Here is a 72,089-nt window from a genome sequence, read left to right as displayed (position 1 = left end):
AGTGACCGGGACCGGAAACTCCATGAGGGCTGCCTCCCAGCCGGCGGGCCGGCTACGTAAGCCGGCAGGTTGACGTGGTCTCCTTGCTTGGCGACGTTCTTCACGTAGAAGTATGACTTCTGCCAGATCTTCACCGACTGGATCAGGGGGATGGGCGGGAACGGGTTGTTCGCGCCCGCCCTCCTCATGGCGATGAAGGCCCTGCAGGGGGCGGGCACGCCTGCGATGACGGTGCCGAGTTTGCTCTGGAAGAATTCCCCCCAGAGCTCTAGCGTGGGGAGCAGCCCCAAGAAACCTTCGCAGAGAGAGACGAAGGCCGACAGCAGCATCACTGCGTTGGGCGTGAGATGATGCGGCTGGAGATTGTAGAACTCGAGGAAGGAGCGCAGGAATCCGCTCGCTGGAAGGCCGAAGCCACGCAGGAAGTGCGAGCGGAAGACGACCCGCTCGCCCTCCTCCGGCGCCGGCGAGACCTCCGTCTTTGGCGCCAGGCGGACCCGCACGAGGTTGGCGTCGGGCAGGCGCCGAGTCTGGCGGACGAACTCAACATGGTCCTCATGGACGTTGGAGCCGTCTGTCGGTGTACTAGAGTAGGGGTACCCTAGTATCCCGAACTTGTGCACGGGTAGTCGCAGTGTCCCGCGGCAAGGCTTGCCGGGTGACCGCCAAGGTCCTCCGTGGTTCCTTTGGAGCCATTCAAGAACAAAGTATTCAAACCAAGGCATCTCAAGACCCCGGCAAGAGGAGCTTGCCGGGAAGGCCTACCAAGGCACTTCAAGGAACTTGCCGCGGCGCGCCACGCGTCCCGGCGAGGCCCGGTGAGCGACAAACTTCCGGATGCAACAAGACAATGACAGCGGCAAGGCGCTTGCCGCGGCAAGCCACCTCTCTGGGCCCGCGCTCCAGCACATCCACCAACGTGTCGCTCTGGGGCCCTTCCAGGCGTACGTGGCGGGAGGCTGTGCAGCCAGCGGCGCGCGGTGGCAAGCGGCGCTGACAAGTTGGCCATCGTGGCGAGCGGTGGCATCCCTGACGGTCCCTTTTGCACTGTTTAGGTGACACAGACGGGCATTTAATACCCTTGTCCCCTGCCGTCAGGGTTAGGTATGATACACTGTAGCAGGTAGCTGTACCTACCGCAGCACCTTTCCATTTTTACCCTTGTCTACGTTGCCACCTATCGGTGACCCCTTGAGCATGTAAAAGGAGGCCCATGCGCAACGTAGAGGGGAGGAGCTAGCTCAGAGAACACTCACGCTCGGTCTTGTTAGCTGCTGGTGTGTACTGTAGCACTCCGCGCTCCCGAGCAAGAACTCAATAGAAACCACAAAGCAGGAGTAGGGTTTTACGCATCCGTGCGGCCCGAACCTGGGTAAATCGCTCGCGTGCTTCGCCTCGATCCGCTCTTTGCACGATCTCCGCCCCCACCGAACCGAAAGGGACCCGGTCCGCCGGTCCCATAGGTGCCCGTGGATCAGTACCCCGGCATCTTTGGCGCGCCAGGTAGGGGGCGTCGAGGTTGTGTGAACCAGATCCGGCGTTCTCGCGAGCTAGATCTTCATCATCTTCATCGACATGCCGCCAAAGAAGAAGGTTTCGGAGGCGGCTGCTCCGTCCGCGCCGAACCCACCATCGCCGGAGCAAACGGCTGACGGGGCAGCCGCCGGCGGAAGAACGCGCGTCGACGAGGGAGCTCACGGTGCTGCCAGGTCCAAGGACAAGGCTGCGCTGCCCATCGGCGGCGTAGCCGGCTCCCGCAACGACCGGGCGCACTCCAAGACCTCGGCGTCCGTACATGCACCGCGCCCATCTCAGGAGGCGCGAGACCGGCAGCGTCATGGTACTCACGGTACCATGCGTTTGCTAGACCAAGATCGAGCTGGTGGATCTCGGAGCGCTCAGGACCACCATGCACGCCAACATGCTGGCGCGAGCGAGACACAGTCGCCTGGAAGGGATACTGCTCCTTCTAACGTGGTTAGAAGTCCGAGCATATCCCGCTCCTCGCACCGTTCGCCACCGCCACCCGCCACTGCAGCAGAAGCTTTGGCGCGAGCTCAACTGCTCCTAGATTACCCTCCAACGGCAGACAAGATCGATGACTGGAGGGCTGCCATTCAGAGTCTCATCGGCTTCGCCAACGGCGACACTCAACGGCAGCCGAGCATGTCGCAGCCGCAGCCAGTCAGCCAGGCACGAGCCGGTGGCGACAAGACCGGTGGGGGTGCAACCTCTGTGCACTCTCCGCCCCGAAGGCCAAGATCGCCGACTCGCCGGATTCACCTCGACAGCGACTCCACCGCGTCATCAGATCCGCGAGCTCGTCGCGATCAGCGCCAAGTTCTTCAAGAACGACGACAAGAGGACGCTCGTACTCGCATCGAGCGCCGAAGAGAAGCGCGGCGTCAATCAGACCAGCGCGCTGGGCCCTCTGTCGACATGCATGCGCCAGGGGAACCAGGCAACTTGCCGTACGCGGTAGGTTGCCCTGCGTTCACTCGTGAGCTGCGGCAAGTCCAGTGGCCCAGCACGAAGAATTTCAAACCAGATGTACCAGAGAAGTACGACGGCAAGACGCATCCGTCGGAGTTCCTCAGCATCTACACCATCACGGTGCAGGCTGCCGGGGGGCGGGACGACAAGATCCTTGCCAACTACTTCCCGCTGGTGCTCAAGCCCAACGTCAGGTCCTGGCTCATGCACTTGCCGGACAACTCCATATCCTCCTGGGCAGACCTATGCCATCAGTTTGTCAGCGCCTTTACAGGCGGCCACAAACCTCATGGCCAAGAGAGTGACCTTCATCTGCTCGCCCAGAAGGAAGGAGAGCCCCTGCGCAAGTACATTCAGAGGTTCAGCCGTGTACAGTACAACATCCCAGACGTCCACCCCGCCGCGGTCATCAGCGCGTTCCATCAGAACGTGCGTAACCGCAGGATGCGGGAGGAGATGGCGATGTGCAGGATCAGAGACGTCAGTGAGCTGTATGCCCTGGCTGATAAGTGTGCACGTGCTGAGGAAGGGAGGAAACTCCCCGGAGAGAAGACCGGAGCAGAAGGATCTGACAGCGAGGATGCCGCCCCGGCAAAGAGAAACCGGCGACGGAACAGGAAGAAGAAAGGCAAAGACGTGCTAGTTGTTGAGCAGTCCGGCAACGAAGGTGGCGCCAAGAAAGCCAAAGTTGGTAACTCCGGCAAGGAGATTGCTGCATGCGCCAACTGCCAGGCTGTGGCGGTCACCGACAAGCAGGACGGCACCGACAAGCAGTACTGCAAGATTCACCGCACCAAGGGCCATGACCTCTAGAGCTGCAAGAAAGTCGAGCAGCTTGTTCAGCAGCAAAAGGCTGAATACGAGCGACGCGACAAGGAGAGGGCCCAAGGAGGTGCTGGAGAATCCGGCAAGAAGCGCGCCGGCCGGGGAGGACGCCGCGGCAAGGCCAAGCAGCGGCAAGGAGATAGACCTCCCTGCGGCCGCGACAACGATGAAGACGACGACGACGAAGACATGGATGATGTCGAGACCAGTGAGCAGGAGTTCCAGAAAGCCACAGAGGTCTTGTGCGTTGACGGTGGTGCTTCTCTGCATACTTCGCACCGCCAGCTCAAGCAATGGGTGCGGGAAGTCAATGCAGTAGAACCACCCGTCGAATCACGCAAGCTTCTGAAATGGTCCAGCACGCCTATCATCTTTGATATTGAGGACCACCCTGATCGCACAACTGCGGTCGGGTGTTTGCCGATGTTGGTTTCACCAACTATCCGCAACCTCAAGGTCACCAAGATGTTAGTTGACGGCGGGGCCGGCTTGAACCTGGTCTCTTCCGCTGTACTCCAAAAACTCCAGATCCCTGACAGCAAGCTTGAAGAGACCGGCACATTCCAAGGAATCAATCCGGGAAGGAGCAAGCCGAAGGGGAAGGTCACGTTGCCAGTTACATTTGGCAGTGAGCTGAACTTCAGGACTGAGAGGGTCACTTTCGACGTTGCCGATATTCCATTACCTTACAATGGGATACTTGGCCGCCCAGCACTCGCCAAGTTCATGGCAGCCTCTCACTACGCATACAACATGCTGAAGATGCCAGGCCCGATGAGCGTCATCTCTGTCCCCGGTGACAAGAAGGATGCTCTTATCTGCGCCGACAAGATCTACCGGGAGACAGCAGCCGCAGCAGATCGCGAGTCACTTGCCGCTGAAGCTCCCGGGGGGAAGAAGACCAAGTCCGGCAAGAGTTCTGATGCCCACTCCGGCAAGCGCACCTCTTCGGAGTGCTGCGCTGCCGTCGAGGACGCACCATCGAGCTCCACCGGCAAGTGTAAGAAGACGATGGCAGCTCCGCCAGAGACGAAAAAGGTGTCCGCCAAGGAGGACGGCACTGGTGGTACCTTCACCATCAGTGCCACTCTCGACCCTAAATAGGAAAGCGCGCTCATTGCTTTCCTGCGGGCGAATGTCGACGTGTTTGCGTGGCAACCGTCTGACATCCCCGGTGTTCCCAGGAAAGTAATTGAGCACCACCTTGCCGTTTGTCCTCATGCGCGGCCCGCCAAGCAGAAGGTCAGGAAGCAAGCAGTGGAGCGCCAAGAATTCATCACAGAAGAGATCAAGAAGTTGGAAGCAGCAGGCCTTGTCAGAGGAGTGCGCCATCCTACGTGGTTGGCCAATCCTGTAGTCGTGCGCAAGGCAAACGGGAAATGGAGACTTTGTATCGATTTTACCGATGTTAACAAAGCTTGTCCCAAAGACCCATTTCCTTTGCCACGCATTGACTAGATTGTTGACTCCACAGCCGGATGTGATTTGCTTTCATTTCTTGACGCATACTCAGGATATCATCAGATCTTCATGGCAGAAGAGGATGAGGAGAAGACCGCATTTATTACTCCATGTGGCACGTACTATTTCATACGGATGCCTTTCGGATTAAAAAATGCTGGTTCAACATTTGCAAGAGTAGTCCATATCGCTCTTGAGCCACAAATACACAGAAATGTGGAAGCCTACATGGATGATATAGTGGTCAAGAGCAAGGATAAGGCAACTCTGATCCAAGATTTAGACGAGACCTTTGCAAATCTGCGCAAGATCAGCCTCAAGCTCAACCCAGAGAAGTGTGTGTTTGGAGTTCCTTCCGGCAAGCTTCTCGGGTTCTTCGTGTCTCAGCGGGGAATTCAAGCCAATCCCGACAAGATCAAGGCCATTGAGCAGATTGAAGCACCAAAGCGCGTCAAGGATGTACAAAGACTTGCCGGTTGCGTGGCTGCTCTCAGCAGGTTTATCTCTAGGTCTGCTGAGCGCGCCCTGCCATTTTTCAAATTATTGAAAAAGGCAGGTCCAATGAAATGGACTCCGGAAGCAGAGGCTGCGCTGCAAGACTTGAAGAGATACCTGTCCTCCCCTCCAATACTTGTCGCACCTAGGCCACAAGAGAAGTTGCTGCTGTATATAGCGGCAACCAATCAAGTGGTTAGTGCTGCGTTAGTAGCGGAGAGGGAGGCAGATGACGAGCCAGCAACCACGGCAAGCACATCCAGCGACAAGCAGGGGGCTTCCCCGACAAGCTCTGGTCCCGACAAGGATGGATCTGCGCAGATGCGCGAGGAAATACAGAAGAAGATGGTGCAGCGCCCAGTTTATTTTGTCAGTTCCCTTCTGCAGGGGGCTAGGTCAAGGTACTCTGGCGTGCAGAAGTTGCTTTTCGGCCTTCTCATGGCCTCGAGAAAGCTGCGCCATTACTTCCAAGCACATGAGATCACAGTTGTCACTCGCTTTCCGTTGAAGAGGATACTACAGAATCCAGAAGCGACAGGCAGGATTGTTGAGTGGGCACTGGAACTGTCAAGCTTTGGCCTCAAGTTTGAGAGTACTTCAACTATCCAAAGCAGAGCATTGGCAGAATTCATAGCAGAATGGACGCCAACACCAGATGAAGAAATTCCAGAAACGAGCATCCCCGTCGAAGAAACAGGCAAAGAGTGGCTGATGTACTTTGATGGTGCCTTTTCGCTGCAAGGCGCCGGCGCTGGTGTGCTGCTGGTCGCACCCACCGGAGAGCACCTCAAGTACGTAGTCCAGATGCACTTTCCCAAGGAGCAAGCAACAAACAATACTGCAGAGTATGAAGGCTTGCTTGCCGGTCTCAGGATCGCGGCAGACCTTGGGATCAAGAAGCTCATTGTCAGGGGTGACTCATAGCTTGTCGTCCGCCAAGTGAACAAGAACTATCAGAGTCCGTTGATGGAAGCTTACGTCGATGAAGTGAGAAAGCTAGAAGAGCACTTTGACGGCCTACAAATGGAGCATGTTCCAAGAGCTCAGAACGCCATTGCCGATGACCTGTCAAAGTGCGCCGCACTTAAATTACCTGTGGAACCAGGGATCTTTGTGCTCAAGCTGACTCAGCCGTCCGTAACGCCATCAAGTGGACAGAGCAAGAAGAGGAAGTTGATTTTTGGTGACTATTTGCCGGCAGAGCTTCCCGAAGCCGCCGCCAAGAAGGTCCCCAAGATCAACGCCAAGAGCGCTGAGGAACAGTCTGCTCCGGCAAGCCCTAGGGTTTGTTCCGTTGAAGCAGAAGCTCCCGACAAGTTTTGCTCCGGCAAGCTTGCCGGGGAACGTCAAGCTCCGGCAGACCCACAGGTTCTCGCCGTAGAAGTGGATGTTCCCGCAGCGGCAGATTTGCCTTTAGTCCTTGTTGTCGAGCCACAAGCTCCAGCATGGACGCAGTAGATTGTCCGTTTCCTTCAGACAGGAGAACTTCCCGAAGAGCAAGAAGAAGCGGAAAGAGTAGCCCGGCAGTCAAGTATGTACCAGTTTGTCGACAAGACACTGTATAGAAGAAGACTCAACGGTGTGAAATTGAAGTGTATTCACCGGGAAGATGGACAAAAGCTGTTGGCAGAGATACATGGAGGCATATGTGGCCACCACATTGGCGCAAGAGCACTTGTCGGCAAAGCATTCCGGCAAGGTTTCTTTTGGCCGACAGCCCTCCAGGATGCAACTGCACAAGTAACCAAGTGTGAAGCGTGCCAGTTCCATTCCAAGCAGATACACCAACCAGCTCAAGCTCTCCAGACGATCCCTTTATCCTGGCCATTTTTGGTCTGGGGGCTCGACATCCTCGGCCCCTTTCCCCGAACAGTCGGGGGCTTTGAGTACTTGTACGTTGCAATCGACAAGTTCACAAAGTGGCCGGAAGTGGAACCAGTGAGGAAGGTGACAGCACAGTCAGCAGTCAAGTTCTTCAGGTCGATTGTTTGCCGCTTCGGGATCCCTAACAGGATAATCACCGACAACGGTACACAATTCACGAGCCGCACCTTCATGCAGTACGTCCAAGATCTTGGCGCCAAGGTCTGCTTCGCTTCTGTTGCTCACCCGAGAAGCAATGGTCAAGCGGAGAGGGCAAATGCTGAAGTGCTGCGCGGGCTCAAGACCAGAACTTTCGACAGGCTGCACAAGTGCGGAAGAAACTAGATCGAGGAGCTGCCGGTGGTTCTTTGGTCGATCAGGACGACGCCAAATCGAGCCACTGGATAGACACCTTTCGCTCTAGTCTATGGAGCACAGGCAGTTATCCCCACGGAACTCGTATACGGGTCACCTCGAGTGCTCGCTTATGATGAGCTTGAGCAAGAGCAGCTGCGACAAGATGATGCGCTGCTCCTTGAGGAAGACCGTCTTCAGGCTGCTATGCGAGCTGCTCGCTACCAGCAAGCTTTGCGCCGCTACCATAGCCGCAAAGTTAACGCCAGAAGTCTCGAGGAAGGCGACCTTGTTCTTCGGCGTGTTCAGTCCGCCAAGAATTCCAACAAGTTGACACCGAAGTGGGAAGGCCCTTACCGGGTGAAACGAGTCACTAGGCCTGGCGCTGTCCGCCTTGAGACCGAAGATGGCATTCCGGTGAGCAACTCCTGGAACATTGAGCATCTTCGTAAGTTTTACCCGTAAGGCGCGGTTGCCGGAACCTGTTCCGGCAACCACCTTTTGTACAAGTCTTGCCGCTGTTGCATGTAATCCTCTGTACAAAGCCGGGCGCAGACCCCGTGCATAAGTAAAGCTCATGTGCTCCGCACATTTTGTTGATTTCATGCTTTCTATTTTCTGGCATATATGATCTGACACTTTGTGCAGCACCTACTCCACGGTAAGCAATAACGAGCCGTAAGGCTCCGTACCTTTATTTTCTCTTCTTTCTTTTTTCTCAAGGAAAGAAAGGTTCCCTCGCCCACAAGTTTGCCGGGGGGGAAAGAAGAAGATAATGGTATGGACCAGGCGTCGTCCAAGAAAGTTTTTGCCTTGCCGGGAAGCAAACAACAGAAAAGCTAAGTTGCCAAAGTTTGAGCAATCAGATTTTTTAAATTTTAAGTTATTTCCCTTGAACGATCGCACTTTGTATGGAAAACCTGTGCGCGGAGGAACCAACTCGTAGCTAGTTGTGCCCTTACTTTGTTTCGAGTCCGCTCAACAACTTAAGTGAGCTGCAACTAGTTGCGACAAGGTTTCTTGTCGGTAGCGGCACCGCCAGCAGGCTGCTGACGTCCCGCACTCAGCGCTCGCGACCCAGGTGCCTGCACCGACAAGTTCCCTAAAAGCGTAGGGAAAAAACATACAAAGGAAGGAATCAAGTAAAGGGAATAACATTGCAATCATTACCCAGAATAGCGTTATATTACAAAGATAGCTTGTCGCGGCTCTAATAGATTGTTTTCATAACATGGCAAACAGCGACAAGAGAGGAAGAAATGGGCGGCCTAATCTATGCGATCGCCTTCGATCCTCTTAATCCCGCTCACCTTGTCCATAATGGGTGCGACAAGGGCCTTGAGCGCCTCCAGATCAGCATCCGGCGGCAGGGTCCTGAGGACGTTGGTGAGGTTGAGGCCCGGATTGCGGAAGGCCACCTTCATCAATACTTTCTGGAGAGCTCCCGCGCAAATCTTGCGCGACTCGTTGGCCAGCTGCCTTGGGATCTTCTCCCGGAGCCGCTGAAGGGCCGTCGCCACGCCCTTGAAGAACAGGACGATCTTGGCGCTGGGTTGGAGGTTCTCGTCGGAGGGATACCCGAGATCCTCCATCCCCAGCTGCGCCAACTCCCTGTCGATGTCTGTGGCAGCATTCACAAGACTCTCCGTCCAATGCTCCACAGTCTCCCTGAAGGCGTTTTGGGTGGCGGCAACACTCTCTAGCAGCGCCTTGTCGGCCTTGATCTCCTCCTTCAAGGCCGCCTCCTGCTTCTTGGCGCTGTCCAGCGTCTTGATCAAAGCGGTCAACTTTAACTCAAGACCCGTGTTGGAGTCCTTGGCGGCGCTGAGCTCTTTGCCCTTCTCGGCAAGATCGGCTTCTAGCTGCGCCACCTTCGTCTCCAACTCCTTCTTGGCGGCCTCAGCGGCGGCGGCGGCATCCTCTGCTTGCTTGAGGGCTCCGCCGAGCTTTTCCTCGCGCACGGCGAGCTCCTTCTCGTGGGCGTCAAGATTGACCTTCCGCTGCGCTAGCTCGCCCTCCTCCGCGGATAGCTTCACAGCGGCAAGCCGCTGTTGCTCTTCGACTTCGGCCTTCTCGAGGAAGAAGACCTTCTGCGCTTCGGCAAGCTGCTCCCGCTCCTCCGCCAGGGACCGGAGGGCTTCCCGGTGGAAACCCCCGAGCTCTTCTGCGCGCTTCTCGATATCTGCTCCCGCCTTCGCGACAAGCGCCTCGCGGGATTCCAGCTTGGCTTGCCGCGCGCGGTAGAGCGACAACAGCTTCCGCAGCAGCCGCTCCTCTTCAGGCTCGTTGCTGCTGCTGCTCGGCGCGTCGACCAGCGTCAGTCCCGCGGAGGCAAGCACTTCCCCGTCGAAGATTTCTCCCTCGACCGGCGCCCTGGAGCTTGACGCCCAGGGGAGGTTGATGAAGACGCCTTCGTCGGCCTTCAAGTATACGCCTGGCTGGGGCTCTTCGGAGCCTGGCGTTGCGGCAGCGGCGGACGGGTCGGCGGTCGGTGTAGCGCCTGGCGCTCCTGCGGCCTTAGGGTCGTCAGTACGATCGCCAGACCCCTCGCCAGTTGCCGCGGTGGCAGCCTTGGTGGCCTCTGCGCCGACGGGATCGTCAGCACCGGCCGCTTCTTCGGCGGCAACCTCGGTCTCCATCTGCTCCGCAGCGGATGGGTCTGACGGCCGGAAAAGGGGGAAGAGTCAAGCAAAAATCCAACGAAAAGAAGATCAAGAGAAGAAGAACCCAAGGGAGGTTTTGAAGCAAAAGGGTTACCTGTACCGGGTTCTGCTGCCGTGGTCTCCGCCGTCGGGGGGCCGCTGGTGCTGTCCCTTGCCGGAGACTTCTCCCTTACCGGAAAGCCCTCCCTGTCGGAGAGTTTTCCCTTGTCGGGGGATTCTCCCTTGGCTCCTGGTGGGGCTGCTCTGCTCCTACACAAATCAGCAATCAAATGTCAGCAAAGACAGAGTATCCATGCGCACCTCACAAGCGGAGAGCAAATCATATACTTACGCTGGGGGCTGCTCTGGAGAAGGGTTGCCGGGTCCGGCAAGGTTGTCTCGGGCGCGCCCCCCGCCGTCGCGGTGGGTTCGTCCTCGATGACGATCACCGGGACCTTGGCCCTCTTTGCTGCTCTCTGGGCCAGAGTCCTAAAGAGGAACAAGTTCAGAGAAAAGCAAGTGAGAAACAAGACAAACAGCAAGGATTGAAGAAATGCAAGTACAGCAAGAGAAGCTTACTCTTCTTCTTCTTCCTCGTCGGAGCTGAACGCGGAGAAGTCAAAGTCCGGCGCGCACCCGGCGCGAGGAGGCGGAGGAGAAGCTTCCCTTGGCTGCTTGGCGGGAGCAGTGGCGGTGGTCTGAGACGACCCCAGTCCGGCTGCCGGCGCGGCGTGAACAGCGGTAGGAACTGAAGCGGTGGTCCGGCTAGACTCCGCTCCAGTTGCCGTCGCAGCATGAGGCGCTCCCGCGGCAACGGTGTTTGCCACGGTGGAGCGTGTCACGCGGCGTGGCGACTGTTGACCCGCTTGCCGCTCCGCCACGTCACCGGCCTTGCGGAGACGCCTTCTTGGTGGGGATGGAGGCTCTGCTTGCGGCGAGCTGCCCGAAGATGAGGAGGAAGAGGAGTTGATTTCCAACGAGCCGCTCGTGTCCTTGGCGGGCTCGCTCGGCTCGGCGTCACGCCCGGCAAGCTCCTTCTTGCCGGCAGGCTCCCCTCGCTCGGCACGGCTTGCCGCTTCTGCCGCATCTGCCTCCTCCACGGTGAATCCAAACTCGCCCGCAGCTGCGGCTGCCGCCGCCTCTTCCAGCCTAGTGGCGATGAGTGCCATCTCCACATCCGTGGTGTCGCGGGTGAGGCTGTCCTTCTCGTCGGAGCGGATCGGCACTTCCACCAAGTCATCGAAGAACTGCTGCACGACGTCGTCTGCAGGCTCCTACCAAGTTGGCACAATTCCATGCGAGTCGCACAGCGGCATCATTGCACGGATGCGGTCGAGCGCGGAATTGTTGCACAACGGAACGACGCCCCCCGGCAACCTGAACACTTCGGGATGTTGGGGGTCATACTTGAAGAGCTCCTGTAGCATCGCGTTGAGTTCCAGAACGGTGAAGTTGAAGTTGAGGCCCGGCCGCAGCCTCATGATATCTGCCGCATTCTTGAACTCCCAAGTGGGCCTCCCCCGTTCCTGCAGGGGGGCGATGCGGCGGCGAAGAAAGTCTGCGCCAACAGCGCCTACAGTAAGCCCGGCAAGCCTGAGGCGCAGGATCCGGGTGACAGCAATCTTCAGCCTGTCGTCTTCCGGGGCCACGTCACTCCAATCGCTGCCGCGTGCTACTGGGGTTTGGCGCCGGGTGGTGAATGGCTGCGGGTTCTCCTCGTCAATCCAGCACCAGTCTGCTCTCCACTCCTCCCACTTGCCGCGGAATTCTCCCTCCAAATACGTTTCCTTCTTGCCGGCCCTTGAGATCCAGGCGATTCCGCCGGATAGAGGCTCTCCTCTCTCTACTCGGGGTATGAAGAAGTGGCGAAAGAGGGCTACGTTGGGATGGACTCCGACAAAGTTTTCGCAGAGATGTGCGAAAACTGCCATGGTCAGAACGGCATTGGGGGTGAAGTCAAGGAGGTGGAATCCGTAGGTATTCATGATGTCGCGGAAGAATTCAGAGAAAGGCGGGCAGAGCCCGCAGTAGAAGAACAAAGCGAAGAAGGGGTATCCGTTTGGGGCCTTCTTCCAAGCGGCAGCGGGGAGTACCTTCGTGCGCGGATGCGCTCGTGTCTCCGTCGACCAGAAGAGGTAGTAGTTCTCCCTCAGCTCCTTCGCGGCAAGCTTGGGGGGGAAGACGGCCCGCTCCTTCCGCAGCGCCGCGAGCCGCTGCGCCTCGGTCGACTTCACGACCTTCCCCTTGTCGGTTTTCGGAGCCATGGCGGAAGTGGTGGGGGAGGTCGACGGCGTTGGTGCTGCTGGTCGCGATGGGGGGCGGAGCGCTGCTCTCTTTCGGCTTTGAGAAGATGGGGGAGCGGCGGAGATTTCTGAGATTGGAAGCAGCAACGGGCGAATGGGCGAACTGCCCCTGTTTCCCCTGCTTATAAAGAGGGAGGGGGCGGACGTTCCGCATTTCCGAATAAATTAACCACCCACGATCTCTCCCACGACGCCGCATTCAATGCGTGCCGTTCGGGGAGGGCGCGGTGGATACGGAGAGAGATACGGCGTAACCTAGGCCGCGCGTGCCCGTGCCCTGTTTTGGGCCTGGCCCAACAGCGCTCGGCACCGTGTATGGCCCAGGCCCGTGGGCTCCTGTCGGTGTACTAGAGTAGGGGTACCCTAGTATCCCGAACTTGTGCACGGGCAGTCGCAGCGTCCTGCGGCAAGGCTTGCCGGGTGACCGCCAAGGTCCTCTGTGGTTCCTTTGGAGCCATTCAAGAACAAAGTATCCAAACCAAGGCATCTCAAGACCCCGGCAAGAGGAGCTTGCCGGGAAGGCCTACCAAGGCACTTCAAGGAACTTGCCGCGGCGCGCCACGCGTCCCGGCGAGGCCCGGTGAGCGACAAACTTCCGGATGCGACAAGACAACGACAGCGGCAAGGCGCTTGCCGCGGCAAGCCACCTCTCTGGGCCCGCGCTCCAGCACATCCACCGACGTGTCACTTTGGGGCCCTTCCAGGCGTACGTGGCGGGAGGCTGTGCAGCCAGCGGCGCGCGGTGGCAAGCGGCGCTGACAAGTTGGCCATCGTGGCGAGCGATGGCGTCCCTGACGGTCCCTTTTGCACTGTTTAGGCGACACAGACGGGCATTTAATACCCTTGTCCCCTGCCATCAGGGTTAGGTATGATACACTGTAGCAGGTAGCTGTACCTACCGCAGCACCTTTCCATTTTTACCCTTGTCTACGTTGCCACCTGTCGGTGACCCCTTGAGCATATAAAAGGAGGCCCATGCGCAACGTAGAGGGGAGGAGCTAGCTCAGAGAACACTCACGCTCAGTCTTGTTAGCTGCTGGTGTGTACTGTAGCACTCCGCGCTCCCGAGCAAGAACTCAATACAAACCACAAAGTAGGAGTAGGATTTTACGCATCCGTGCGGCCCGAACCTGGGTAAATCGCTCGCGTGCTTCGCCTCGATCCGCTCTTTGCACGATCTCCGCCCCCGCCGAACCGAAAGGGACCCGGTCCGCCGGTCCCATAGGTGCCCGTGGATCAGTACCCCGGCACCGTCCCACGAGCTCGACAGCGCCATGGGAGCAAGACGATGTGGAGGCGCGGCGGCGCTGAGACGGGAGGCTGCGGCGGCAACGAAAGGAAGAGAGGAGGACGAGGGGGCAGAGCGAGAGAGAGCGTGCGAACCTCTGTCTCTCCCCCTCCTCCCCCTACTTATAGGCTCGCGTGGCGGAGCCGAGGAGGCGCAACGTGGGGAAGCGTGGGGATCGATCGTTCCCACTCCCCCACGTCCCGCGCTTATTGCGCCCTAATGGCGAAATAAAATCGCCACGAGAAGGCGAGCGGTCCACCTGGGCCGCAAAAGATCAGCGCTCGGGCCGAGGCCTAGGAGTGGCGGGCCGAGGCCTAGGAGTGGCGGGCCTGGGCCTGCGGCGGCGTCCCGTCGCGTGCGTGCGCTGGCAGGATCTCGCTGACGTGGCCGCAGGAGGGCCCGCGGTCAGCACGCGGGTCGACCCCTTTCCCGCCTGCAAGACGCGGGGCTCCCCGAAATCGGCGTACACCAGCGAAGTCGGCTCTTCAGGATAGGAAGCTGACCAAGCTTCTCGTCCCTTTGTCCGCCTCGAAGCTCGATCAGCTTCGGGGACTACTGTCGGAGTAAATATCCATGGGTAGCCTAGCCGGCTTCCCCTGGCCCTTCTGAAAAAATTACGAGCCCGTCCGGCCCTCAAGAATCCAAGACATGGGGCCACCTTCCCCTTGCTGGCTGTCACCCAGGCTGGCTTTCGGAAGGTGGCCCGACTTTAGCCCTCATGAAGAAAGCCATGGGAGGGCCGACTTCGAGAAGCCGGCCGCGAGAAGGCCGACTCCAAGAAGCCGGCTCCCATAAAGCGGCCGAGACCGTACCCTCAAAGTTTGCATCCACCTAGCGGCGATGTGACGGGGCGTGGCTACAGTGAAGCCTGCCTCCCCCGAATCCCGAAGCACGCCTGGCACAGTGCACCGTACGGAGTGGGCATGACCCGTCCGGCGCGGCACTGTTGCCATGCTGACCCTGGTGTCACCCACGACGGGCCGCCAGCGCGGCCCACGGATGGTGGGCCCCTTCGGGCAGAGAGACACCCGAAGGCGGCCACGCCTCCCCCCAGTCGGCCCAAGACAGAGCCGGCTCCCCGCAGCCGGCTTGCCGCCTCCCTAGAAGGAGACGCCCCATTAAGGAGACAAGACGCGATGAGGCTACAGCGATCGCCCGACGGGCGGCGGCACTGTAGCCGCGCCAACCACGACGAAGCCCACATCACCAAGATGAAGCCACAGTGATCAGCCGCCGACCAGGTCCTAGACAGTGGGGCCTGCCTGTCGACCAAGGGGGCAGCAGCCGGCGGGACCCACCAGTCGGCGGGCCCCAGCAGCCGGCGCAGAAGCCGGCGAGCGCAGTCACAGACGGCTGGGCCCCGCGCCCAGTCGGATTACCATTGTACCCCCGGGGGGTAGGCCTATATAAACCCCCCGGGGCACCCATGCAAAGGGTTCGACCCCCTGCTAGTCCTAGACACCACACAAGGAGAAGAAGCAGGCTAGCCGTGCCCTTCTTCCTCCTCCCACCGAACAGCTCAAGGAGCATTGTGTAGCTACTTGTCCACCTAGTGATCATGCGGAGACCCCGCAGAGCAGCAATAGGGGTGTTATCTCCACGGAGAGCCTCGAAGCTGGGTAAGATCCGCCGGCGTGCATGTCTTCGCCTTATCCCGTTTCCAGGCACCGGCGACGTCCTACTGGCTCCCATAATGATAAGCCATCCGTTGGCATATGTCGCACCTACCACCCGACAAGAGCCTATACCTAGCAGCTACTTCGGACTTGTTAAGCGGCTTGTAAGTGCATGTCCGCGGCTCAAAGCCGTGAAACGGTCGGTCTGTATTGAAGGTGCGCGTATGGCATTTGCCCGTGTCAAGACACATTGGGCAAAGCTGGATGCCAAGAAGCTGATGATCGAGGGGCCACCGGAGGGCAAGGAGCATCGTCGACCCAAGCTTTATTTTGATGGCGTCCTGGAGGGGTCCCGCCTTGTGGCGGAGCAATGTTCGAAGGATGTCATATTCCCATGAGAACATTTGTATTATCCTGTCATGTAATATGGAACAATGATGTTATGTATTATATTGCTTGCGATTTACATTTTTACCTCTTGTGCGGCCGTTTATAAAATCTGAGGGTTGACCGATCGTCGGCTTCTTCCCCCACGTAGATAGTACGGGGGTGTTCAGGATAAATCTAAACACTCTTTACTCCACATTCTGGTCCTTAAAGGAGGTGTTTAGCGCAACGAACAAGGCAATCAGACTATGCGGCCTTTACCGCCCTCACTTAGCCATAGGAGTTTGACAATTAAGAAAGTTGGCGAAGCCCCTGGTATTCGGACGGTCGAACTAGGGGCGTTGTACACGCCTAATCGGGGGAACCGATTCTTCGCAAGAAGCGGAAAAAATCTCTAACGATTTGGAACCTCTCGAACAGCTGACCAGCTCTCGCCGCATCATGACAGTCAGTTTTCGGCTTTCTCTACTGAGGTGCTCGTCCGGAAGAATCAGGACACAATCGCAGTAGTTCTCCCTTTACTACCCTAGCCGATATAGCGGAACGTAAGGTAGTAAGCACAGGAGCCGGGCAACCCAACTATTGACCAAAGACATGATTCGGAGCCGATGCATATAATTCTATAAGTTCAGGGTGCCGAACTATACTGGAAAAGTGTTCGGACTTTTATTGTCGTAATGCGGGGTGTAATGAAGCCCCTGGCGCAGTAATACGTACCGTGGTGTACGTGTGCAATAAGTAATATATACAAAGGTGAGGAAACAGGAAAATTAAGTAATAAGCTGACGCCACCATTGTGATGTAATTAGTACGTCGAGGCATACTTTGTGCAAGTAATGTGATAAGCAAGTAAAGCTATTTAACATGCCGCAACCAAGGCGAGCTGCGTGCGGGTATGTAAAACAAGTATGGCAATCGTTTAGTAGAGACCACCTGGGGATTCCCTTGTATGCCAGAGCTCCTTGCCTCCTTGGTGTGTTCTGCAAGTGGGTCGTCCGCATAGACCTCGAAAAGAGAAAAAATCTGTAATAAAAAGAAAGAGTAAAGGTGTGCGAATCCCAGGGTCGGTCCAGCCGCACTGTGGATTGTGAGCGAGTTATGCCTCCGTCAGTACCCATGGGGTTTTGAGTGCGTAGTTATGTACGTGCGGTACGGATGCCATTTCCTCATCGGGGCTGGGACGGAGGCCGGATTTACTAATTCAGCTCTTGATGAACTGAGCTGCCCTATTGCGGTGTAGTCCAGACCTTCTTAATGATGTCCAGGGGCTCGGCGGCCGGGTTATGGTGCCGCTTGAGAAGGCCGCTCTGTACTTCTGATGCTAGGGCTGCGGTATGCTCCTCCTCTGTATGGAGGGAACGTTCAGTGTTTCCATTTACTGTAATGACGCCGCGTGGACCGAGCATCTTGAGCTTGAGGTAAGCATAATGTGGCACCGTGTTGAATCTAGCAAACGCGGTTTGTCATAGCAGTGCATGGTAGCCGCTGCGGAAGGGGACGAAATCGAAGATTAGCTCTTCGCTTCAGAAGTTATCCGGGGAACCGAAGACCACCTCCAGCGTGATTGAGCCCGTCCAACGAGCCTCTATGCCTGGTATAACTCCTTTAAAGGTAGTTATCGTGGGCTTGATTCGTGAGGGATTAATGCCCATTTTGTGTACTGTATCCTGATAGAGCAGGTTGAGGCTACTACCACCGTCCATTAGGACTCGTGTCATGTGAAATCCGCCGATGATTGGGTCGAGTACCAGTGCGGCCGAACCGCCATGACGGATGCTAGTTGGATGATCACGACAATCAAAGGTGATCGGGAATGACGACCATGGGTTGAATTTTGGGGCGACTGGTTCTACCGCATAAACGTCCCTGAGTGCGCGCTTGCGCTCCCTTTTGGGGATGTGTGTAGCATATATCATGTTCACCGTTTTGACTTGAGGCGGGAATTTATTCTCCCCCCCCCAGTGTTCGGCTGCCGAGGCTCCTCGTCATCGTCCACGCTCTGCGATTCCACTTCCTTGTTTCCGCTATTTACCTTGCTGACTTGCTTAAAGACCCGGCAATCTCTGTTAGTATGGTTGGCCGGTTTGTCTGGGGTGCCGTGTATCTGGCATGGACGATCGAGTATGCGGTCCAAGCTGGATGGTCCTCCACTGTTCCTTTTATAAGGCTTCTTTCACTGGCCGGACTTGGAGCCACTGAATCCGGCGTGAACTGTAGTGTCATCGGTGTTATCGCCATTGCTTCGGCGTTTGTGTCTGTTGCGCCGGAGCTTGCACTACAAAAAAATACACTTCCGTGATGATACGTGTTTGTCACAGTAGGTCGCTTTTTTTGTCATGCATGTACATCGATGACAAATTTATGACAGAATCAAGATAGTCATACATGTGCTGTCGTAGAAGTGTTCCATGACATTACCAAAATTATCATCACGGAAGTGTCCACTTCCATGATGATAAATCGCGCGTCACAGAAGTGCTTTCGTCAAGGGTGACCGACACATGGCATCCACCGTAATGGAACGCCGTTAAACTATCGGGTTGGGTTTTGGATCCGATAACCCGTTAACAGCCCCGACCAATGGGGATTTTCCACGTGTAAAATCATCATTGGCTAGAGGAAACACGTGTCGGCTCATCGTCGGGACAGATGTCATCCACTCACTGGACAGAACGCCTATGATACGTCGACACGTGGCACGGCCCAACAAGTTTAAATGGGCCGGCCCAACTAGAGGCCCACAAGATTTTGCGGACCATAATGGGTCGGCCCAGCTAAAGGCCCATGAAATTTTGCGGACCATAATGGGCTGGCCTAGCTAAAGGCCCACAAGATTTTGCGGGCCATAATGGGCCGGCCCAGGTAAAGGCCCACAAGATTTTTTTTTGCCATAATGGGCCGGCCCAGGTAAAGGCCCACAAGATTCTTGCGGGTCATAATGGGCTGGCCCAGCTAAAGGCCCACGAGATTTCGCCGACATTAATGGGCCGGCCCAGCTATAGGCCCACAAGATTTTAAGGACCCTAGTAGGCCGGCCCATTAACTGGCTGCCATGTTTTGGGCCAAATGCCGGCCCATATTTGATCCGGTCCATTAATGGCCTTCCACGCTCCGGACCTAATAGTGGCCCATATGAGATTCGGCCCGTTAAAAGCCTACCACGTTCTGGGCCAAATTACGGCCCAGATCAGGTTCGGCCCTTTAAGAGGCTTTGGGCTCAATTATGACCCATATCAGATTCGGCCCGTCAACTGGACACTGTGCTTTTGGGCCCACTTGCTAAAGGCCCACTTAGTAATTCGGCCTGATATTAGTTTTGGCCTGTTAAGGGCCCGTTTAACATTTTGGCCCTATATTAATTTCGGCCTGTTAAAAGCCCGTCATATAGTTGGGCCTAACTACGGCCCGGTTTGCATCCAGCCTGCTCGCAGCCGATATCTGATTGGGCCAAACAAGGACCCAGACAATTTTGGCCTGTTAAAAGCCGGTGATTTGATTCGCACAATCATGGGTCGGGGTTCATTTCAGGCTGCTGCCGGCCCGTGAGCTGATCGGCATGTTTCAGGCCCAACCTACATCATGATTGCATGACGGCCTGATTATGTACCGTAATTTTACGGTTTGGCCGGTTTACTGCGAAGACAGGATATATATACAGTAAAATAACTGCAGCATCATGAATAAGAAAAAACCTATACTATACAATAAAGAAATTACGGCATATTACATCCACTGGGCATCAAAGTTCGCCACTATGATAATAAAGCACAAGCGAACAGCAGATTACATACACTGGGCATCAAAGATCGCCACCAGTGCAAATAAACACGCCGACAAAATAATATACAAAATCGACAGCACTTCAATAGAGTTCAAGAAAGGTTAGCCCTGCTGGGGAGCTGCAGCAGAAGCAGCTGAGCAAGATGATGAGACTGCGCTTGTTCAACACTTATATCTTCCTCACTCTGAAAGATAAACAAGCAGACAGATGACAGTTTTGCACATAAAAGTATCAGTGCTGACAATTCATCACATTTCTTACTGACGAATAAAGTGACACAGTTTAAATTTGCATTAACACAATATGGTATTGTTCAGGTCAAGACATGGCAGGAAATGACATTGTGAAGGAGTTGGCAGCTTCACGACACCACTGGATTACAGATCAGGAACTCATAAGTATCAATGGTTAGTGTGTTGTCAATTTATACCATTTCAGATTGGCAAATAAAGAGACGGTTTAAATAATAGTAGAATGATATGACATTTTTCATAGTTAAGACATTGCAGAATATGACATTGTGCTATAGTGGGTAGGTTCACCACACCACTGGATTACAGATGAAGAACAGAAGCATACATGCAGTGCAAAAGAAGATCACTTGCTCTGTATAGTTTAATTTACATGGTATGAAGAAGGAACTTGGTTGTACAACTGAAAACTTAAATTGAGAAAGGACGAACTTTTGTTTATGAACTACATATAATAAACTTTAAACAAGCAATTTGATGCAAACACCAAAAATAAACAGCTGTTGCAGTCATGCCTAACCAAATATATACAACAAAGTTTGAAGGCTTGAGATGGATAAACTTACATTATTCGTGAAGACAGGCTCTATAAAGGCCTTGTCCATGCTGATGGGGGGCAATTCAAGAAGTTTACCACAGAATCTTCTTCAAAAGCATTGCCTTTATTCTACATTTTGTTAAGAGTAAATATAGATGTGATAATATACGAAAAAATGAAGAATATTTAAGATAAGATGAAGAGTGATGCTACATAACCAAGTAGCTATAAATGTAAGTGTAGCGATACAGGCAAAAGGTACAGCCAAGAGCAATGCACAGCTAAACTTCTTCAATACCAACCTTATGGTAAGAGTAAATATAGATCTGATGTGTAGAAAATGGAGGGCAAAGAAAAATAAGCTGCAGAATGATGGTACATGAACAACTACCTGCCATTATAAGTACACTGATAAAGGACATCATGTACTTACAAGAACAATGCAAAGCTAAAAAACATTGGCATTGGATATATTCTACACTAATGTAACCATTCATACAGATCAGATAATTTGGAGCGAATAATTGATAAGCAAGCTATCATGCATACTACTGTCACATAATGAACCAGGTATGTATGCAAGTACAGTGATACAGGACAACAGGTACTAACAAGAGCAAAGCAGCGGGCAGCATATTTGAGATATCCTGTCGTTCTTGTCAAACCGGAATTCTTCTTTGAGCAGATTTCCTGCAAAAAAGATCCGTAAGGCACATGCGGAAAAGTAGAAGTTCAAATTTTCATGTGATTTCATAGGCAGTACCTCATCCTCGGAACGAGACCAGTGCATAACAAGGTTTTTCCATTCAATGTCTTCTAAATTTAGCACAGGAGACTTCACCAGAAATTCATTTATAGACTTGCCATCAAAGTGTGATTTCCTCAGGTAACACCGATACTGCTGCAATGCTTCCTTGAAAAGCACAAGCAAGCTTTGCTCGTCATGACTATCCAGATTGACCCTCGCCTAGTTACAACAATGTAATGTAAATCATTGATGTGTTCAATCAGCAGAAAACAGGAAAATAATAGCCATGAATAATAGCACTTACACGTAAGTTGGACAGGAAGATGTGAAAATGGTGTTTGTCTTCACAATAATCTTCCCATGATGGGAATATATGCACGTAGTCCCTAACAACATTGAAAGCATTGTCTTTTAAACTGGGAATAAATGGAATGGGATTCCAATCTGTAGGAATTGGCCGTCTCTGCAGTTGGGATAGGTCTTCGGCCGGTGGACTTGCTGTACATTTTGCTGGAGTGGGATTTTTCTGTGGTACAACTGGTGCTATGGAAAATTAAATCGGTATACCTTTTGCTAGAGTGTAGGTCCTGTGTGGTGGGGCTAGTGGTGTGGCCAGTGAAGTATGGGTATAGTCTGCTGGAGTCGGTCCTACGTTTTGTGTCACTGGTTGTACAACCAATATAAGTGGGGTGCTGTCTGATTTCTCCGGCACCACCACGTTTTTCAAGGACTTTGCCGGTGCTCCTTCAGGTTCGGCAATCACCCTCTTCCTTTTTGATGTCTGATGCACAAGAACAACATTTGAGTGGAAAAACACGGTATGATGACATATGGAATATGTATTGATAATGGATGGGCATGGCATCTCGACATATATGATGAGTAACTAAGCAGATGGCGGTGCAACAAAGTAGAAGAAATGCAAGACAACATATGCAAGATACCCGCAATCAATAAAACATTGCCAAATTAGAACAGGCACCTTGATGGGTGAACAGGACAGGCCATCTACCTTTGACTCCTCGAGGTTAGAATAGTCATTAGGATGATATTCTGAACAAGAATCAACAGGTGAGGAGCGTATGAGTTTCATTGCATCCAGAATGACACTCAATGCCTTGGTGCCAATTTTGTAAGTCATTGCAATGTTTAGCTTCAAGAGTGGACTGCTGCTAGTGCGACACAAAGCAGCTACACAGATCATAGTGTAGATATAACGGGAAAACCTTAAGCATCAGAGTAAAATCAGCAAAGTGGAACTTGCTGGAATATATGTGCTAGTATTGCCGGTACGGCTAGAAAGGCTTCGAATACCAGCTCTCTTCAAGTGAAGGTGCGGTACTGTTAATATCAATGTAACTCTCAAAGGCGACACATCTCCCCGCATTTCCTTGCTATTCTTATAGGATTCAAGTGGGCAGGCCACTACAAATCCTATTCCTATGTTTACAAGATCCTACGAATCAAAGAGGCTCAAAGTGTCCATCACAACCGACCGTATAGACCTCTACACTGCAAATGTCCCTGCTCATCTTCAGTACAAGGAACATACTGTACTACTATCATACTCCCTCCGTTCCAAAATATAAGTCTTGGTAGAGATTTCCACTATGGATCACATACAGATGTATCCAGGTACATTTTAGAGTGTAGATTCACTCATTTTTCTCCATATGTAGTCCATGGTGGAATCTATACAAAGACTTGTATTTAGGAACGGAGAGAGTACATAACATATTAAAGAAGAACGGAAGAGGAACATGGTAAAGAAGAGCAAGCAGATTTTGGATAATAAAATGTTGGTTGCGCAGTGCCCACACATGATGAACCAGAGCACATTAAGAATGCAACTCCTAGCTGTCTCTTGACCATTTCAGGCGGTTGGATGAAGATCCTACGTCTTCTAACCCTTCTTCTTCCTCGTCTCTGATTCTTCCCATACAGAACACCGCACGGGCCGCCGGCCGGACCACCGGCCCCCACCGCCTGTGTTCCTTCGCCACCCCCACCCCACCCGCGTCGAGTTTTCTTCGTTCAGCGAGGCCCCACAACCACCCGAGCCCCTTCGATCGCACCGGCGAACTCCGGCGAGCTCTAAAAAATCGACGGACCCAATTTTGAAATTTAGTCTACTGTGATTTAACTAGTGTGGAATATAAAAGGGGAAAACCATAAGCATTGCGAGTATGGTGTTGAGCGTGCCATGGCGGATCTGAAGGTGCAAACCAGACAAAGGCAACTTCGCAACCAAGACAAGAAATCAGAGTAAAGCAGTGGCGATCTATTTTCTTGCTGCGATAAATAAGTTGAGCAGATACGAAAGAGTACCGCCTCTGGTGCGGCGTCGTGTAGGCATATGCTGAGAATTTGACGGTGCTGCGGTAGCGATGGCTGTCGGTGATGTGGAAGCAGATCTAGGAGGGTAGACGGTGGCGGCAGGGCGCGGTGGACGAGACGGTCGTAGGAGCGGCGCCGGCAAGGTGGGCGACGGCGGGGATGAAGCGAGAGGACGGGATGCAAGGATCCCGGTCCGAAGCCGTGGATGAGAGAGGTCGACTCTTGTAATGGACGGCAGCGTCGGGGTATCAGCTCCGGCATGGTGGAGGAGGACGGCGGTGGATGGGGTGGCGTACGGCGGCGGGCGGAGGAGGGTGGGGTGGAGAAGGTGTTTTGGCGCCCACAGAGTACAAATGGGGAAAAGGGAGGTAGAGAGGAAGGGGGGAACCATGTATTCAGGGCGCGCTTGTCTCAAATGCGAGGAAATTTACAAACTTAGCCCCCATTTCAAATTTCTACTACATCACAGCAACACTAGTCGGTCAGGGATAGGACGGTAATCTCGCATACACCGAATATTTGTCGACAGAGTTTGTTTTTGGCGCCCACCGTGTATGAATATGAATCGGGGAGGGAGTCGATTTCGGCCGAGGACACACTGTGTTTTGGCGCCCACCGTGTATGAATCCGGGTGAGAGGCGGTTACGTCATGTTTGGGTGAAATTACAAACCTACCCCTATCAAAACCTATAGAAATCCAGCATATAGGCTTTGCGTGGCAGGGATAGGCAGCAGTGATTTCCATCTCGCAGATTTTGGTTCCGGACGGTTACTGCGACTTTCCCCGCTTCGTTCAATTTTTGCAGAGTGCACGTTTACCGTGCCAACTCAATTCGAATCCCGTTTGTATTCTATTTTTTTCGGGCGGGATCCATTTTCAATTGGAATTACAGTCTATATACATCATTTCTTATATATACTTTCAAAAGCACAACACCATTTATACATAAATATGGTTTACAAATGGCATGATCTCAGATTCATAAGGTTGTATCCATCAATTTGGATTTTCAAATATTTGAAACCACTTTATGTTGAAATCCAATGTATGCATTCCTCGCTAACTGTCTCCAATTAATGTGTGTTTCATGCGGGTTTTTTTTTACTTCTCAAACATGTATAATGTGTTTCACACACGCAACATATATTGTAATCCCGTTTAGACATTAATTGCATATAAACCATGCATTGTTTGTAATTGAAGAATCTATGGATCACCAATATTGATAAACTATATAACATTACACATGTGTCCAATTTCAAATGAATATGCATGTTTGATACACCAATTTGCGTTATGATATTATCGATGTCGTGATCTCCAGTTTAAATATTTGAATCCCCTTTAATCCAGATATTCGTCTCATATAGCTATCACTCATGCTTATATAGGACTATCTCTTTGGACCTATACGCGTTCATCGTCTCTCAGGTATCTCTCGTGCTACCTGTATGTCGACAATGATCATCGATATGTCGACAAGATGAGGCTCAAGGTGACACCTAGGGTCAAATCATCCATATATCGACAAGATGAGGCTCAAGGTAACCCCTAGGGTCAAATCGTCGATATATCGACAAGATGACGCTCAAGATAAACCCTAGGGTCAAATCATCGATATGTCAACAAGATGAGGCTCAAGGTGAACCCTAGGGTCAAATCATCGATATGTCGACAAGATGAGGATCAAGGTAAACCCTAGGGTCAAATCATCGATATGTCGACAAGATGAGGCTCAAGGTGAACCCTAGGGTCAAATCATCGATATGTCGACAAGATGAGGCTCAAGGTGAACCCTAGGGTCAAATCCATGAATCTAGATGACAGAATTTACTAACTTAGCACATGATAATCAAAGTGCACTCACATTCATAAAGGTTCATCAAGGTTGGATCCAACACCTGATCTCACAAAATACATAGACAAAGGTTCAAAAATAGATACTAAAGTACTTAATAGATGATTATCATCTAGATTACAACACTGCTGGATCCAACACCATAGATCACAAATTCATCACTGAAGTACTTGTGTCACAAGTTCATACTAAAGTACTGGATAGAAGATTATCATCTAGAAACTGATAGATGATTATCATACTAGAAGGCACCCTACTCATCTAAGATGGCCTTCACACCCTGAAGCTTAAACTTTATCTTTTCCTCAGACTTTTGAAGCTCAGAAATGTGATACTGCAGTTTAAGCCTCTCTTCTGTGAGCCTCTCCTTCTCCTTCAAATGATTGAACTTCAAGTTCCTAATCACATTGGCTTGAGCACATGTCAGGTTCTTCAGAGTTTCATAGTTTTGCAGCATCTTCTTCTTCTCCTCCTCTGTCTTTGACAGCTCTGCCTTCAAGTTCCCCACTACAGTCTCAAGCTCAACAATCTTCACATCAACATATTCCTTCTGCTCCTTCTGATTGTTTAACTCCACACCCCTCTGCTGCTGGGCATCCAAGAGAGAATTCACATCAGCATACAAACTGATATAGTTCTCCTGTAGTTTCTTCTTCTCCTCCTTTTTCTTTGACAACTCTGCCTTCAAGTAGCCAACTATAGTTTCAAGCTCAACAATCTTCACTTCAAGATATTGCTTCTGCTCCTTTTGATTGGTTAACTCCACACCCCTCTCCTGCTGGGCATTCAAAAGAGCATTCACATCAGCATACAAACTATCATAGTTCTCCTGTAGTTTCTTCTTCTCTTCTGTCAGGTTGTGAATTGCAAAGGAACTCTCTAGATTGTCATTGGTCCTAGCTGACTTAGTCTCCTCATACATATCCCATAGCTTGGCCAATGCCTTCTCCATTGAGTCTGGCCATTCAAAATCAATCCATTGAACTACTCCACAGTTTATGCCTTCCTGTATTATAAACAATAAAAGAATAAATAATTGTCTAAGACCATCAAACCAACAGGTTCATGTATCTAATATGTGCACTGTTAAACAGACAAATTAACAAGTCACTAAGCACTCACAGGTTCCTTACCATACAGTAGACAAATTAACAATGCCCACTGATAAACAAGTCATTAAGCACTGACCATAATAAACAATGACTACCATCCACTAATAAGAACACACTCCAACACAGTGGCTAAAGCAAATTAAACAAAGACAAAGCACTTAACCAAGCTTAACAACTTGATAAACAAAGGAGTAAGCACTGACCACAATAAACAATGTGTGGTCAGAACAAGCTAAAAAAATCCACTAATGACAAGGCATGTCATAACAGGCTAAACAAAGACCAAGCTAAAAAAATCTTAAGAGCTTGATAAACAAAGCATTAAGCAAACAGCTTCCTTTACACAGGATGTGAATCATACCTTCTTAGCACATCCAATAAACCTCCTGCCCGTGTGCATCCCTTCAAATGCTACAAAGCGTTCGGCCGGCTCACCGTGTTCACACAACACATTCACATCTGCGTCAGTACCATTGAAATTCGGATCGTGCATCGTAGCTAGAAGCTGCGGGAGCAAGCAAAGAGAAGGCTAGGTTCAGATCGAGCTCAGTGAAAAAATCCCCAATTCACTAACCCTAACCCTAGCTCTAGGTATCTAACCAACTGACCTTGATAATGCCATCGCAGGAGGAGGAGATGTTCAGGACTGAATCCTCACTGGTCTCGTCGCTCCACGACACCATGGCATCAGGGAGCAGCAGAACGACGGTCGGCGGTCTGGCGGCGCCGGGGAGGAAGAACAGAGTGAGGAGAGGGCGAGGCAGAGGTGAGAGTGTGAGGAGAGAGCTGGATCAAACCTGTTTTTACCCACACACCGGAGCAGTAGCGGCCGCCACGCCGTTAGACGGCGTGAGCTCGCGGCCATGACGCCACGTCCCCAAAATCGGGCCCCACCTGTCATAATAGTGCTTAAAATGCCCCAACAAAAGGTTTGGTGTTTTCTGCAAATGATTATGCACGAAATCAGTGTTTTCTGGCACAAAAACGTAGAAGAGTCTTTTTTGCAACCCTAGGCTTCAATGTGGTGATTTTTTGCAATTCACTCCCTTAAATTTGATTCGGTCTTACTACACAGCAGTGGTAATGCTCCCTGTTACCAACCGTATTCCAGCCATACTGTCCCCCGAGATCTGCAGACTGGAACTTATCTCGAATGGTAATTTATGTGATGCCACGTGCAATTCATACATCTGATAAAAAGAGAAAAAGAAAAAGAAGGTGTCAGCCGGTGAGCAACAAAACTAGGACAGCTGTTAAAAGATGGAAGTAGTTATAACTAGGCGTAGCACATACAGAAAAACTAGATAGGGCTAACCATATCAGATCCATCAAAAACAGAGAACTAACAACAAAACTAGGCTGCAGTTTGAGGGCTGAAAAGGAAAAAAAAGCGTAGTTGTGCTACTAAGGTAGCCTTTTCGGAATGAAAAGAACAAAGAAATGTAGTAAGAGAAAAATAATGTACTGAAGCAAGAAATATTGAAAAGAGTAATGAAGAAAAATAATGTACTGAAGCATGAACTAACATTTCTCTTTTTCTCTCAATCTGCTCTGAAACCTCGTTCAATAATCTACTGAAGAAAAAATACTAAAAAACAATCTTTTTCGCCTATCCACAAAAGCAGAGTAGATTCGTAAAGGACTGTCAAGAACAAAGCCATCAATCAATCAATAAAAACTGAAAAGTTGTACATAAATTTCAGGTGGTTAGTGACAGAGAAACATTTTGGGTTGATGGTTGACCTTAGCCTCACATTTTTAAAACGCACACGTACACGTCATGGTGATAAGCTCTTTCATTAGTGAGATGCTTACAGATTTGCCATCAGAATAGAGGGGTTTTGGTTTTTTTGGCTGCTATAGCCACTGAAAGTGACACCGCTTGAGCCCCGCCGGCAATAGGCAGTTCCTTCTTGGCTGCTACAGCCACTGGAACTCTGGAAGTGACATTGCTGTCGGCAGGCTTGTTGGCGCCCCCACGCAAAATATGATTTCACAGCATGTATCTGATCATGGTGCGATTCGACGCCACTGAAACCTCATTCAATCCATGGGTTCTGAATGATGAAGAAAATAAAATGAAGACTAAAAACTGAAATGATAAAGTGAATAATAGGCTGAAAACTGACTGAAAACACATAAACTGAATATAGACTGAAGAAATGGCAATGAATTAAAAGAACAATGAATTAAACAAAAGAAATCTAAAATAGAAAAAAAAAACCTGATATCTACGCTCTGTATCAAAAGTTTACTAACAATTCAACAGAAAGTTTATTGAATGTCAGCCGTTAAGTTGTCCCTTTTTGAATCATGCATGTTAGTTTGCAACGTCCATAAAATCCAGACAAGAACGCTCTGCGTCAAACGATTGCCAAGGAAAACATCTGAATGAAGAGATTACCGCTCAACTTCTACCCTCTCCCTTTCCTGTTGACAGGCTCACTGACGAGCATGCAGCATAGACTGCCAAAAAAGAAAAAGGAAAAATTGAGGGACTCAACATGGACTAATGAATAAAGAGTGATGACTGAGAGAGTTAGCTCATGTAAATTGCAGATAGAGCAATGAACATAAAAACTGAACACTAACAGAAATGGGTGACTGAATAAATAGAAATGAACAACTAGAGCCTAAGATACTATGGTCAGACAAAAAATGAAGGGAATAACTAAAATAGGCAGATACTGAAGACATAAATAAAAAGTTTGAGATCACAGTCCTCTTTGAAGGAAATAAGCTAGTGTTGCTGAACTCCTTGAGCAGTTGATATATGCACCAGACAGTGAGCCAGCCTGGTATTCATGCGCATCACTACACTAGTCTAACCCAATAGTCCACCCCTCACCCTCAGCTTGTTTATTTTGGCCGCACTAACAAAGATGTCCCCAACAATGCAGCAACTTCATTGTTCACGAGTTCACGAGGAGCCAAGATTCGTTCGGATTACAGGCTATACAATTAGGGACCAGCTTGTCGGCAACAGAATAATTGGTCATGAACTGATGCCCTTGGTTTTTCCGCCGTTTTGCTCAACTTGATTATGAAGCAGAAACCAAAAACCCTTATTTAAGCTGGAGGCACCCCATCGAACCTGAATTCTCAGTAAGCCCGTCACTCTCTAGTTTGAAGCTCCCAACTAAGCTTATCATTCCTGTTGATTTCATTTGACGCACTTTATCTGCGCTAACTTATGACTTTCATGTCAAGCAGACTCTGGTGTTGCCCGATTCTCATTCTTGCACAAGGTGTCAATACAGAAGCAGTTATTTGCTGACTCGCTGAAGTACGACATAACATCATCTCAAATGGTACACAAGGACGACACACCTGCTTTACCATGCTTTCCGGATGATATTCACCTACATGTACACACAAGTCGTATGCTTCGCCCAAAAAGTCGAAAGTAGTACCAACCGGCGTGATCAGTTTTCAGTTGGGTTCTCTCTGCAACACCTGACAGCCTTCTCGGTCATCTTTTACCAGGTTTTGTACTAGCGGCAAAATGTTACGAAATGAACGAACTGAATTATCTGAATCAAGAAAAGAAATGTGGAACCAGTAGTTTCTACTAGCTTCAGAGTTCAGACCATCTTTTACCAGGTGTACACTACAGACTGATAAATCCAGATGACAATGACACCTACTACTGTTCCCATTCAACACTTTTTACTTTTGTATTTACAGGACTACAACAGTTTCAGACAAGCCCCAGGCTAACAAAACCTATCATGATATCCCTTTTCCAAGCATGATCAGATTAGCACTCCACTAAAGTAAGACTCCAAATATCATGTTCATGTAGTAAGCACAATGGACACCAACATATGTGCATTGTGCAAAACAGATTAAAGACCACCAGTACATTTCGTGACAAAGAGATCTGTAGGAAGCAGATCAACAATCTAAATATCAGACTTTTCCAACATAAAAAATAACAAGACCAAATAATACAAGTCATGTACAAAACCTGAAAACAATACAGCTCACATGCAGAAACTAGATTAATTTAAAATTGTAGGAACCTGAATTTTGTTCACAGGCTAAACCAAACAGAAATCACAATTTTCTCAGGTAAGGTTTGAAAGAGATTAATCAACTGATTTGTATATTTAAGTTCCATAGTTTTAACTAGCTTTGAACACACACAAAAAGGTACTGGTGTCCAATTGCACCAAGTAGAGGTACCGAACTATCTGAATCAAGTTTGAGTGTAAAATGTTACTTATAAAATTTGTCCCCCAATAACCAACTAGTGTACACCAAAACCAAACAAAAAAGATCATGGTCAAGCAGCAAAGAGTATCTACACAAAAATTTGTACGAACCTGAATTTTCTTCACAGGTTTAATCAAACAAATATCACAATCTTCTATGTTAAGGTTGAAAAGAGATTAATCAACTAATTTATTTAGTTAAGTTGCATAATATTTGCTAGCTTTGAACACAAATTTTTTTTACTGAAGGCAACTGGCACCAAATAGAGGAACTAAATTATCTAAACCAAATAGGACAATAGTATGAAACTAACACTTCTCATATCAAGGTTGAGTGAAAAATGTTACTCCTTGTGAAATTTGTTCACCCAATAACCAACTGGTCCACACCAAAACCGAACCAAAAAGATGATGGCCATGCAGCAAATGATATAATCCTAATTTCTGGAGAACCACCAATAATCCAAGTAAGAATAATCAGGGACTAAATTGTACTCCCTCTGTAAACAATATAAGAGCATTTAGATCACTAATTTAGTATTCTAAACGCTCTTATATTAGTTTACAGAGGGAGTACTGTGCAAATGAATAAGATGAATCGAGAAGGAATTATATCATCCAAACAATCATGAAGTTCTAGGTTGATGAGTACTTCAACACCACATTCGAGAAGATCTGACCAAATGAAAATAACAGTTGACCGTAACGAATCAAATCAGCCGTGAACAGAAACCAAACCTCTCCAGCCTTTGATTCATCTCTGCAGAACTACTACCCTCCTGCTTCTACTGCAACTAAAGGAGAACATACACACATACCAAAAGCAAGATCAACTGCTACAATAAGAATCAATCAGGACACTGAATCCACCTCCTATTAAATGATGAATGATGGAACTCATGAACTCAAATAAGACCTTCCTCAAACCCCCTTCGACATGATCTCCACATACCAGATTCAGTCCTGCAACCAATGCATGGAGGCCAACACAAATGAATTGAACAAACCACCGAAAAGGCACTAACCTGACTCGGTTAAAGAGCAAAGGTTTGCCCATGAGACCAAACCTCCTAAATATATCGTGCAACCGACAGGCGCAGAAGACCAACACGGGGATCAAGGGTACATATAATGGACCGAACCTAGAGAGAGATATTGCAAACCAAACGATTTAAACAGATTCCAACTCACTACCAGAGTACCAGTGATGGTGCAGAAAACCGTCAGTGACCAAGTTAGGGTGCAGACTGTAGTCGGAAGTAAAGGGAGTTCGCACGGAAGTTTTACCCAGGTTCGGGGCCTCATGATCGAGGTAATACCCTACTCTTGCTTTGTTTTGGATTGATGTGGGAGGACCTCGTGCGAGGGGGTTACAAGTGGAGGATGATGAATGCTACCAAGGTCTGAGCAATGGAACAGATGCCTCGAACTACCCCTAGCCTCGCCTTATAAAGGGGATGAGAGCTAGGGTTGATAGGGATCCTAACTGACTTTACTGTAAGAGCTTCTTGGCTTGCACGCCAAGGATAAATTTTATCTCCAAGCCTAGACCCCTGGACCGATCGCTGGGTAAGGATACCGCTAGGCCTCTTGGGCCCTGAAGCCAGCCAAGTCTCGAGCTTCCCGGTGGACGAGCCACCCTCGGTATATTGTACCATCAGTAGTGGCCGAGCTTGTCTGGAGTTGTGGAGTCTTGCTGCCTTGAGAACGAAATCCAGGCAGGCTCTTTTTCAGTGATGGAGACAGTCTAGCTCTCGGTAGCCCGACCTCAAAATCTATGTACTTGGCTATCGCGCGCCCCCCAGCAACGCATCTTTGTGGCTTCGTAGCTCCTGATTTTGTGGTGCCGCGATCTAGCGGCTTTGCATCTTTCACCTTCATGGCTTCGCGGCCTGCGTCTTTGCAATGTTGCGGCTTCACGGCTGCATGGCCTCCGGTGTCGCATCTTCGCAGCTTCATGGCTGAACGGCCTCCGGTGGCAAGTCTTCTTCAAATCATTTCTTGCTAGCCATAGGAACCTAGGCGTCGCTGCCACTCGCCTTGTCACATCCCGTCATCACTGTCAAAAGATAGGGAGATGGCCAGTCGGTTTCGCTTTGACCGCTGCATCATGATGATAATGCCTGGATCTCCGCGCCCACATCCTGTGTAGTGGGAAACCGCGAAGGAAATGGGGCATATGTCGACCTACCGAAGCCGTTGCTTGGGTTTCCCGGTGGGATATAAAGAGGGGGAGAGACATTTCCCCACTTCCTCTGTTCCTCTCGCAGATCCCGCTACTGCTTCTCCCTCCCCTGTTGGAACCGCCATTGTCGCAAGCTCTTGCTCCTCGAGCCCTCCCTTTCTTTCCTTCTCCACCCAAGCGAGCCGCTGATGGTGCGAGGCAAGGGAGACCATGGTCGAGGTCATGGCCGGACCGTTCCCAAGGCCACCACCGCTGACGAGCGGAAGGACAACGCTTCCCCCAACGAGGAGGCAGGCGAGACCACAGGCAAGTGGTTCTCCACTATGTTGGTTCAAGATGACTTTCTGCTGCCTTGGGAGGTACTTCAATGGAGGACGGCAGGGGCCGTGGCCATCCTGCCACCAGCCGGCACAAGCGAGTGTTGCACCAGCAGTTCTTTTGTCGAGGTTTGCCTTTCCAGCTGGACAGCTTTGTGTGTGGGCTTTTGTTCTCCTACGGGTGTCAGTTGCATCATCTGACACCCAACGCCATTCTCCACATCGCCAACTACATCACCCATTGCGAATGCTTCCCTGGGACGAACCCGAACTTCGAGTTGTTTTGATACTACTTCCTGGTGAAGGTCCAGAAGAATGGCAATGATATCCGCGACCTTAGGTTTTGACCACTAGCAGTTAATTGAGAGTCAAGCATCATTTTGCAGGGGCAAACAACTAGCAAGCAGGAGCGTCGTGTACTTTGCCCCGGCTCACTGGCCGAGCTGGCTCCACCACTGCCTCCAGCTCCGGCTTGAATCGGACTACTTCAAGATTGCTTTGGCGAAGTCAGTCTGCAACTGGCATAAGGGTTGGTTCTATGCTTCGGGGCTCGCGGGGGATCTGCCGCCCTTCATCAATGAGCCACCCAAGCGTCCGAGAGATCTTGGAAGTCGATGAAGAAGACATCCAGCAACGCCCGGGGGCTGATCGACGCGGTGGAGAGCCTGATCGACCGCGGGCTGACCAGGGAGCAAGTCTTGAAGACGCGACTCGAGCGGCGAGTCTAGCCACTCGGGCTCACCCCATGTATCTTTACATGGGGCCTTAAGATCCGACTCGAGCAACGACATGAGAGCTCAGCAACGACGAGCTGCGAGCCCGCATCGACACCCTAAGAGATCTAGGGTCAAACAAAATTCCGCTCACTGTCGTAATGGAGCCTTTTAGCGTTGCCAGCCCTCAAGTGACGTAAGTGTTCTTGAGCCCGGGGCCATGTGGCCTTAAGATTCATAGTGGCTTTCCTTCTCTTCTTCGTCCTGCCTCGACTTGTTGATGTTTGCAGTAGTTCATGGCTTTCGTCGCCTTCCTATCCGTACCTCTGTTGCTCGAGCAAAAGCTCTGAGCCCAGCGATGGCAGCACTGCTCGAGCTGGAGCCAGTGAAGGTGAATGCGGCTCGCCGCGCTCCTCCTACAAAGGCGAAGACCGCCGCACCGCCTGAAGAGGAGGAAAATGACGATGGCAGCAACGAGGAGGAAGATGAATCTTTAGAAGGTGAAGAATATGATGATGCCCTTGAAGAACCTGATCTCTATGCATATCGGAGAGTACCCAACCCTACATATGCAAGGGATACATACAAGGTGAAAGCTGAGAACAAATTAAATAAAGATAGGTCATCCAAAATAGACAAATAAGTTGCTCCCGCCAAGCCATATTTAGAACCACCAATAATCCAAGTAAGAATCATATAAGGGACTAAATTATACTATGCAAACAAGAAGTAATCAAAAGGGGTTATAATCCAAATAATCAAACTACAGTACAACACCGAAACATCATCCAAGAAGATCTGACCAAATAAAAAAAACGTTGAACCATAATAAATCAAATTAGCCATTAGCAAAAACAAAACCACTCCAGCCATTGATTCATCTCTACGGAACTACTACCCTCCGTTTATGTGGCATCCAAAGAAAACATACATACATACATACCAAAACGAGATCATCGAAGTCTACCAACCCTATAATTCCAATTTTCAAAGAACACCAACAAATCCAAATCAGAATTCATGACAAAGTTAAACCCTGAAGAAAAGAAAAGAAATAGGATAACTATAATCCTAACTCATCATGAAGACACTCCCGTTAAGACGTACAATCCAAATTTCTAGGCAAAGGAGACAAATGCAAACCAGAATTGTTGAAAACATAGACGAAGAAGAAATTAAACAGGAGAGATCATACAAACAAAGATTAATAAACAGATAAGTTGCTAATGCATAGACATATGTGATAATCCAAGTTTCTAGAGAACCTCGAGTAATCCAAGTGAGAATCGTCAAGGAATAAAATTTGATAAAAAATCAAGAAGTAATCAAGAAGGGATTAACATCCAAACAATTAGGAGGTTCGAAGAGTGATCCAAACAACAGTTCAACTAAATAAGACGCATACAAGAAATCTTTTTGCAATTTTTGTGTTTTGCATCTTAAACACAAAGACAAAAAAATGACAAAAAGAAAACAAAGAAAAGCCAAATGGAACAACCAAAAGAGAACAAAAGAACAACGGAAGAGAAATATTTTTGGATTCTCAAAAACATAAAAGGAAAAAACTTAAAAAAACACAATAGAAATATTTTTTGGAATTTTGGTTTTTTCTCAAAGGCATACAAGAACGTAAAGCGAAGCAAAGATAAAATATTTACAAAGTTTCAACAAAGAGGCAATGAAATAAACTTCCAAAGAAAAAGCAAAACGAACGAGGAAATATTTTTGTTGTTTTCTCAAAGAACTTCAAAAGAACAAAAGGACAAAGAAATATTTTAGGGTTTGTTTTAAAAGCAAACAACAAACAAACAAATAAAAGAAAAAATAGGAAGAAAAATAATCAAAAAGAACACTTCAAACAATTGACACTCAAGAAGACGCAAACGAGAAATCTTTTGGAGTTTTTGGGTTTTGCAACTTAAAAACAGAGATGAAATAAACAACAAAAAGAAAACAGCAAAGAAAAGCCAAAAAGAAAAGCCAAAAAGAAAAACCAAAAGAAAACAAAAGAACACCAAAAGAGAAATAATTTTTGGAATTTTGGAGGCCAAAAGGAACTTAAGGAAACACAACAGAAATATTTTTCAAACTTTTGTTTTTCTCAAAGAAGGCAAACAACACCGTAAAGAGAAGCAAAGATAAAATATTTTCAAAGTTTCAACAAAGAGGCAATCAAATAACTTTCAAAGAAAAAGCAAAACGAACGAGAAAATATTTTTTTTCTCAAAGAACTTCAAAAGAACGAAAGGACAAAGAAATCTTTTGGGATTACTATTAGAAGCAAACAACAAACAAACAACCAAAAGAGAAATAGGAAGAAAAAACAAAAGAACACCTCAAATAGTTGACAATCAATAAGGGCAAAAGAGAAATGTTTTTGGAATTTTTGGGTTTTGCAACTTAAACACAAAGACAAAAGGAACGATGAAAAGAAAACAACAAAGAAAAGCCAAAATGAACAACCAAAAGAAAGCAAGGAAAACAAACAAACAACGAAAGAGAAATGTTTTTGGATTTTCGAAAAGATAAAAGGCAAAGAAGAACTTAAAGAAACACAACAAAAATATTTTTGGATTTTTTTCTCGAAGAAGGCAAACAAGAATGTGAAGACAAGCAAAGATAAAATATTTTCAAAGTTTCAACAAAGAGGCAATAAAATACACTTCCAAAGAAAAAGCAAAACGAACGAGGAAATATCTTTGTTGTTTTCTCAAAGAACATCAAAAGAACAAAAGCACAATGAAATCTTTTGGGGTTTCTAGAAAACAACAAAGAAACATACAACAGAAAAGATAGGAAGAAAAAAGAAGAACACTTTGAACACTCGAGACTCAATAAGATACAAACAAGAAATCTTTTTGGATTTTTTGGGTTTTACAACTTAAACACAAAGACGAAAGAAACAACAAAAAGAAACAGCGAGAAAAGCCAAAAAGAACAATCAAAAGCAAACGAAGGAAAATGAAAGAGAATTTTTTTTTTGATTTTTTGAAATATAAAAGGCAAAGAACTAAGAGAAACACCACTTACGTATTTTTGGAATTTTTGGTTTTCCCAAAGAAGGCAAACAATAATGCAAAGTGACAAGCAAAGATACAAGATTTCCAAAGTTTCAACAAAGAGGCAATCAGATAAACTTCCAAAGAAAAAGCAAAAAGAACGAAGAAATATTTGTTGTTTTCTCAAAGAACTTCAAATTAAAAAGGGAGAAAGAAATGTTTTGTGTTTTTTCTTCTAAAAGCAAACAAATAAACAAAAGAAATAATTAGAAGGAAAAGAACCATAAAGAACACAAAAGAAAGAGATTAAAAAACAAATGAAGCCAAACAAGAAGAACGAGAAATACATTTGGGTTTTCGATCTTTAACAAAACACCTACTTTCTACTTCTAGTTTCATTGCCCATTCTTTGTCAACCTCCAGTTGAGACCCTGACAACACCGAAGGTTAGGCGACTTTAGTATCTACTAGCGGCTTCTTTTGGTTCAACATTAACAGGTTTTGCTACTAACTAGATGACCCGGTTGCGCCAAAGGCGCAAGAAGCCATTTAGAAGTAATGTTAGTAGTGAATAAGTAAGAGACGTAAATGGAAAGATGATGCAATGTGGATTGTATTACATATAGTAGAATGGCTTAAACCGGTTAGCGCAAAAAGCTAATTAAAACCAAGAATTATGGTATCGATAACCATTTTATATGCACACAGATCATTTCATTATTGGCCAAAGAGAAAACAAATATGTTCATGCCATATTGTTCGAAGCCACTCTCAATAAAATAGCATCCAGTATAACATGAACCGTTTTGAATAATTTGGAATCATAGATATCTAAACAAGCATCATCCACCTTCAGGACCTGATGCATAAGAAATGGTCTCTCAGGAACCATATCCATTCAAGTAGGCTGTAAAGGGGAAGAAAGATAAAGATAAATGATTAACAATGTTGATAGCATGAAGCAAGACATGGAAACTGAAGCAAATGTGTCACATATTGCAGAAAAGTATTTCAACCATGAAGATGGGTACGAAAGCTAATATCACGCTTATTATTACACAGCTGATTAAGTATAAATAAGTTAAGATATTCATTGCTGTACAATATTAGCATGTAGGCCTAGGATATGGTTCCATTCTTAGTCCATCTGGAGCAGCCCATATAGTTATTATCTGTGGCATATCTTGGTTTTCAGACCATCTGCATATGCCCATATAGTTAAAAGGCCAAATGGCACAAAATACAAATTCAGATGAGGAGATATTAGCAAATAAATGCTTAGCATTACAGATAGTACATAACAATCAAATTTTTGCTACTGAAGTGCATGTCCTTTTCTCTGAAATTAACGGTCAGGTGGAACATATATATTCACCAAGTATATCCCCTCTTCTTAGACCAATACGACACAATGAGGTATCATCTGTTTCCTAATTAAACTGTAACCTGAAATCTGTGTGCATACGTGCATGGGCATATCCATTTATTCCTAATAGGAAAATATGCCAAAACATCGGTCACTTTCTCTTTTGAGCTGGAAAGACCGTTCACTTGGATGCATGCAGACACCTCTAATCTAAACAGAGGAACTGAACAATCAGTCACTATGATTTTATTAACTATATACATATACATTCCAGTCAAGCGTCTTTTTAGAAAGTGACATGCTTAGCTGTGATTTTCTTAAATATGCACCACCAAATATTGAAAGGTAGAATAATATCATCATCCTTTTAGTTCCCATCCATATGGAGGAGCATAAAGATAGCAAAAATGTTAGTACTCTATGCACACCTACTGTAACTCATCCTTTTAGGTGTTTAGTAGGACCTACTTCGTATGTGTCTCTCACTGTAGGTGGGCAATACATTCCCTTGACCAGGTTAGGAATGTCCAAAATATTGTTTCCAAAAATAAACATGAGTTACAGTTTAGTAGGACCGAGAAGGATTCAAGATTATAAAAGGAGCTGGGATACACATTCTTATTAAAGTTATTGGTTCAGATCTGTGTAGCTTTCAGGGGCCTACCAATCAATCCATATGTCCATCCCTACAATAGTTTCAGGAGGGTACCACTCAATCCATTTGAGCATCTCCTTTTTGCATTAATAGAAGATGAGCTAGCATGCCTGCAGATGGGCTGGTGACGGTGAGGTCGCCAGCAAGTAGACCTAGCTGCAGAGGACACCGTCTCCCCCATGCTGCTGGTGGGAAACCACCACGACACGAGCAATCTTGCCGGAGAGGCACCCTCAATCTCCGCTGATGGCTGCTTTCCCTGATAGCTGAGGGATCTGCCGGTGAGGTCCTGACAACTGTTCAAAAGGAGCAAAAAAGCAAGTGTTGATCTATTATTTCCCTCATAGAGCATTGTAAGCACGAGCGGATGTTCGCCAAGTGTGTGTTTTAAAATACACTGTAATTGCAAGCAAGTAACAGCGGTGATGTATACTTGTACATACTTCTTCTGTGATCTGAACAACAAAGCGAGCAACACCTCCTTAAAAAATCTCCACACCTCTTAAATCAGTAGGGGAAAAGGGTGTAAGCACCTAGGCGCTAGGGCAGAACAAAACGCATTGCTTAAGCCTGCGCTTAGGCAAGATATGCGCTAGTCAGTGGGAAAATACAAAGTTAACAATTAGAGGTTTTTCCCTGGTCCTAAATAAAAGGACTCGAAAGCCATGTAAATTGTGTAAAGCAGAGCAAAGAAGTAGAAAAGCAGAACATAACTTCAGAAGAAGAAACTGAAGTAATGGACTAAGGTATATGTTTTAACCAAACACTATCATACTTTGGAATATTGTTCCTTATTTCAAGTGTACAGAAGAACCAAGAGCAGCATGAATCACTTGCCCATAGCATAAAGTTTCTGCATCATAGCATCAAGAAGCTGTATCATAGCATCAAGAAGCACTTTCTGTTTAGTAAACTACAATTTGGAAGGTTAAGTTGCTGCATCATAGTATCAAGAAGCACTTTTTGTTGGGATCTTAACTTTGTCCATCACGACAGACTGATTACACAAGAAAGACACTGTAAGCAAGTGTTGGAAGCTTCATAGTGTATGATTTGAGACGTTTATCCATCTATTATTTTCCCGTGACAAAAAGAGTGTTGTTAAACAATGGTAATAGTAGAATTTTGGAAGTCTGGCAATTACAATACAGTAAATGCCTATCCTGAAGTTAAAACTAAATAAAACCAGGGTTTATAAGTGAATTTCACAGATAATTGTTCATGTTGCTTGAATCATAATTGAATCGATAATATGATTTTCCATGTCACATTATTATGCTAACTGGGATTGTAGTAGAAAAGGCAGGATAACAGTACTATACTCCACTCTTTTTCCTATTGGGAAGAACCACCTCTCCTATCCCATTCTCTGAATTTTCATATAGATAACCTTCAATTTTCTCTTTGTTCTTTCCATTTTATTTCAGTAGCTCCTTCAATTCATATGATTGGTTTTGTTTCATTGATGGACCCTAAGCGGTTAATGCATGAACTTGCTAAAATGTTCAGAATGACGCAGTTACTACATCTAATTCAATAGTAGTGCTTCTGCATTAACGTACGTACCTATGGTATGGATGACTGTTTACAAACCTGAGTCATAATCAACAGTGCCGTTAAACAATGGTGATAGTAACTTAATGTGCAGTTCACATGTACAAATTCGAACTCTTATGTTTTAGCTAGGATATGTGTGCTAGTTAGGAAATCTTAAAGGAGAGCTGGTAAATATCAAGAGGCATATGCATACAACCGTAGATGATAATTTTTCTGAGAATAACAGGGCTTTCAGGTTGTTGTAGTTGAACAGGATTCATGCATATACTATCTTGCAGGCAGCAAGAAAATAGGAGATCAGCATGTATTTCCATGCATCAACAGATTATTCACATGTCGATTAAGAAGCACACGCAACAAGGATCGATAGGTTGACTAAAGAAGATTAGTTCGCGAAAACATACTGTGTCGTCGCTCAAGGTTTACCTGAAGGTGAGTGAGGTGGCCTGATCTGGTGAGAATCCACAAGAGGAGCTGAAGTGCTGCCGTGATGCATAGATGGGAGAGAGCGGATCTTGCGGGCGAGGGAGCATATACCTGAGACAGAGCCAGATCGTCGAGTGTTTTCCTTTTCTGAAGATAAAAAAAACAACTGTAAGATTTTTTTTATGTAAACTTCCATGTGCCTTTGGAATAGTGAAGCAACACTACTGAACATAATAATCATGTTTCTCGGAAGATATTTTTAGGAAAGTAATAAAATTTACTCTTTTAACCAGTTTCTCACCTAGTGTAGAAGAGGCTGCGGATAGGAAGCAAAACCAAAATTAATGTCACTTTGATAGTTGTACCTCACATCCTGCATCACTATCAAGACCAACTATTAGATTTACCATAGACTGTCCACTAAGAGAGGCCAAATATGATCATGAATGAATGACAAAACTGTATCTACCCTCTATAAACATCAATCATCTTAAGAACCTTAACTTCATAGCATCCACACTGCCAGAGAACACAGAAATATATATGAACTGTAAAACATTCACACTACAACTAAAACCATGATAGGTTGAGCATATGGAGGCATCAAAAAAGGAAATAGGTTAGAACTCACCCGATCAGAGCCAACAGAACAATGAGAACATCCAGCTTACATGCAACACCATCGGTGGTAGAACTACTGCCGTCCCTAAACTGAAGAAAATATCAAAGAAATTAAACCATCATGTCCACAAGCAACGAGTGGATTTGTAGGAAAACCAACAATATGAAGATGTCCCTTGATATAGTAGTAATTAATAGGATATCGATATGAAGAAAACGATAATTAGATCATGCATTGATAATCCAACATAGATACGTACAAAAGAACAAGCAACCTTCGAAATATTTGGTCGAAAGTAATCCAGACATTAATTACTAATTATTACATGTAGGCCAACTGAAAAAACACAACCATCTACAAATAGAAAACATGGATTGGCATACAACAATCAGAAGCGAGCCTTGCTCATTCTCGCTTGATACAAAAACCCAGAAAACAAACTACAACAAACAACTGAAATCTAATACTCTACAGATGCTGGAATCATGGTTTTTACTACAAAAAAAATGAAGGCATTAACAAGCTAAGTATCTTGGTTTTAGCTACCAAACCAGAATGATTGCTACAGTACCTTTCAGTTCAGTAACACAGTTCGGCGAGGTTGCAAAGTGGTCTTTGTCGCCTCTGCTGCCATCGTTGTAGGAACCCAGACCCATCCAAACCCTAGATGACTGAAAAAATTAATTAGGAGGACATGAATTAGAGGGAGGAGCTCACACAAGGAATTGTAACACCTAAGTATTGCAGGCAGAGTTATAAGAGGGGTCATGAGTTGCTTTGGAAGCACGGGAATGGCTAAATAACCTGCAAAATCTGTAACAGACGCAAAACAATATAACTCTCAGAAGAAATTTTGCTCTTGTCCATGTGATAAATTTAAATGTAAAACATTTACAGTAAAGTCGACAGAAATGAGCAGGAATTTAAAATCTTTTATAAAAACTATACAGAACAAAGCAAATCCCCAGTTCAGTTCTACTCAAAGACAAAGATGATGATACAGATTCTAAGCTAGCTGGCACATCTACACAAAGAACCAACATGACAAATGCAAGTAAACCGGAGATAAATCTTCGGCTAAGATTGAAGAAAGAAAATATGATGAGCTCACCTTTGATCTGCATAGCACATCCAGGAATAACCAATTTCTTCCTTAATCGTGTGAGTGCCCAGGACAAAACAATCTTCTAGTTCATTGGTGAGCAACCCTTATGAAGCTCCTACAAAGAGAAAATTTAGAATTTTAACCCAGAGCACATAGTCACAGTGATTAAGCAAACTGGAACACTCTCAAATGCTTAGCAAGCTCTACTTCCAAGAACCATATACAAAATCAATGAATAGAAGGCTGAGTGAACTAAACAGACTTTGGTTAAAGCTGTCACACTACAATTAGAAAAGCATATCCATAGCAGGTGAACCTCAAAATTTATATACAGCCAAGCTGACCGCACAAACGCACCAGTTCATGGAATATGTACCAAGACCTAATCAAGCAAGCCAATAGGAAACCTAACCTTGTTGGTAAACAACACACACATCCAACAAAATCAACAAAGAACCTGCACATAGAAAGGAACATGGAAGAAAAAAATGTCTCAGCTCAGACACATTTTATCGAACAGGATTCAGGAGACGAGAAGAAAAGATCTTAGCTCCGAGTGCAAATAACCAACTGATGTGATCGCATACCCGAGCAGCAAGCCACCAATGAAACAAACAAGCCTGTAAATCCATCAGATTGCTGAAGAGGTAGGGCAGCAGGCAAGCTTCTGCTGTTGCTGGTTCCGACGACAAGCACAATGAGAGGCAACTTACCAAATACAATTAACAGCAGCAAAACCTGAAAAACCTGAAAAATAACATATGCTTGGATTAGGAAGGCACCATAGCTGCCAGTTGTTTGTACCAAGCATAATGAAACATCACCTTTCTAAAGTCAGGAAAAGGTAAACAAAAAATAGATTGGTAATGATATATATGTGTAGTACAGCACAGTATCAAGCAGCATAAAGTTACTGTCACAATTGCCATTCTTTCAGATATGATACTAACCTGGTAACTGAAAGCCAACCGCTGTCTAGTAATGCAGTTAAAAAGTAACTTGAGGATACTAACTCTAAAGTTCATTGCCTGGTTTTACCTATAATAAACCAACAATATAAACATGACTATCCAGAATAAATTTAGATATTCAGAAAATAAATGGAGCAAAAGAAAGTGACTAACCTGAACCCAATAGAACCATCGCAAGGCCTCCGGTTAGAGGAACGACCAGTCCAACACTTGCAGCTGTTAGGAATAAGCAACTTGTATTCCCATGAGGCCATAGGCCGATATATATATACATGTACAGGTGTGGAACATATGCAGGAAACCCCTTATACAACGGGATAAATACAAAGGGGTACATGACTTATATTATAACTCTAACACCCCCCCTCAAACTCATGGTGGATGAACAACACTGAGTTTGGAGAGATAAAAGCCATGTTGTGCTCTAGTCTGAGCCTTCGTCAGGAAATCCGCCAACTGTAACTCGGAAGGCACATACTGAAGAGCAATAACCTGATCCTGCACAGCAGCGCGCACATAGAACGCATCAACACCAATATGCTTGGTGAGCTCATGCTTCACAGGATCGCGTGCAATGCTGATAGCACCTGTACTGTCAGATAAAAGCAGAGTCGGTGTAGTGACAGAAACACCAAAATCCTGAAGTAACCACCGTAACCAAGTCACCTCTGCCGTCAAAAGAGCCATTGCTCGCAACTCAGCCTCGGCACTCGAACGGGAAACTGCAAGTTGTTTCTTCGTCTTCCAGGCAATGAGAGAACCACCAAGAAAAACACAGTAAGCAGAAAGTGAACGGCGATCGGAAGGATCACTAGCCCACGTAGCATCCGAATAGGCCTGGAGCTGTAAAGAACTGGAGCGAGGAAAGAATAGACGGTGAGAGATCGTGCCTCGAAGATATCGAAGAACACGAAGGAGATGACTATAGTGAACCGAGGTGGGGGCAGAGAAAGAATAGACGGTGAGAGATCGTGCCTCGAAGATATCGAAGAACACGAAGGAGATGACTATAGTGAACCGAGGTGGGGGCAGAGACAAACTGACTCAGAATATGAACCGGATAAGAGATGTCCGGACGAGTGACAGCTAGATAGACAAGACTGCCAACAAGATGACGATAACGCGTCGGATCAGGAAGAGGATCACCATCAGTAGCACGGAGGTGAACATTGAGCTCCATAGGAGTCTCAACAACGCGCTCGTCAGTAAGAGCAGCACGAGCAAGAAGATCCTGGATATACTTTTCCTGGGAGATAAAAAAGCCATCAGAGGTAGAAGAGACTTCAATCCCAAGAAAGTAGCGAAGAGGTCCAAGATCAGACATAAGAAACTGCTCACTAAGACGGGCCTTTACAAAGGCAATATACTCGGGGTCATCCCCCGTGATGATCATGTCATCAACATAAAGAAGAAGAAGAGTCCGTCCACGAGGAGAAAGGTGAATAAACAATGCTGGATCATGAGCACTGGCTAAAAAACCAGCAGCAGTGATCACAGAAGCAAAGCGCTCAAACCAGGCACGGGGGGCTTGCTTAAGGCCATAGAGAGAGCGACGAAGACGACATACCATGCCACCAGGAACAGAATACCCAGGTGGTGGCTGCATGTACACTTCCTCACGCAGCTCACCATTAAGAAAGGCATTCTTAACATCAAGCTGAGATATAGACCAGTGGCGTGCAGAGGCAACGGCAAGAAGTGTACGAACAGTGGTCATATGAGCCACAGGAGCAAAAGTCTCGTCATAATCACGACCATGCTCCTGCTGAAAACCACGAGCCACAAGACGAGCTTTGTGACGCTCAAGAGAACCATCGGAGCGAGTCTTAACCTTGTAGACCCACTTACAAGTGATCGGACGGACTCCGGGAGGAAGAGAAACAAGATCCCAGGTACCAGTGCGTTCAAGAGCAGCAATCTCCTCTGCCATCGCAAACTGCCATTCAGGATGAACAACAGCCTGTCGGTAAGAAGTCGGCTCAAGAACAGCAGCACCAGCGGTGGGAAATCCAAAGCGATCAATAGGCGGACGAGGACGAGAACGCAAGCCATAAGTAGGCTGAGAGGAAGATGACGACCCATCCACAGAGGCATCAACTGGTCGTGGACGACGAGTGTAATGCTGAGGAAAAGATGGAATAATAGAAGGAGGAATCGGCAAGGTAGAATCAAGGGGTGGGGACGAAGAAGTCACCGGAGATGAAGGTGTAGAATCCGGTGACAGGCTGGGAGAGGAGACTGGGGAGGAAGTCACCGGAGATGAAGGTGAAGAACCCGGTGACATGCGAGGCGAGGAGACCGGGGATGATGGTGGCTGCAAATCAACTAGATGTGGAGAAGGAGAGGAAGTGGAACGGAGAGGTACAGTCTCGGCGGGAGTGATAGGTGAGTCAGGAAAAGTGAGGAAAGAGATATCCTGCACTGAAAAAGTCAAGGAAGATGGGCGTGGGTAGAAGGGACGAGACTCTTCAAAAGTCACATCTCAAGAGATACGCATCCGACGACCAATAGGATCCCAACAACGATAGCCCTTATGCTCATCACTGTAGCCTAAGAAGACACACTCAACAGACTGAGCGGTCAGTTTGGTGCGTTCGCGAGGGGCAAGAAGAACATAGCAAACACAGCCAAACGAGCGAAGCATCGAATAATCGGGAGAACAATCAAAAAGTCGCTCGAAAGGAACACCACCCTGTAGAGCAGCGGAAGGCTGTATATTGATAAGATAGGTGGATGTGGAGACGGCCTCAGCCCAAAAATGAGGCAAGAGAGAGGCAGCAATCATCAATGCACGAGCCGTCTCAAGAAGATGTCGATGCTTTCGCTCAGCCACACCATTCTGAGCATGAGCACCAGGACAAGAGAATTGAGAGAGAGTCCCGTGCTCAGCAAGAACACCACGCAACATCTTAGAGATATACTCGCCAGCGGAGTCAGCACGAAAAACACGAATGGGTGAAGAGAACTGAGTATGAACCATGGCAGCAAAACGCTTATAAATAGACAACACCTCAGAACGAGAAGTCATGAAATAAAGCCATGTGTAACGAGAGAAATCATCTATGAAAATAATATAGTATTTATAACCACCTTTTGAAGCGAAAGGGGCCGGACCCCATACATCAGAATGGACTAAATCGAAAGGACGCTTAGACACTGACTCACTATGTGAATATGGTAACTGAATCTGCTTGCCAAGATGACAACCCTGACACTCTAAAGAGACATCTCCTGAGACAGACCCCAGAAGGCCTCGACGAACTAAAGAAGACAACCGAGAACCACACAGATGACCAAGTCGATGATGCCACTGCTGGAGGGAACCAGTGACGGAGGCGACAGAAGCGGAAGAACTGGCGATGGTGGTGGCAGCAGAAGGAACATGAAGCCAGTCCAACTCCCAAAGACCCTGAGAATCACAGCGGCGAGGGCCAGCCCCAACCAGAGTGTGCGTGTGACGGTCCTGGACAGAACAAGAGTCAACGTCAAGGATGACGCGACAACCAGAATCCGTAAGTTGACCAGCAGAAAACAAATTCATGGTAAGTCGAGGAACATGAGCAACATCAGGAACAGAATAAGGAGTAGTAAGATTGCCTCTACTAGCAACAGGAAGTGGAGTACCATCAGCAGTGAAGACATGAATAGGAGAATCCAGTGATCGAAGAGAGGACAAAGTGGAAGAATGAGAAGACATATGAAAAGAAGCTCCAGAGTCCAGAACCCAGGGGGATGTACCTGACTGTGTAGAGGGTGATTGCTCAGTGCAGGAAGCATCGATGACAGAACCGGCAGTACCCGTCGAGGAAGAACCTGAAGCCGCGAGCAGACGCTTAAGTCTCAGAATATCCTGCTCAGTCAAAGCAATGGCTGAAGCTGTCGAGGTAGATGACGAAGTCCCAGAAGATGATGATCGAGCCTTGCGCAGGTGTTTCTTCTTCGTGTAGCACTGAGACTCAAGATGACCATCATTGTTGCAATAGGCGCAATGTGGACGGGGGCGACCTGAGCCTCCAGAAGGAGTGGGCAAGAGCGGCGGAGCACTCGAGCGAGAAGGGGTCGGTGGAGCAAGTGGCGTAGGAGCACGAGTAGCAAGCACAGAGGGAACCTCCAGCAAACCAGCACCACGTAAGCGAGTCTCCTCAGCACGAATCTCAGAAAGCGCCTCCATGAGAGAAATACGGCCACGAGCAAACAACTGAGCACGCCGGGGCTCAAACTCCTTACGGAGCCGAGACAAGAACTCATAGACGCGATGAAACTCCAAATTGGCCTGGACAGCCTGGCAACAGGGGCAGGTACGACACCCAGCACTACGAAGAGAATCAAGCTGGCGCCAGATAGCAGAACTCTGTGCATAGAAGTCATCAACAGAAGAGTCACCCTGCTGAAGAGCATGCTCCTGACGGATCACAGAGAGGTATAAGGCATCACCAGAGGGCTGATAGCGCTCACGAAGACGGGTCCACATCTCAAAGACAGTAGAAAGACCCAGAAATTCAGAAGCAAACTGAGGCAGAACACTAGCAGTGAGAACAGCTGCAGCACGAGCATCATCATCAAGCCACTGGGTGTAAACAGACAGAGCACCATGATACGTCTGAAGAGCCTCCTCATAAGCCAAAACCCTCTCATCATAAGCACGATCAGCAGCCTCATCAGCAACCTTAGCCGCATCCTTGGCGGCCTGATTAGCATCCGTAGGAAGAACCGATGGAGTTGGCGGAGTAGGGGCCACCGGAGGAACTGGACATGGCGGACAGCAGACCTCGCCAGAAAGAACACCCCAAAGACGGATGCCACGCATGTGAATGCGCATGAAGCCAGTAAACTCGGTGTAGTTAGTACCATCAAAGATCACCGGACAGCGAGGAACAGCAACATAGCCCGATGCAGCAGACATTTTTTTCTTTCTTTTTTCTTTTTTTTCTTTTTTTCTTTTTTTTAGATCCGACGAGAGCGACCAGATCGGGAGCAGGCGCTGGCTGGGGACGGGAGCAGCGTCAAGCGGAAGATCGGGGCACTGGCTGAGGACGGGAGCCCTGCGAGCGGCCGGCTGGATGCGGGCGTTACGCACGTCCTTCCCAGGACAAGCAGCGATGTAGTGAGGCGGCTTGATCTCAGCGATGGTGCAACGGCTTGATCTCAGCGATGGGGGACGGACGGAGAAGTCCTGCGATCGCTCGGGCTCGATCTGTAGCCAGCACGAAGAAGTCCGCCGGCTTGATCTGAGGGCTCAAGGCAGGCGAAGCAAGATAGGAGGGAGAGAAACGCAGCGGCGACGGAAACAGCGACGCCGGCAAGAAGAACACAGCGGCGCGGGGAGAGGATCAAGCACGAGTTGCGCGTGCTAAAAAAAACCTAAGCTCTAATACCATGTTAGGAATAAGCAACTTGTATTCCCATGAGGCCATAGGCCGATATATATATACATGTACAGGTGTGGAACATATGCAGGAAACCCCTTATACAACGGGATAAATACAAAGGGGTACATGACTTACATTATAACTCTAACAGCAGCTACAACACTGTAATGGATCAAATCGAAGAGCAGCAAAGCGTAAATTGAAAAGGGAAAAAAGGAAAAGCATAAGGGATAGGCCAAACCACCCAGAATACTTCTCGACCTTCTCTGTTGTGGGGCGACGGCACCGTGGATGGCCTTCTCTGCAGCCAGCGCTCCCCGTATGTCGAGGACAATGGCGACAGCGCCGCGCTCCACATGCCCAGTCTAGAGGCGGAGGGAGAAGCGACAGGTGCAACAGTGGCGCGGGGTGGCCGAGCACGAAGAAGAAGGGGCACAGGGGTCACCGGCGGCGGCAGGGGCGGGGAGACGCGAAGAGGCTGCTGCGGCGTAGGGAGAGCACGGAGCGTCGACCCGCTGGTCCACGCAGCTCCACACGCGCGGCGAGCTCCTGCTACTTCCCGTTGCTCGCCGCCCTGCCACGCTGCCGCATCCTCGCCAGCCCCGCGCGCTCGCGGTCACCGCTGCCTGCTGTTGCCGCTGCCGCCCGCGCCCGCGCCGCCTCGCCAGCCCCGTGCGCTTGCTGCTCGCCCGCCCTTGGCCTCGCCTCCGGCTGCCGCTGTTCGCCTGCCACACCGGCCCCCGCTCGGCGCGCCCAGCCGCCCCGCGGTCAGACGCGCTCGGGCTTTGAGGGGAGAAGAGTAGGAGGCGGAGCCGCGCGACCGGCGGCGTGTGGGGCTAGGGTTTGGAGGGAGGAGAGAGCTGAGGTGGGAGGAGTGAGCCGAGGCGGCAGGAAGAGGAGAGCGGCGGCCAGGTCCTCTCCACAGGAGCGGTTGGCTTTTATACGCCCGGATGCGAAATGACAAAAATGCCCTCGGCGGGGCACGAAAATAACAGGCGGTGGCACGAGCGATTTGAAGGCGACGTGGCTGCCTTCATTGTGACTACCACTCTAGCAGGGTTTATATGTTCAATGTCTCCTTCTGTTGACAACGCACCTCCTCCAGCTCAACCTACTTATGGCTTCTACGCTCGCCTGCTTCCGCTTATTGATCGCTATGGGTATTCTAGCGTTGCTCTTCTCAATACGACTTACCGTGACGCCATGTTCATTCCGAACACCGACATGTGATGGCACAGGAGATTGCTGCTATTGAACGCACTGACACGTGTAGGATCTCATTTTCCTTCCTCCCATGCTCATCCCATCACTTGTATATTGTAAGTAGGTCTATAAGATTTAGACTCTAATGGTTCTCTTGCGTTAGAGAGCCCGTCTTGTGACCCGTGGCTTTCAACATGAAGATGGCTATGACTACGATGAGACATTTGCTCATATGGCTCACATGACCACTCTTCGCGCACTTCTCATGTGATATTTGTTCGCCACTAGTCTGTCTCTCAGCTTGATGTCAAGAATGTCTTTCTTAATGGTGAGTTGCATGAGAAGGCATACATTTAGCCACCACCTAGATATTTTTTCCTGATGGCACGATCTGCCTTTTTGTCGCTCTCTCTATGCCTTTAGCCTCTCGTGTCCGGTATGAGTGTTTGTCTCAGCGATGACTGCAACTAGTTTTTGCCAAATGCTTATGATCTGCACTTTATAGCATCTTTCAGCTCAGGGTCAACTCTGAGTGCATTGCCTTTTTTGAAGGTTCGTCTTAGTGAATAGTTTTTATGTCTAATATTGGTCCTCTTTGTTACTTCCTTGGAATTGAGGTTTATTCTACCTCTGATGGCTTCTTTATTTCCTAAGAGAATTCATTTAGTATCTTCTTGCTCGTGCTGCTCTTGATGAGCCTCGTCCTTTCTATCCAAGTCAGTTCTCTCTCTATGCCTTTAGCCCTCGTGCACGGTTTGAGGTTTTTTGTCTCAGCGATGACTGCAACTAGTTTTTGCCAAATGCTCATCATTTTGTACTTTATATCCATCTTTAAGCTCGTGGTCGAGCTTTGCTCCTATATGTCTTTAAGCTCGTGGTCGAGCTTCTGCTTTATATACATGATCATCACTACCAACAACTTTGAGTGCATTGCCTTTTTGAAGGCTCGTCTTAGTGAATAGATTTAATGTCTGATCTTGGTCCCTTTCACTACTTGGAACTGAGGTTTCTTCTACCTCTGATGGCTTCTTTATTTCCCAAGAGAAGTACATTTAGGATCTTGCTCATGCTGCTCATAGTGATAAGGTCACAACTGAATCTTGGTCCTCTTCGCTACTTCCTTGAGATTGCTAATGCTGCTCTTACTAATGAGCGCACTATTGAGACTAGAGCCAACGTCCACCTTTGTGCCCACCTTTGCTCCCTACCAGTCTGGATGGGCATTCTTTGCCTTGCTGCAGGCTGCTATGAGTACTGTCTCGATCCCACATCTCGTGTTCCCTTTATGTGCGACACCATAACCGCACGCTCGAGCACCACCAATGGTGAGCAAGAGCTCGGACAGTCGACGTGTACCTGGTTTATGCACGGGACGAGCCGAGGACAGGCGCTACCTAAAGTCAAGGCCAAGGGCGCAGTAGGAGAACATGGGGTGCTTAATCAAGTGCGTGACCCACAACCCGCAAACAGGAAAAGAACGCCAAGCCGGATCGGTGGGGTACGAAGAGTGCATAGGCACATGGGATGCTGGATCAAGTCCCTCTGCTGCCACCATCGCCAGTCTCTACCTCTGTTGCCTTGTCTACCAGTTATTTCCAGGATTGGCATCATCCCGTTGGATCACTTGTTATCTCTCATCCTTAGTTCGACTTGGTCTTCTTGGATCCGTCTCCGATGATGTCCCTAATCCACTGTCCAATTACTTTATACTCATAGCAAGACAGTGTCTCGTCGTCCTTTTGACCTTGTTCAATATGATCTCAGGGGTCCATCTGCCAGACAGTACAAATGCTACCAATATTGCGCACAACCATGAAAAGCATGAACTCACCAACCATAATGGTGTTGATGCGTCCTATCATTCACGTATTGCCCTCTTCCATTCCAATGTGTCTTCTTGTACTACTGTCGTAGACCCCACGTCATCATCACCTGCGGCTTCCCCACCTCATTCATTCCCTAAGACTTCCCCCATAATTCCACCCAATCCTCTTCTTTACCGCACTAGTCATCTGCATCTTGCGGATTCTTCTAATGAGCCATCTCCCTCGACTATTATATCTCCTTCTGTTGGCAATGCACCGCCTCTAGCTCAACCTACTTCTGGCTTCTGCGCTCGCCCGCTTCCGCATATAGATCACTATGGGTATTCTAGCGCTGCTCTTCTCAATACGACATACCGTGACGCCATGCTCATCCCAAACAGCGACATGCGAGGCAGAGGAGATTGCTGCTCTTGAACGCACCGACGCGTGGGATCTCATTTCCCCTTCTTCCCTATGCTCATCCCATCACTTGTATCTTGTAAGTGGGTCTACAAGATTTAGACTCTAATGGTTCTCTTGCGTAAGAAAGCTCATCTTGTGACCCGTGGCTTTCAACGGGATCATGGCTATGACTAAGATGAAACATTTTCTCATATGGCCCACATGACCACTCTTCTCACACTTCTCGCTGTGATATTTGTTCGCCACTGATATGTCTCTCAACTTGATGTCAAGAATGTCTTTCTTAATCGTGAGTTGCATGAGAGGGTCTACATGTAGCCAACACCTAGATATCTTTTTCCTGATGGCACGATCTGGCGTCTTCGTCGCTATCTCTATGCCTTTAGCCCATATCGTCCGATTTGAGTGTTCTGTTTCAGCAACGACTGCAACTACTTTTTGCCAAATGCTCATGCATGATCTACACTATATCCATCTTTCAGCTCAAGGTCGAACATTGCTTCTATATGTCGATGACATGACCATCACTGCCAACAACTCTAAGTGCATTTGCCTTTTTGAAGGCTCGTCTTAGTGAATAGTTTTTATGTTTGATATTGGTCCTCTTCCCTACTTCGTTGGAATTGAGGTTTCTTCTGCCTCTGATGGCTTCTTTATTTCCCAAAGATAAGTACATTCAGTATCTTCCTACTTGTGATGCTCTTAGTGATAAGGTCACTGTTAACACTCCCATGGAACTCAACGTCCACCTTTGTGCTTCCGACAATGAGCCTTTGTTGTATCTGACGCGCTGTCGTCATCTTGTCGGGAGTCTTGTCTATTTAGATGTCACTCGTCCAAACATTTCATATCACATTCTCATTCTAAGTCAGTTTGTCTCTGCTCCCACTTTCATCCACTTGAGTCACCTCCCCCCTGTTCTATGATATCTTCGTGGAACTACCTCTCCCCGTCTCTCTTAATCCTATGCTCAAGTTCACTCGTCCCTTTCTACTTACTGCGTTTTCTTGATGGTTTTCTCATTGCCCGGAAGACAAAGAAATAGACTACGTTTAGTATGTGCCTTTCGATTTACACTTGGTCCGTTTCTTCACAAAGACTCAGACAGAGCACAGCACACGGCTTCCCTCTCTCTCGTTTAGTATGTGCCTTTCGATTAACGACCTTGAGGATTTTGTTTTTTCTATCACTACATTACTCTTCTCTTGTCACACCATACAGTATATGTGCTATCAAGATTGCACCTCACCAGGCCGATGAAATGGTTGATTGGACCGACTAATCTGTTGTCAAGCTGATTAATCGTTGCTGGCCTGTTAACTTGTGGGCAAACAAAGCCTAATTATTTGGCCCATAAACCCTCTCGCTCCTAAATATCTAGGGCTTAGAACCCCTCCTGCTCCTCTCATCCCCTCCCGACCTAGATGACGACTGACTAGGTCCTCGTCGACGTACTGCCACTTCCTTCCTCCCCTGTGTGTCGCCGCTTCCTCTTCTCCCTCTACACGCTGCTACTTCCCCTCCTTCATGACCTACCACCTCCGGCAACCAACTCGTTCAGATGCCCAGCGTGCAGGCCGCCACCTTCCCTCTATCTGTTGTTATCGTGTGGCCACCATCTCTCAGAGTTGTGACGCAGGCAGAAATTAGCAAAAAATGTTGTTTTATACATGTTCGTAGATGACTTCTGATCCCCGCATGGATGATTGTTGCTTTATACATGTTTGTGATCTATTGAGAAAAGAAAATGGTGCCATTTGCCTCCTAGTTGCAATGTAAATTTTCCCTCCATACAAAATTTGCTTCTAGTGGTTGACCGATTAATCCAGTTAATAAACCGATTCAACGATTAATCACTAATCCCAAGCTGAGCGAGCAGTTACCAGTTAACGATTTCCTCAACATTAGTCTAACCCATAGGATGTGTGCACGACGCTACCTGCCACCAGGGCCAAGGGCCACCAAAGGGAACATGGGATGCAACATCAAGTCAGTGCCACAAAACCTGCAACCACGGGAAGGACGCCAAACCGGATCAAGGAGGAATAGAGATTACATGACTTCGACACCTACTTCTTTTAGTTTTTATTCATAGCCTTGTGCTTCTTCGTCAAGCTCTTCGGTTGAGCCCCTCACTACACTTGAGATTACACGACTTCAGTGTCTGCTAGCTGCTTCTTTTGGTTCTCCATCAATAGGTTTTGCAGGTTTTACTACTGGACAATTTGTACAAAAGAGTAGACTAGGGAAATATTTTTGGTCTTTTCATTAGTTCAACAATAAAGCACATAAGAGCCAATCAGAAGTACGTTCACTTCAACACTTAAGACGAGAAATCTTTTTGGAACTTTTAACTTTTGCAACTTAAATAAACGCAAAGACAAAAGAAACGACAAAAAGAAAACAACAGAAAAAGGCAAAAAAACAAAGAAAAATAAAAGAACAACAAAAGAGAAATATTTTTGGATTTTCTGAAACATAAAAGGCAAAGAACTTAGAGAAACACAATAGAAATAATTTTGGTATTTTTTTCTCAAATAAGGCAAACAAGAATGCAAAGCGAAGCGAAGATAAAAGATTTCCAAAGTTTCAACAAAGAGGAAATCAAATAAACATCCAAAGGAAAAGCAAAAGGAACAAAGAAATATATTATTATTTTCTCAAAGAACTTCAAAAGAACAAAAGTACAAAAGGACAAAGAAATCTTTTGGGGTTTCTTTTAAAAGCAAAGAACAAAAAACAAAAGAAACAATAGGAAGCAAAAAAACACTACAAACACTTAAGACTCAAACGAGATATCTTTGTGGAATTTTTGGGTTTTGCAACTTTTTTTAACGTCTCCAACTTAAACACAAAGACAAAAGAAACAGCAAAAAGAAAACACAAAAAAATGCCAAGAACAATCAAAAGAAAACAAAAAAACAAAAGATAAACGCAAGAGAAATATTTTTGGATTTTCTAAAAAATAAAAGGCAAAGAAGAACTAAGAGAAACACACAGAAATGATTTTGGATTTTTTTTTGGTTTTTCTCAAAGAAGGCAAAGAGAAACAAAGATAAAGGATTTTCAAAGTTTCAACAAAGAGGCAATCAAATAAACATCCAAAGAAAAAGCAAAAAGAACGAGAAAATATTTTGTGGTTTCCTCAATTAACATCAAAAGAATAATAAGATAAAGAAATCATTTTGGGTTTCTTTTGTAAGCAAACAAACAAAGGAAAAAGTAGGAAGCAAAAAAAAACATTTCAAACAACTAAGACTCAATACGAAGCAAACAAGAATCTTTCTAGAATGTTTGGGTTTTACAACATAAACACATAGACGAAAGAAATGAAAAAAAGAAAACAGTAAAGAAAAGCCAAAAAGAATAACCAAAGGAAAACAATTAAGACTCAATAAGACGCAAACGAGAAATCTTTTTGGAATGTTTGGGTTTTGCAACTTAAACACAAAGACCAAAGAAACGACAAAAATAAAATAGAATTGCAAAGCAAAGCCAAAAAGAACAACCAAAAGAAAAACAATGGCAAACAGAAAAACAACAAAAGAGAAGTATTTTTGGATTTTCTGAAACATAAAGAGCAAAAAAGAACTCAAAGAAACACTTCATAAATATTTTTGGATTTTTTTTCTTTTCTCAAAGAAGGCAAACAAGAACGCAAAAAGAAGCACATATGAAAGATTTCCGAAGTTTCAGCAAAGACGAAATCAAATAAACTTCCAAAGAAAAAGCAAAAAAGAATGAAGAAATATTTTTTTGGGTTTCTTTCAAAAGCAAACAACACACAAACAAAAGAAACAATAGGAAGTAAAAAGAATTACAAACACTTGGGACTCGATAAGATGCAAACGAAAAATCTTTTTGGAAATTTTGGGTTTTGCAGTTTAAAACACAAAGACGAAAGAAACAACAAAGAAAAGTCAAAAAGAACAACCAAAAGAAAAGAAAAGAACAACGAAAGAGAAATATTTTTCAATTTTCTGAAACATGAAATGCAAAGAACTCAGAGAAACACAACAGAAATAATTTAGAATATTTGGTTTTTCTCAAAGGTAAAAAAGATCATAAAGATAAAAGATTTCCAAAGTTTTAATGAAGAGGCAATCAAATAAACTTCCAAAGAAAAAGTAAAGAGAACAAAGAAATATTTCTGTTGTTTTCCGAAAGAACTTCAAAACACCAAAAGAACGAAAGGAGGGATTCTTTTAAAAGCAAACAACAAACAAACAAACAATAGGAAGAAAAAAAACCAAAGGAACACAAAAGAAAGCAATCAAAAACCAAATTAAACTAAACAAAGAAGAACGAGAAATACTTTTGGGTGTTTGAACTTTAACAGAACACCTACTTGCTACTTCTAGTTTCATCGCACAATACTTCTTCGGCAACCTCTTCGGTTGAGACAATGACTACACTGGAGATTAGGCGACTTCCAAGTCTACTAGCTAATTCTTTGAGTTCTCCATCAATAGGTTTTGCTACTGATTTTTCTAGTACCGAGTGACAACTTTTACACAACCAAGTACACCTCTATGAATCCTTGGTACTGGATGTATTTTCAAATAGTTTATGATTCTTCGAGTTTATCAGCTATTTGACCTTCAGATACTCATGTTCATGTTCTACTGATGATGAAACTTCCCTCCAAGTCGACAGTCGAGGCACTCTTACTACTTCGTCTTTTCATGTTATTCTTTTGCTCATATTCCTTGGCCCATGCAGCTCATTTTAGGTGGTCAGATTGTCGACTTTGGTTGTACAGTCATTCTTTAGTTTAACTCTTGTTCTTATTAGGATCCTCAGATGGATGCTTTACTTAGTGTTGGCCATCGTCGTTGTAACTCCCAAGTCCTCTAGAAGCTTGACTGGTTTAACCTTTCCTTTGCTGCCACCGTCGCCAGTCTCTCCGCCTCGGTTACTTCGTTTACTGCCTCTTTGTGGCATCATCATCTTTGTCACTTGTGTGGTTCTTGCTTCTCATCCTTAGTTCAAAGTGGTCTTCTTGGATCTGTCAGTGTCAGGTTGTCGGCTTGGCAAACAGGTTTAATTACTTTATCTTCATAGCGCGCCTCGGTTACTTCGTTTACTGCCTCTTTGTGGCATCATCGTCTTTGTCACTTGTGTGGTTCTTGCTTCTCATCCTTAGTTCAAAGTGGTCTTCTTGGATCTGTCAGTGTCAGGTTGTCGGCTTGGCAAACAGGTTTAATTACTTTATCTTCATAGCGAGACTGTGCCTCATCCTTTCTATCTTGTTCATTTTGATGTTTGTGGTCGAGCTCCCTTTGCCTCAAAAAGAGGCCACCGCCACTATATTATCTTTATAGATGTTTTCTCTCGACACACATGGATATATTGTATGCTTTTCTTGTAGTAAGGTCTTATCTATCAGTAAGAAGTTTGCCCCCATGCTTCATGCCGGGTTTCCCACTCCTAATTATGTCTTCCATGAAGATTTTGCTTGCGAGTTCATCTATCATGTGCAGAGTCTAATTGTGTCTTCCATGTGCGGATTCCTCGCTGAGCAGGGCACACTTTCTCAGTTCTCATGTCGTGGTCCAAATGCTCAGAATGGTTTGCTGATCGTAAGCATCGCCAACTTCTTGAGGCAGCTTGTGCATTGAAGATCAACACCTCTCTTTCACCTCACTTTTAGGTTGAGGTTGTTTCTACTTCCACCTACCTCATCAACAGTCAGCCTTCCTTGCTTTGCAAGGTGACATTCCTCTCGAGTGTCTGTTTGGTCGTTCTCATGGCTACTAAGCGCTTCGTGTGTTGGGATCCTATCGATCGGCAAATGTGCATTCCTCAGGTGTGACTTTTAACGAGTCTCGTCCTTTCTATCCACGTCCATCCTCTCCTTCGGCCTATCCCATTGAGGATATTTCTTTCCTAACGTTTTTTGATACACCTATCACTCATGTTTTGCCCTCCTACATCCATTCCAATGTGTCTTCACGTACTACTGCTGTAGACCCCACGTCATCATCACCTGCGGCTTCCCCACCTCATTCGTTCCCTAAGACTTCCCCAGTGATTCTCCCGCATACTCTTCTTTACTACACTAGTTGTCCGCATCTTGTGGATTCTTCTGATGCATCATCTTTCGATGAGCCACCTCCCTCCACTACTATGTCTCCTTCTGTTGGAAACGCACTACCTCCAGCTCAACCTAGCTTCTGCGCTTGCCCGCTTCCACCTATTGATCACTATGGGTGTTCTGGCGCTGCTCTTCGCAATACAACTTACTGTGATACCATGTTCACCCAAACGGCGACATGCGATGGCAGAGGAGATTGCTGCTCTTAAACGCACCGACACGTGGGATCTCATTTCCCTTCCTCCTCATGCTCAACCCATCGGTTGTATACTGTAAGTGGGTCTACAAGATTTAGACTCTGACGGTTCCCTTGCCTTGCAAAGCTCGTCTTGTGACTTGTGGCTTTCAATAGGAACATGGCTATGACTACGACAAGACATTTTCTCATATGGCCCACATGACCACTCTTCGCACACTTTTCGTTGTGATATTTGCTCGCCACTGGTCTGTCTCTTAGCTTGATGTCAAGAATGTCTTTCTTAATGGTGAGTTGCATGAGAAGGTCTACATGTAGCCACCACATAGATATTTTCCCCTGATGGCATGATCTGCCGTATTTGTCACTCTCCCTATGCCTTTAGCCCTCATGCACGGTTTGAGGTTTTTTGTCTCATTGATGACTGCAACTAGTTTTTGCCAAATGTTCACCATTCTGCACTTTATATCCATCTTTAAGCTCGTGGTCGAGCTTTGCTCCTATATGTCGATGACATGATCATCACTACCAACAACTTTGAGTGCATTGCCTTTTTGAAGGCCCGTCTTAGTGAATAGATTTAATGTGTGATCTTGGTCCCTTTCACTACTTCGAACTGAGGTTTCGTCCACCTCTGATGGCTTCTTTATTTCTCAAGAGAAGTACATTTAGGATCTTGCTTGTGCTGCTCTTAGTGATAAGGTCACTACTGAATCTTGGTCCTCTTCACTACTTCCTTAAGATTGTTGCTTATTTCCCAAGAGAAGTATATCCAAAATCTTCTTGCTCATGCTGCTCTTACTGATGAGCGCACTATTGAGACTAGAGCCAACGTCCACCTTTGTGCCCACCTTTGCTCCCTACCAGTCTGGATGGGCATTCTTTGCCTTGCTGCGGGCTGCTATGAGTACTGTCTCAATCCCACATCCCGTGTTCCCTTTATGTGCGACACCATAACCGCACGCTCGAGCACCACCAATGGTGAGCAGGAGCTCGGACAGTCGACGCGTACCTGGTTTATGCACGGGACGAGCCGAGGACAGGCGCTACCTAAAGTCGAGGCCAAGGGCGCAGTAGGAGAACCTGGGGTGCTTAATCAAGTGCGTGACCCACAACCCGCAAACAGGAAAAGAACGCCAAGCCGGATCGGTGGGGTACGAAGAGTGCATAGGCACGTGGGATGCTGGATCAAGTCCCTCTGCTGCCACCATCGCCAGTCTCTGCCTCTATTACCTTGTCTACCAGTTATTTTCATGATTGGCATCATCCCCTTGGATCACTTGTTATCTCTCATCCTTAGTTCGACTTGGTCTTCTTGGATCCGTCTCCGATGATGTCTCTAATCCACGGTCCAATTACCTTATACTCATAGCGAGAAAGTGTCTCGTCGTCCTTCTGACCTTGTTCAATATGATCTCATGGGTCCATCTCCCTTTGCCTCCGGTAGTAACTTCTCTCGACACACTTGTATATACTTTATTTCTTCTTGTAGTGAGGTCTTATAAGCCTTTTGCTGCCATGGTTCACACTCAGTTCTCTACACCTATTCGTGTGTTCTATGATGACTGGTGGAATCCTTTTTTAGCAGACTTTGGTTCTCTTATCCTGGTGCTCATGCTCAAAATGGCATGGTTGAGCTCAAGCATCCTCACCTTCTTGAGACGACTCGTCCGTTATGGTCACCGCATCCCTTCCGTCGCACTTTTGGGTCGAGTTTGTCTCCACTTCCATCTATCTCATCAACCTTTAGCAATCCACTGCTCTGCAGGGTGACACTCCTTTCGAGCATCTATTTGATCGTTTATTCAGCGTTTCAATTGTTTGGTTATGTTTGCTATGTCCTTCTTGCCCCTCGTGAACGCACCAAACTGACTTGTTAGTCTGTTGAGTGTGTCTTCTTAGGATACAACGATGAGCATAAGGGATATCGTTGTTGGGATCATGTTGGTCGTCGGATGACTATTTCTCGGGATATGATTTTTGTTGAGTCCTTCTTCTTCGGGCTTTTAAGTGGAGTATATCTATTTCCATAATTTCCCGGCACTCCTACCACTCCTATTGAGCCCTTATCCAGTTGTCGTACTGCTCCTGCTTCTCTGATTATTGTAGAACCAATGCCATCATCTCCTATAATTTCCTCACCTCACTTATCACATGATTCTACACCTTCATCACCAGTGGCTTCCTTGTCTACATCACCTGAGTTTATCCCGATGATTCCAACTCGTATTCTTCCATCTTTTCCTAATTTCTATACAGGACGTCTACGTGCTGTGGATGGCTTGCGTCCTCGTCCGCTTTGGCCTGTTGACCGCCTAGGTCTTCCAAGCGTTGGTGCTATTGTTCTTGAGCCAACTTCTTATTGTGATGTTCATACCAAATGGCACCTTGTGATGGCAGAGGAGACTGCTACTCTTGAGCGCATCGGCACGTGAGATACTGTATATGTTCCTCCTCGTGTTTGTCCCATCACTTGGTGGATCTACAAGGTTAGGACTCACTCTAATGGTTCTCTTGGGCGTTACAAAGCTCGTGTTGTGGGTAATGGCTTTCAGCAGGAGCATGGTCCTAATTACGGTGAGACTTTTGCTCACCACTATTCGCACACTTCTTATTGTGGCCTCGGTTTGCCACTGATCTGTGTCTAGGCTTGATATTAAGAATGCATTTCTTAATGGTGAGCTGCTCCTTACGACATGCTTTCTCGTCTTCATCGCTCTCACTATGGCTCTAAGCAAGCCCCTCACACCTGGTTTGAGCGTTTTGCCTCTATGGTGGCTACTGCTGGTTTTCATCAAGTGCTCATGATCCGACATTGTTTGTCCTCCTTTCTGTTCTTGGTAGGACTCTTCTTCTATATGTTGATGACATGGTCATCACTGACGCAGACCGTGAGTATATTGCCTTTGTTAAGGCATGTCTTAGTATGCAGTTTCTTATGTTTTATCTTGGCCCTCTCTGCTACTTTCTTGGGATTGAGGTCCCTTCATGCTAAAAAATAATAATTTAGGATCTTCTTACTCGCGCTGCTCTTACTAATGAGCGCATGTTGAGACTCCCATGGAGCTCAATGTTCACCCCCTGCTACTGATGTTGACCTACTGTCTAATCTAGCGCTTTATCGACATTTTGTTGTGAGCCTTGTCTATCTATCTGGCACTCGCCCGAAAGAAGAAACACCGTTCGAGTGCACCTCCTGCGGCGCCGTCGCTCCACTTTCCTACTCTACCCTCCACTATAAGCTCTGCGGCATTGTCGTCGTGGCTAGGATGGTGGCAAACTCGCTAGCACCGATGCCCCTCACACGATGTTGCTAGAGCCTTCATCCTCTCAAGTGCATGACACTCCCATGGAGCTCAACACTCACCTTTGTTTGATCTGACACGCTATCATCATCTTGTTGGGAGTCTTGTCTATTCAGATGTCACTCGTCCAGACATTTCATATCACGTTCTCATTCTAAGTCACTTTGTCTATACTCTCACTTTTATCCACTTGAGTCACCCCCATGTTCTACGATATCTTTGTGGAAATATCTCTTACCGTCTCACCTCTTCCTATGCTCAAGTTCGCACGTCCCTTTCTACTTACTGTGTTTTCTTGATGGTTTTCTCATTGCCTAGAAGACAAAGGACCCGATTGCGCTTTTCCTTTCTACTGGTGCAAAGGCTGAGTTGCAAACTATGGCTCTTTTGACAACAAAGGCATATGATGGTAGCTTAAGGATTTTTTTTGTTTCTATGACTACACCTACTCCTCTGTTGTAGAGTATAGGTGTTGTCACTCACCTACTCCTCTGTTGTAGGAGAGTACATGTGCTATCAGTATTGTGCACGACCCTGTGCAACATAGCTCACCAAGCATATTGGTGTCGATGCTTCCTTCGTATGCTCCAGTGTGCAGATCAAAAAATCCTCTATCTCTTCATACTCTTGTTGTTGATCCACCAATAGCTAGGGAAGGATTTTATTCTCTAGTACTCCCTCCATTAATGATTATAAGATGTTCTAACTTTTTTCTGAATCAGGTGTACATAGACACATTTTAGTGTGTTTTGTTCACTCATTTCTGCACATAGTTCATATTAAAATATCCAAAACATCTCATAATAGTGAACAAAGGGAGTATACTTTTATTCTTAAAAGAAGGAATTCTCCCTCGCCCTTTATGGTCATCCAGCCGGGCATAGCTCCCCCCTGTGGCCTCCGCCCCGAATATACCTCCCCCTAAACATGCTCGAGTGCACTCTTGCTCCTTTTCTAGACCATACACCATACTCTAGATTCTCTCGACCGAGATCCTTATTAAAACATTGCACATTATTTTTCCTTCCCTGGGTCAAATGAGTGGTCGGCACCTCCTTTCGCAATGCTGTTACCCACCACCCCGTTCTACCCTCCATTGTGGCATTGTCGTCGCAACAGGGATGGTGGCAACCTCGCTTGCGCCGATGTCTCTCGTGTGACGTCACCAGAGCCTTCATCCTCTCAAGTGGCATGAATGGCCGAAGGGGACACTGTCGCCATGGCTGCTGGCATTCCCTTCCTTGGATCGTGAAGTGATTGGGAGTGAGACTAAGGGAAATATGGGAAATGAGACTATTACTAGTGTATTAGGGGAATGAGGCCCAAACAAAACCGCTGAGATGAGTTAGTCCCACTACCAAAATGGTAGGTGTATTCTTCAACAAAGTGGGGACACACTTTTGATGGAAACAAGACCGGGTGGGATATAGTCGTACTCTATGAATCTGAAATAATAATCTGCTTTTTTCTTGGCAAACTTTAACCCCTACTTTCAAATAATAATTTGACCCAAACACTAAACTAGCGTTGACCATAAACTTTTATACATCACACCATATTTTTAGAATCTACTAAGGCGTATGAAAAAAAAAGGGATAAATCTACACACATAATTTACATGTAACCGTTATAATTATATTGTTTTAGAAATGCTATAGGTAGATTTGGCTAGATGTCTAGGCCCGTGTATACACTCTATAACATCGTATGTTTGTAAAAGAAACATTACAAAATATGCAAGTCTATAAAGCAGCTAGTCTCCTACAAAGAAACATGCTTTTCTCTTTTGAAATAAAAGACCATAACCCTTTTTTTTGCGGGGGAAATAACCGTAAACTTAACAGTCAACTGAACAGCAACACAACTAAGGAAATGAAAATATAATCACAATATACATAGAATAAGAATGTGTGAAATAGATAACCATGTCGTAAACATCAGTTGTGGACAAATTTAGGGTGGTTGATAAAACAGAATCATTACCTTTGAAGCAGAATTGAGATTTGGTCATTCCAGAGTTCCAATATTCTGTAGAATGAATCAAAACTGTCACATAACTGAGTGTAACTGGTTGGATGGTGAGCTGATCTAGAGGTGGGGTTGCGACTGCATCAGCTGGAGCCTCGGACTGTCGATTTGGACAAACCAATTTAAATGCAACAGTAACAGCACCCACAAGGCTAGAGAAATTTTCACAATCTGCAATATCATTAGAAGCATTAATGCTTAGGAATGAGAAGCAGGTTACACTGAACAAACCTAATCCAAATTTGTGTTTTGTACTGGAAGTAAGTTGTTGAGCTTACATAGTGCTTAAGTTTCACCTCCTAACATATGGCGATGGATTGTTCGCACCTTACTTTGCAACCAGCAATACAAGTGGAGCGACAACGTGCAAACTGATGCCGCAATGGTGCCGAAGGCCCAAGCCATCACTTTTATGTGCAAAATAAATCCTTCTGGAATATGCTAATGGAAAGAATAGCTCCATTTTGTTGCCTGCCACAATAGCAAGAAAATTTCTGTTGTCACTTTCCAACAGCGCTTGCCAATTAATTACATAAAGAAATACTCCCTCTGTTCACAAATATAAGATGTTTTCTATATTTCAATATGGACAACATACGGACTGAAATGAGTGAACAAACGCACTAAAATGCATCTATATGCATCTGAATCAGAGAAAAAGGTAGAACATCTTATATATGTGAACTGAGTGAGTAACATTCTACTAGCACATGCCAATTACATACAGAAATAACATTCACCAAATTCAACTAGTTGCAAGATCACAAAAGAGTGGATAGCAAGTTTATAAATCAAGTCATTCCGATTATTCAGAGCCAGTATTTTAGGTACTAATTAGCTAGCTGTGTTTTTTTTTTCTCCATGATAGAATACACTATCATTTTCCAATCAAGTCGAGGACCTATGGCGTAACAGAATAAACCTCCAAAGATTAGTCAGACCAAGAAGAGCTGATCAACTTCTCAGGAGGGCAACATTCATCATAAGTGCTGGAACAACTGATGTGTTTTCCCACTATCTTGCCACAAACCGTTCAGGAACAGATAGCTGGCAACCGTATGAGAACCTACTGATAACACATGTCACTGACTATAACCAGGGACACCGTATGAGAATCTACTTGAAAACCTAACAATTTACCTTCTTCTGACATCATCACCTAAATAAACGAATCAAGTGACATGGTGCAAGCTGAGCCTGTCCATAATGATCTTCAGCCATTCATTGAACTTCATATTCTACACATTGTTGTACTATTTCACAGCGTGCTAAGTTCATAATCTAAAGAAATAATCCATTTCTGGCATTCATCTAATGAGAAATAGAACTCTTGCTGATTTGCTTTTTCCATTGGCTAGCAACTATAGAAAATTTCTACCTCGACATTAGCAAATGCTTGATGGTGGTAATCTGTCATCATCATCTTTAAAATAGCACTACAGCAAATTAGCAGCAGCAGATTGTATCTTGAATCTCCTCAATGAACCCGCACCGAAAAATGTACTAGGAAACTTTCCATGATTTATGTAGATTGATAGTCCTTTCAAATCACAATTTCGTATATGTTTCCCTAAAGAAAAAGAGTGTGTGCTGTGTGAACTGAGTGCACATTATGATTCTTTGCCTGATGCTATAAAAAATCTATGTTTTGTAACAGGACAGCTGATCAAATATGCTTTAGTCACAAAATTTGTATCTTCCTTGTGAATTCCAGAGGGGCAAATTAGCAGCAGTAGCAAAGTAGTAGCAGCAGCAGAGCATCACGCGGCAAACAGTGGGAAGCAGGAGCATCACGCGGCAAACAGCTGGGAAGCAACAACATCACGCTGTAGGAGGGTATCTACCTTGTCCGTGGTGGTGGGCGAGGCGAGCGTTCCGCGGGAGTGAGAGAGCATCCTCCGCCGCGAGCACATGCTCTGTTCGTTTACCGAGTCGCGGCCGAAGGCGGCACGCCCACCGGCGTGAGGAGATGTGGGCGAAGACGCCCTCTGTAGCACGACGACGGGGAATTCGAGGAGGAGCATGACTGGATCCGCCGCCGCCCACCGCCTCGGGCTCGCCTCCTCGTGTATCGCCGTGGCCGTCGTCCAGGTACCTCAGGCTCTCAGCGTGCTCGCGGCGCAAAAGCCTCCATCGGCAGCTTGGACCTGAGGTCGGATGCCGAGACCCCAGGCGCCCGCCGCGCCGCCGCCTCCCCCTCATCCTCTCCAACTCCCGAACCCGACGATGCTCAGCCGCCGTCGAGCTCGTACTCCCGAGTCGCCGCCGCCTGACTTCTCTCTCGATCTACAGCCCCACGCCTTTAAAGCCGGCGGCGTGCTTGGATCTAAGCCGAACCCCTTTGCTGCTCCGAGCTGTAGACGAATCCCTTGCTCTGCTTCTGCTAGAGCGGCAAATAGGGTTTTCCTCCCTTGCTCTGTTCCGAGAGAGACGTGAGCGGCCCAAGGCCCATTGCATTGCAGCGAGCAAACCGCATATGGGCCAGCCCAAGTGGCTAGGAAACGTTTTTTTTTTCTTCACGGTTCTTTCTGGCTTTTTTCCTTTTTTTGTTAATCCTCCTTGACTGGTTTTCCTTTCCTTTTCCTTTTTGTTTTCTATTTCACTTTCATTTGTTTTACAAAATTCGAATTCTTTTCTCTATTTCTTCTTTTCATTTTTTGTTTCTATTTTCACAGTTTTAAAAAATGATCAGAATTTGGAAAACTATTTGCTATTCCAAAAAACTCATGTTTACAAATAATGTTCGAAAATTTGAAATTATGTTTGTGCTACTGCGGGATGGTGCTAACGCAACACATGTATCGGAGACCCTTCGACCAAACTGTGTGCGATGCATGAATCACAAATGGTATGATAATAAAACCGTCACCAATAAAAAACACTATGTGCGATGGCGGACACATCAAATACGATTAAGAAAAGGGTTGCGTGTGCAATACGTGGCCTACAGTTGATGCATACAAATTGTTTGCGATGACACAAAAATACACAAACCGTTACCCAAATCCAGATGTGTGCGATAGACGACATATAGTTCATTCGAATAAATTGTTTGCGACGATCCAGAAGAACAAAAACAATTCGGCGTGTAACAAGATGTGTGTGATATCCAGCAAACAAGTCAGTAATCAGAATTGTGTGTGATAACTATAGACATCGCATACGTTTTTTGTTGTGAATTGTGTGCTCGATATGGCCCAGACACCACTACGGAAAAACCTAGCAGTAGCGCGGGTCAAATGCCTAGTAGTAGCATAGTGGGAGGCACTACACTTAACTTGTAGCAGCGCTACTGCTATACCTACTTAGCAATAGCGTTGTCCAGAAACGCGCTACTCCTAATAAGTAGCTTAGCAGTAGTGTTTGTCTATGCAACGCTACTGATAAATAACTGTGGCGCTTCTGTGCAGCGCTACTGCTTCCTGCTAAAGAGCGCTACTGCTATATTTTCACATACATTTTTTCAGCTACGTACTTGCGGTGTTTTTGTATAAGTTTTATACACTATTCTAATCATATCATAAGCATGCAATATGCTCATCATATCATACACATGATAGTTTCATCATATCATCCAACACAAATCATGTCGTCTCATCATAATCACGATATAGCGATACAAGTTAAGTGACATGTAGTAGTTTTTGAGGCGTCGGTTCTGATCCCTCTCTCGCGCTAGCGCCAACCTCAAGTAACTATCTTCCGCTTCGGCTCTGCTATCGAACCCTCTGTGGCTGCCACTGCCGTGGGAACAAGTCTGACAGTAAGAATAGGGGGTATGTAGGAGGAGGCAAGGCCCTAGCTACGGTAAGGTTGTGCATGCAAGATTTACAAGTTCAGACCCTTCTCGGAGGAAGTAATAGCCCTACGTCTCGATGCCCGGAGGCTTGGTCGACTGGATTATGCGTGAGAGTTACAGGGGGTGTGAACCCTTGTACCCGAGGAGGGGGTGGCTTATATAGAGTGCGCCGGACCCTCCAGCCCTCAGTTACACAGGGTTCAATATACATTAAGACAGAGCGTTACTGGTAACGCTAGCTATAAAGAGCTATAAATGACCTTTAAGACTATGGAGTGAATGCCTGACTGTTGCCATCCTGAGTGGCTTTAGACCTTCCGTTCTCTGAGTGGTTCTTCGTGTGGTCGAGTGATTCCTTCTTGGTCGAATGGAATTGGGGTACCGACTGAGGTAGCCGGTCGAGTGGATTGCATTCCAAGGTGGTTTCAGTCGGTATATTATGTTGTAGTTTGAATGTCTATGACTCTAGGGCAGTGTCCTTGGGTAGCGCGTCTAGGTCAGGCCTATGACCCTACCCTAGGTACATGTCATCGTCATTAGCCCCCGAATGGATTGAGGACCGAGTGAAAAAAGAGTTGAAGTTGATCCTGACTCTATTCAATGCTTCGGAGGCATTTCACTAGAATCTGTGAATCATGCTGGGGCTTCAACCTCGTTTCAGTCGCCTTGATCAATTCAAAAGCCGTCGAGTGAGTTATGCTGATGATCTTCGAGTGTTGTTGTGGTGTGAAATCTTGGGCGCGGTTGGTTGCTCTACGGCTCCCGGATCTCACGGGATTTGAAAATTTGGAGAAGCGCGCAGGACGGAGCATGCCGTAGTTATCGGAGTGGATAGACAGGGGCTCCTCGATCCTTATGCCGTCGTTTTCTCCACGTATCAGGCGCGCGACTGTTGCGGGATTTGACAAGATTACTCAGGCCCACATGTCAGCCACTCGGAAGTGGCCTTATAAATAGCGTTTGGGTCGATGCGATGCACAGTGTGCCCCAATCGATTTCTTCCTCCTCTGCTCCTCCACCGCATTCTCCTCTGCCCTTGTCGCCCCGCTCGGCCCATGCGCGTCCCTCCGCCATGGGGAAGGACAATACGGCTCTAGAGCGCTCAAAGAAGGCGGCGGCGACAGCAAAGGGCAAGGTCGTCGTCGAGGTCCGGTTTGCCGCCTGGTTGGATCCAGGGGGACTGGATTCGATCTATGATCTAGAAAAAAGACTTGGAGGACCTGGCCAGCGTAGGCTTGATTGGCCACGAATCTTGGAGGTTGTCGGGGAATGAGTCCGAGCCTCAACCGCAAGAGGGTGAGCGCATCCTCATTGCAACCCATGTCGATCGCGGTTTCACTCTGCCTCCGCATCCTTTTTTCTGGGGTTTCTTGAACTTTTTCAGTGCACAGATTCATCACTTTTCTCCCAATACCATCACATATCTTGCTGCATGCGTCTCTTTGTGTGAAAACTTTCTGGGCTGCCCCCCGCACTGGGGTTTATTCAAACACATCTTTACCTGTCGATCCCAAACTATGAAGAAGGCAAATCCGACTGACGCAAATACGCACGTGATCCAAATGTGCGGGGGTTTAGGGATTCAGATGAGGGGTAGAAGCACTTTTCCTCCTATGACCCTTCCTGAGTCGGTTAGGGGGTGGCAGCAGACCTGGTTCTACTGTCGTGATGTTCCGACTCCTGGTCAGTCGGCCGGTCTTCCCCCTTTCACCATGGAGCGAGTCCGCCAACCTACTTCATTGATTGTGACCCCAGAAGAGAAAGGTGAGGTGTCTGTATTAGTCGATCGAGTCGTTCAATTAGTTCGTGAGGGTGTGACCGGCATGGATTTGTTGGAAGTGTTCCTTAGTCGACGCATCCAGCCTCTTCAATCCCGCGATCATACAATGTGGATGTACTCGGGCACTGATGACACCACTCGGGTTCACACGGAGGAGATCGTCGAGGAGACGGTGGCATAATGGCTGCGGAGTATTACCGGGAACAAATATAACCCCACAGGGTCCCGGAGGCTTTTGCCATTCGGCACCGACAATGAGCCGTACAAGGTCTGGGCTTCGTTACCGAGTGTCTTTTTATTCTGATTTGCAATTGTCTTTGAATCTGATTGATGCTTGTTTAACTTCTATCTTGCAGATTTATACTGAGATGTACTCGATGCCAAACGGGAAGCAAGTCTAGGAAGGAATGGAGAGTGGAGGCGAGAGTGGCGACTGGAAATCTGACGATGAAAGTGACGAAGATAGTGAGGACTCAAGCAGCAGCGAGGAGGTCGACTCGCGGCATTACAAACAGACGCACGATCCAGCGGGCGGGCGCGGTAAGGCGGCCCCACCAAGCACGCAGGCTCCGAAGCGCACTCGGACGTCTACTCCTGAGCCATCAGAGAAGGCGGTGAAGTAGCCCAAGGTTGAGCCACTGAATCCCTGGAAGGCCCTGCCCAAGATCAAGGTGGATGTCCCTGTTGCTTCTGCGTAAGTGTTTATCCTCTCTGTTTTGCTTTGCTCAGGAACTTCTATGTTATTGTCGACTCATTCTCTTGCTTGATCGAGTGTGTTTTGGAACTTTCAGTGCCGCCACCTCTGGGACGTCCATGGATATTGACAAAAGGCAAGATGAAGAGGAAATTGCAGATGCGGCCACTTCTCGTGCAGGTTCAACTCCACAGACATGTTCTTACTTTGTCGATTGTTTTGGCGGTCGATTGAACATCTCACGGTCGAGTGTTTTGCAGCGCCGCCGAATGTCATTGAGCTTACAGACGACGATGAAGAGGTGCCACAAAAGGACATGGGGAGAAGGGGTAGGACTTCGTGCAATAAGGTGCCCACTGAGGGAGTCCTGGACTAAGGGGTCCTCGGGCGTCCGGCCTGTTAGCCATGGGCCGGACTGATGGGCTGTGAAGCTACGAAGACCGAAGACTGCACTCGTGTCCGGATGGGACTCTCCTTGGCGTGGAAGGCAAGCTTGGCGACTAAATATGTAGATTCCTTTCTTTGTAACCGACCTTGTGTAATCCTAGATCCTCCCGGTGTCTATATAAACCGGAGGACTTAGTCCGGAGGGGATACTCATTATCATAGCCATACAAGCTAGACCTCTAGGATTTAGCCATTACGATCTCATGGTAGATCAACTCTTGTAATACTCATGTTCATCAAGATCAATCAAGCAGGACGTATGGTATTACCTCCATAGAGAGGGCCCGAACCTGGGTAAAACATTGTGTCCCTTGTCCCCTGTTACCATTGACCTTGGACGCACAGTTCAGGACCCCCTACCCGAGATCCACCGGTTTTGACACCGACATTGGTGCTTTCATTGGGAGTTCCACTGTGCCATCATCAAGAGGTTCGATGGCTCCTTCAACCATCTACAACGATGCTACCCAATGGGGAGCCTTCCTCCCTGGACAGATCTTCGTGTTCGGCGGTTTCGCTTTGCGGGCCAACTCGCTTGGCCATCTGGAGCAGATCGAAAGCTACGCCCCTGGCCATCAGGTCAGATTTGGGAGCTTGAACTACGTTGCGGACATCCGTGGAGATTTGATCTTCACCGGATTCGAGACCACGGCTACCACTCCTGGTCACCCCGAGGGACATGACCTAAATCTGTCATCGGACCGCATCCAGGAGACATCTCCCATAACCGTTCTGACCTTAGATTCAGAGCAGACCGCGCCATCCAAGGACGGGAGGATCGACCCCACCACGGAGGCCACAGATTCCACGGCGTTGGAGCCGCACATAGACTCGATCTCACACAACACCTGTACCACCGAAACTCCAGACTCGTCTCCGGTCGTAAGTTCCGAATTATCGATCTTCAAATTCAGCGCCGCAGACATCTTCTAGCACTCGCCTTTGGGCGACATGCTAAACTCATTGAAAAACCTGTCCTTGGCGGGGGACTCACAGCCGAACTATGTTCGGTTGGAACTAGGGGCTGATGATGGAGAATCTTGCTTCCCACCCGCCACCCACTCCATAGCCACTATCGAGGACTCAACCGACATGCTCTATTATGGCTCCGAAGACTTTGACAGTATAGACGACGATGCCGAAGAAGAGTAGGGCCGAAACCCGCCACTCACCGGATGCGGGACGGTCACTTCTTCGTATGACGTATACATGGTGGATACACCTAAAGAAACTAACGACGACGACGACAGAGAAGATCCAGTTGAGGATAAACCTCCTGAGACACAGCCCAGACGCCGGCGTTAGCGGTGCCGCTCTAAGTCACGTTGTGCAAAAGACAGTAATACCGGCACCGGAGAAAACAATACCCCGGACGATGCCGAAGACAATGAAGCCCCTGTTGGGGCAACATCCGAACAGAATGAACTTGAGGACGGGCACGATAGCCCGCATGAACA

At 47.2% G+C, this 72,089-nt stretch overlaps 1 protein-coding gene, 1 long non-coding RNA gene and 1 pseudogene across 9 annotated transcripts; all 3 read right to left on the bottom strand.

Annotated features, from left to right (window-relative positions):
• Positions 1–25,311: 25,311 nt before the first annotated feature.
• Positions 25,312–33,404, bottom strand: LOC147966176 (uncharacterized). Of its 2 annotated transcripts, XM_087528713.1 has the most exons (5): positions 28,758–33,404; positions 27,151–28,410; positions 26,962–27,070; positions 26,715–26,858; positions 25,312–26,247 (listed from the first exon to the last, which is right to left on the bottom strand). In XM_087528713.1, exons 2-5 carry the CDS (start codon positions 27,252–27,254, stop codon positions 25,495–25,497), a joined length of 1,110 nt encoding a protein of 369 aa, XP_087384839.1. In that variant the 5' UTR covers positions 27,255–28,410; positions 28,758–33,404; the 3' UTR covers positions 25,312–25,494. The 2 variants fall into 2 exon arrangements, with proteins under 2 accessions (XP_087384839.1, XP_087384840.1); XM_087528714.1 differs by having other exon boundaries at positions 27,151–33,404.
• A 4,113-nt stretch (positions 33,405–37,517) lies between these two features.
• LOC147966174 (uncharacterized) lies at positions 37,518–66,319 on the bottom strand. Of its 7 annotated transcripts, none has more exons than XR_015608790.1 (14): positions 65,757–66,319; positions 64,191–64,383; positions 63,868–64,083; positions 43,640–43,984; positions 43,466–43,553; positions 43,103–43,262; positions 42,928–42,972; positions 42,522–42,630; positions 41,982–42,081; positions 41,420–41,499; positions 41,090–41,161; positions 40,789–40,935; positions 39,249–39,397; positions 38,751–39,101 (listed from the first exon to the last, which is right to left on the bottom strand). It is a non-coding gene; the product is annotated as an uncharacterized LOC147966174 (long non-coding RNA). The 7 variants fall into 7 exon arrangements; XR_015608789.1 differs by having other exon boundaries at positions 39,249–39,306; XR_015608791.1 differs by lacking the exons at positions 38,751–39,101; positions 39,249–39,397 and adding an exon at positions 37,518–37,691 and having other exon boundaries at positions 65,757–66,318.
• Positions 46,820–49,029, bottom strand: LOC147966175 (uncharacterized; annotated as a pseudogene).
• Positions 66,320–72,089: the final 5,770 nt, after the last annotated feature.

This window comes from Triticum urartu, chromosome 6A (assembly GCF_056163025.1).
Source record: "Triticum urartu cultivar PI428250 chromosome 6A, HENAU_Tu73, whole genome shotgun sequence".
In the NCBI taxonomy this organism is placed as follows: Eukaryota; Viridiplantae; Streptophyta; class Magnoliopsida; order Poales; family Poaceae; genus Triticum; species Triticum urartu.
The sequence above is the reverse complement of the archived record's forward strand: the minus strand, read 5'-3'. Positions and strand labels throughout refer to the sequence as shown.

Bases quoted from the DNA above. Each gene is read 5' to 3' on its own strand.
- LOC147966176 (XM_087528714.1), bottom strand. From the start codon at position 27,254: ATGACAGGTGGGGCCCGATTTTGGGGACGTGGCGTCATGGCCGCGAGC. The intron at 27,071-27,150 runs GTTTGATCCAGC...CGGCGCCGCCAG, and splicing joins CGGTGTGTGGGTAAAAACAG to ACCGCCGACCGTCGTTCTGC. The intron at 26,248-26,714 runs GTATGATTCACA...TTTATAATACAG, and splicing joins TTATTGGATGTGCTAAGAAG to GAAGGCATAAACTGTGGAGT.